General features: G+C 43.1%; 1 protein-coding gene across 2 annotated transcripts; it reads left to right on the plus strand.

The window, feature by feature from the left end:
• The first annotated feature begins 6,398 nt into the window (after positions 1-6,398).
• On the plus strand, positions 6,399-57,468 carry LOC140464346 (cytochrome P450 3A21-like). 2 transcript variants are annotated; one of them, XM_072559298.1, is made up of 13 exons: positions 6,400-6,547; positions 9,086-9,179; positions 10,599-10,651; positions 12,163-12,262; positions 22,020-22,133; positions 22,549-22,637; positions 33,295-33,443; positions 34,605-34,732; positions 39,183-39,264; positions 46,200-46,360; positions 47,892-48,118; positions 50,997-51,159; positions 56,860-57,468. In XM_072559298.1, the coding sequence occupies exons 1-13, from the start codon at positions 6,450-6,452 to the stop codon at positions 56,953-56,955; spliced, it is 1,554 nt and encodes a 517-aa protein (XP_072415399.1). In that variant the 5' UTR covers positions 6,400-6,449; the 3' UTR covers positions 56,956-57,468. The 2 variants fall into 2 exon arrangements, with proteins under 2 accessions (XP_072415400.1, XP_072415399.1); XM_072559299.1 differs by lacking the exon at positions 50,997-51,159 and having other exon boundaries at positions 6,399-6,547.
• The last annotated feature ends 11,707 nt before the right edge of the window (positions 57,469-69,175 follow it).

Genomic DNA, 69,175 nt, shown 5'->3' on the forward strand with positions numbered 1-69,175 from the left:
CTTTGTTAAACATTTCATTAGTTTATCCCTCCTGTCAAACAAGTGTTCCATTTTAGATACTGATGAGGGGGGTGGCCCATCAGGTGACAGCAGCAGCCAGAGCAGAGGTGCCATGGCTGACCCTGCTGTACAAAGCGGAGGAACAAAACACAGTCGAGCAATAACAATTGGAGATTTGATAGTCAGGGCCATAGATAGACACGCTTGTGGCCATGAGAGACTCCAAGATGGTATGTTGCCTCACTGGTGCCAGTGTCATGGAGGTCTTTGAGTGGGTATGGGGCATCCTGAAATGGGAGGCTAAACAGACAGAGGTCATTGTCCATATTGGCACAAATGAAATAGTTTAGGATGACTAATAAGGTCCGAGAATGACAATTCAGTGAGTTAGGTAGTAAACTAAAAAGCAGGACCTGTAGTATAGTCATCTCACGATTACTCCCCATGTCACATGGTACTAAGGCTAGGAACCGAGACAGAGCATGATTGAACACATCGCGAAAGAGTTGGTATCGGAGGCAGGGCTTGAGATATGTGGATCTTTGGGTTATCTTCCAGGGAAGATGGGACCTGTACAAGAATGATAGATTGAAGCTGAACTGGAGGGGCATCAATATCATGGCAGGGAGGTCTGATAGTCCCACTCAGGAGGGTTTACACTAATGTGGCTGAGGGCTAGACCACCGGAGCAGCAGGTCAGTAAATATAGAGACTGGGGAAGAGCTTGAGTCTAAGGCAAATATAGTTCAGAGGAAGAGCAGTCAGGGAGAGGTTGCTGAGTTTAGTGGAATAGAAGGCTTGGACTGTATTTGCTTCAATTCAAGAAGTTTAACAGGTAACGCAGATGAAATTAGAGCCTGCAATTATGATGCATTACAGAGACTGTATTGAAAGAGAGACATGACTGGCAGCTTAATGTTCCAGGCTATCAATGTTTTAGATGAGACAAAGGAGAAAGCCAAAGGGGTGGGGCACTTGCATGACTGGTTAGGCAGCATGTCACAGCTACGTTGAGGGAGGGCATCCAAGAGGGATCTTGCAGTGAAGCATTATGGGTGGAGCTCAAGAACAGGAAGGGTGCAATCACAATGCTGGGATTATACTACAGAACGCCGAGCTGCTAGAGCAAGAGATATGTAGTCAGGTTCTGGAAAGAATACTGAAATAAGTAACGAATAGGAAAGGTCTGGAGGGATATGGGTCAGGAGCAGGCAGGTGGGACTCATTTAATTTGGGATTATGTTCAGCATGGACTGGTTGGACCAAAAGGTTTATTTCTGTGCTGTAGGACCCTATGACTCTATAAATGCATTTGTGTAATGTACACTTATTTGGCATTGTTATATGCACTCAGGTGTAGTTGCTGCTAATATAGACAGGGAAACCATTGAATCTTGCACATGAAATAGGAACATTCCAGTACAAACAGGCCAGCAAACAAGAGAATGCTCAACAACAGGCAGGCAGCAATGGAGAATTATCCCTGAAGTAGTATCTGTGCTCTCAAAAGGAGCTTTTGATCCTAATTCCATTTCTACAGGAGCAAGGAAGTATCATGTAGCAAAATATTCAACAAAGAAGTTAATCTACCTGTCAGGTTCCATTTCAGCAGAAGGGAAGAGAAGGTTTCATCTTACCAAATATATTAATGTTCATTATATCAGATACTATTACATCGGTTCATGCAAGCTCTTTTTCAGGCACTCTAATGAACTTTAAATCTAAAAATGTAAATGCAGGAATATATTGTATTCATTTAGTTAGCAATACCAGTAATTGTAATACTTTTGAAAAAGGGCTCTTTAAGCAAAAAGATTTGAGAATTGCTACATTACTAAAGTTAATACTGACTGGTTTGGGCAGTAACATTTGTGTTCAACACAAAGTATCAAAGCAACTCCAATGTAAATTAATGCCACAGTTGGATGGGTGGGGATGCATTAAGCTATTCTGGGAGGTATATGTCGACATCTTTAAGACAAATGGTCATTATAACATCATCTTATCAGCATGTGACCTGAGAGTACAAACGTATTCCATACGTACTCAAATTCCATCATACCTGGGGCCATATGCTGGCTGTTTGGAACCGATTAGTATTAATTGAGGCACTCGTGTTTTACTGTATGTATACATTAGGATCTGTAATAAACATGTTTGAACTTTCAGTGCAATGCACCTCATGTCCAGTTCTTATGTAATTGGAACTGGCATAAGTATTGCCTCACCAGGTGCAAGTACACTGCTATGATTCCACATCACAGTAACAGATCAATTCCGAAGCCTCTTGTGCCATAGACTTTGTTACAATGGTTATTTGGTACAAGGTTTGTACTAATTCAAGATGGGCCTGGATTTCATCTCTAGGTGTAATATTAACAGCAAATATTGTAGATGTTCATTGATCTTAAGAAGAGCTGAACCTTTAAACTCATGAAACAGGAATTAAACGGAATGAATTCACTAAGTTAACGCCTTCATTGTTGAAGAACCATCGGCATATCATACATGATCATATATTCCTAACCATCTGTTTTCTGCACAGCCTGTTCATGTTTCTAGCTCCTGTCTCCATCACAGGTAAAGAAACTGACTTGGGGATTGCTGAACTCATTCAATGTTGTTACAACCCACTTGGGAGGGTGCTCTGATTCTTAACCCCAATATTCCTGGAGTCACCACAAATGTTCATGATTTAATTAAATTACACAAAAAGCAAATTTTTTCGGGATAACAGAAAACATTGGCCAGGTTCCTGTACTGAAGAAAAATTGCTATTTAGTATAAATAAGTTCTTGTCTACTGATAAATGGAATTATAAACTATCAACATATCACTCCATTAGTTGAAACTTTAACCCTCTTTTAAATCTTACACACACATTTAGACAGACACAGACAAACAAAAAATGGGCATCAATGGAGGCAACAAAACTGGAGAAACGTTCAATAGCACCAGTTTACAGAGTTCAATGACATAGAGTCATACAGCATGGAAACAGACCCTTCAATCCATCCAGTCCATGTCACTAAATAGTCTCATCTGCCTGCTCCCAGCTCATATCCCTCCCATCCAGGCACATATCCAAATGTCCCTCAAATGCAATTGTAATAACAACCACTGTGTGGAATTTTTGCCCCTTATGTCTCCCCCAAATCTCTCTCATCTTAAAAATGTGCCCCCAGTTTTGAAATTCCTCATCCTGGAGAAAAGACAACAACCACTAACTCCATCTATATGTGTCATTTACTTATAAACCTCTATCAAATTGTCTCTCAAACTCCTACACTCCAGCGAAAGAAATCCTAGCATATCCAACCTCTCCCCACAACCCAAAACTCCCAACACCCTGGCAAATCCTGCCCAGCCTGATAATATCCTTTCTATAATTGAGCGACCAGAACTGGACACAGCACTCCAGAAGAGACCTCACCATTGTTCCATACCACCTCAACACAACTTCCCAACTCCCACACTCAAAAGGCTGAGCATTGAAGGCAAGGATAGAGGTGAGTACAACCACACCAATCAGAAGATATCTGGACAGGTATGTGGACCAGGAAGGCTTAGATGGATACAGGCCAAATTTTGGCAAATGGGACTACATCGTTTATTCATCATCTTTAGTCATTTACTCACCATTGGAAGGCTACTTCACCTTCTGGAGCAATTTTGAATGAGATGCCATAGGATATGGGGTAGCAGATTTCAAACAGAGATGTGGTGAAATTACTTCCCTCAAAGCGTCATTAAACTGTGAAATTCACTCCCACAGAGTTCACTGGATGACAGGACATGGAGTAAGTTTAAGGCAGAGATAGACAAGATTTTTAATTGGTAATGGGTTGAAGGATTATGGAGGGTAGGCAGGAAAGTGGAGTTGTGGTCAGCATTGATGGCATTAAATGGCTGAGCAGGTTTCAGGGGTCTGAATGGTGTACTCATACTTCGAGCTGTCTTATAAATGAGTTGACTTTCGATCTTCCTGCAGTGGTAAACAAACTCAATTTCCTAACCTGGATATAATAAATGTTGTTTATCGGCTTCTGTGGATCATTTAGAATCATAGAGATGTACAGCATGAAAACACACCCTTCGGTCCAACCCGTCCATGCTGACCAGATATCCCAACCCAAACTAGTCTCACCTGCCAGCACCCGGCCTATATACCTCCAAACCCTTCCTACTCATATGCCCATCCAAATGCCTCTTAAATGTTGGAATTGTACCAGCCTTCACCACATCCTCTGGCAGCTCATTCCATACCTGCACCACCCTCTGCGTGAAAACGTTGCCCCGGAGGTCTCTTTTATATCTTTCCCTTCTCACTCTAAACCTATGCCCTCTAGTTCTGGACTCCCCGACCCCAGGGAAAAGACTTTGTCTATTTATCCTTTCCATGCCCCATATAATTTTGTAAACCTTTATAAGGTCACCCCCCCCCAGCCTCTGACGGTCCAGGGAAAACAGCCCCAGCCTGTTAAGCCTCTCCCTGTAGCTCATTTCAGAGGAAATATGCAGTCCCAGGCTCAAAGAGCATCAGGCTTGCTGGAATAAAAATTCTCGCTGACCCTCCCACTTCATCCACTGTCAAGAATGAACACGGTTCAGTCCTGGATGTGAACCTTAGCAAACAAAAGCAACAGTGGAATCCAACTGCTGTTCTTCACTAATGAACACTCTGGTGTCTCAGCAGTTTACATGACTGAATAAATCCTCTCCCCACCACACAGCAGGTGAATGGCTTCTCCCAAATGTGAATTTGCTGGTGTTTCAGCACAGTCGATGAATCTCTCAATTCTCTACCAGACATGTAGCTGGGAATGGTTGCTATGAATGTGCTGGTGGATTAACAGTCTGGCTGACTGAACGAATCCTTTCCCACAATCCGAGCATTCCATTTGTTTCCTGAAATCTTCTGTTGTTTGATCTCCTTTGTCAAAGTTCCCATTGTATCTTTGCAGGAGGCACATGGCAATTGGTACACTAATTACAAAGTCTCTTAGTTACTGGTAAAGGCAACAGCTGAGATGGAATAATTGGCTTTCACCAGGCTTCAGGTACATTTACTGCAGAGAGAGAGACAGAAAACCACATAACCTGTCCTTTGTGTAATGGGAAGTTTCTCCCCATTTAATAAAAACCCAAACTCTTCACCTGCACAGGAGCCAATCAGAGAGCTGTTGTCGGGCTGCTGACTTCCAACATTGACATTGCACAAAGCAATCAGCAATCTGTTGCTAGCCAAATCTCACTATGAGCACAAATCCTGTGTAATGCCATTTTATTATGTAATCCCAACCGAACAAATAAGCAGTGTAAACAACTCACAATGATTCACAGGAACTTAAATTCAAAACTACAGCAATTCCTTTCACAGTCCCTGGTTTTGAAACATCCTTTTTCCATTTCAGTCAACTTTCAAAAATAAAAAAGTCTTCATGTTGTGTTTCACTTGTTCTGCTCAAGTTCAGATTTTCTATCTCAAGATATGGCTAACGCCTGGTGAGACAGGACAACAGAGGCAGTAAATTGAAATCGATTGAAAGGCAGCCTGAATTTTCAAAATATTCTGACAGAGAGAATCTAAACAAATTCTAAATGCCTGTTATAAATCGTACAAAAGTAAACAGTATCATTGTAGGATTTTTTGTTTATATTATAGGATAGCAGCACAGAATCAGACCATTTGACTCTAATTAATCCATTCACCTGTACTTTCCCCATAACTCTGCAAATGCTTCATTGTCAAGTATTTGTTCAATTGTCTTTTTAGGGTTACTATTAAATCTGCTTCTGTGACCCATTGGGCAGTGTATTCAGAATAAGTCGGTGAATGAAAAACAATTCTTATGTCTATTCTGGATGGAGCAAGAAATGCTGAAATGCTGTGATGACTAGGAGATGCCGGTGTTGCACTGGGGTGGACAAAGTTGAAAATCACATAACACCAGGTTATACTCCAACAGGTTTATTTGGTAGCACAATTTATTGTATGTTTCCTTTCTTTTCTATGACTGGGCTTTATTAGGCCCAAAAGAGGGAAAGTGTGTCTAAATTTGATGTCTCCGAAATATAAAAAGCCAGAGTCTGATCCGATGGTAGTGGGTTATCATTGCTATTTACTTACAAAATGATAGCGTGCTGAGGGCTCCTGGGGTACAGTGGTAGTGTGAGCCAGGAGACTTGCTTTCAAGTCTCCAAACATGTGTCATAATATCTGAGCAGGTTGCTTTAAAAATATCCATCTAAGACACCTTGTTCGCACGCGATGTTTCATCACCTGATTTTGCAAATATCAGTTAGAGTGTTGAACATTGATAGTTTGGTGTGATGAAGCAATCCTGATCCCGCCCTCTGGCTCTCTGCCCTCCCCCCCCCACTCCCTATAAACACAGCCAGCACTAGCTCAGGTTGCTCACAGTTGCTGCCTGCTGTTTGATCTCGGGATGGCTGTCCTTTTTGCAGAGAGTCTGGGGGCGATCCGGGCCGCTCTGTCCGACCAGACCTGGATCCTTCTCATCACTTTCCTGCTCCTGCTGGCCTGGTAAGTGTCTGCGGGATCTCTTTATCGCCTCGTCCAGCTTCCAACGATGGGACAAAACAGTCACAAAGTTCACCTGCAGTCGCTAACGGGGAAAGTTTGTCACCAGGTGGTCTGTGTGTTTGAACTCTGGGTGTGTGGCGGAGAGAGGGAGGGGGCTCTCCTCAGCCTCTGACCGCACTCCCCCTCCCCGGGCAATCGCTGCTGATTGTGGGGTATTTTCCCTTCCTCCTGCCCCCAGCCCTGAGAGCCCAGGCTCTGGCTGAATGAGGCTGGTCCCAGGATGGGAGAGAAGCTGATCCTTGTGAGATCCAATTTCGGGTGGGGGCAAAGGGGGGTCGGGGGTGCTGGGGAATGTCTGATAGTGAAGAGACAGTCAGACCTGGCAGTGTGTGAGAGGAAGCCATCCTCCTAACGCTGTAGATTCCTCCCTCCCTCCAGTGTTTTCGGTTGAGGATGAGAACAAGCTGAATGTCTGGGGCAGGTGAGGTTGACAGTCCTCTGTTTTGTGGTTATCCAGAAGTTAGACAGGACTGTTTTAATTGTTTATAGGGTTAGATCTATTCTGCCTATTATAATCTAGATCTTGTTTTAGAGCTAAGCAGTATTTACAATGGTATGGGAACCAGATCTTACATTTCCAGAAGGGCACACAACTGAACGATTTCTTCTTCATCAAATCACCAGTGGGATTTTGTCATCTATTAACCACCACCAGTAAATCATCCATGTTTTCCAATTGATTGATGTAGTTGCAAAGCCCATTAAGGGCCATGCAGACCATGTTGGGGGGGGTGGGTTGAGGAGTGGAGGTGAGGCAAAAAGGGGGTGGTAAATCAAACTGGAGTTGTAAGGGGAGATAGGAAGCCAGTTCTTCTACCCAAAAGTGTGTAATCACTCACAAGTAAGCATCTTCCCACCACCAAAAGCTCCATGACTTTGTTGCTTTTAAACTAATAACCAATAAAACACCCGTGTAGCCATTTGAATATTTACAGGCAATGCCTGTTAAGGGCAATGCAACCCATGAAAGGTTGGTGGGGGCAAGGAGTGGTTCCGGAGAGCAAGAAGGGACTACATCAAATTGGTATTAGATTAGATTACTTAGAATGTGGAAACAGGCCCTTCGGCCCAACAAGTCCACACCAACCCTCCGAAGAGCAACCCACCCAGACCCATTCCCCTACATTTACCCCTTCACCAAACGCCACGGGCAATTTAGCATAGCCAATTCACCTATCTTGCACATTTTTGGACTGTGGGAGGAAACCGGAACACCAAGAGGAAACCCACGCAGACACAGGGAGAATGTGCAAACTCCATGCAGACAGTCGCTTGAGGCTGGAATTGAACCTGGGTCTCTGGCCAGGGAGGCAGCAGTGTTGGATTGGGAAATAAAACACTGAGGAAACCAGTTCTTCATTATATGCTGCAAGTAGTCTCAGCAGCGGTTAGTCATACCTGGAAAGGATCCACACTCAATTACTTCAGCATTTGCAACATTAGCCACTTTTAGAAGCAAATACTATGAATGCTGAAGAAACTCAGTAGAACTGAGTTTAATTTAAATAAATGTGAGGTGCTGCATTTTGGAAAGGCAAATCAGAGCAGGATTTAATGGTGGGGTCCTAGGGAGTGTTGCCGAACAAAGAGGCCTTAGAGTGCAGGTTCATAGTTCCTTGAAATTGGAGTCGCAGGTAGATAGGATAGCGAAGAAGGCATTTGGTATGCTTTCCTTTATTGGTCAGAGCAATGAGTATCAGAGTTGGGAGGTCATGTTGTGGCTGTGCAGGACATTGGTTAGGCCACTCTTGGAATATTGCGTGCAGTTGTGGTCTCCTTCCTATTGGAAAGATGTTGTGAAACTTGCAAGGGTTCAGAAAAGATTTACAAGGATGTTGCCGGGGTTGGAGGATTTCAGCTATTGAGCTAGAGTGAATAGGCTGGTGCCTGCTTTCCCTGGAGCATCAGAGGCTGAGGGATGACTTTATAGAGGTTTATAAAATCATGAAGGTCATGGATAGGGTAAATAGACAAAGTCTTTTCCCGGGGGTGGGGGAGATCAGAAATAGAGGGCGTAGGTTTCCGGTGAGAGGGGAAAGAATTAAACGGGATCTAACAGGCAACGTTTTCACTTAGACTGTGGTGCGTGTATGGAATGAGTTGCTAGATGAAGTTGTAGAGGCTGGTACAATTCCAACATTTAAAAGGCATTTGGATGGGTATATGGAAAGGTATAGAAGGATATCGGCCAAGTGCTGGCAAATGGGATATATTAGGTGAGGATATCTAGTCGGCGTGGACAAGCAGGACTGAAGTGTCTGTTTCCGTGCTGTCAATTTCTATGACTCTATAACTGACTGTAATTGTGAAGTGAGAAACAGAGCTAAAGAAGAGTCACATTGGACTAAAAATATTAACTCTGGCACTGTCCTGTGGAGAGAGAAATAGATTTGCTGAGTGTTTCCAGTGTCTGTTGTACTTTGTTTTTATTGACATGTTCAGGTTTTGTTGTTGATGAGATAGTCATTCACTTTGCAGGTACAGTGTTTTACCATTTGGGTTATTTAAACGCATTGGAGTTCCAGGCCCAAGGCCACTGCCATTCATTGGAACATTTCTGCATTATAGAAAGGTATGTTTGTTTGTTTTCTTTCTCAACTCTGTCAAGAAATCCAATTTGAACTTTGCCTGTTGTGCTTCCTTTGACCAAGGGCTGATGGAGATTCCTCATACACATTTAAGGGTAAAGGCAAATCTGGAGGATGCAGGGTTGATTCTGGCTGACTGTCATCACGCTCTATTTAGTGAACTAGCCACAATCTGGTGGAACTCTCCCACAGGACTGTCTCACTGGATGTCTGTAGAAGTGAGTTTGAACTTGTACTCCTGTGATTGGCAGTGCTAGTGCTTCAACATTGGACTGACTGCAGTAGTATAAAAGAACTATTTTAACAGCATGGGTAATGAATGCAAGTTTTTAAGATGATCTCAGTTAAAAATGATAAGCAAGAGCGGACACAGTACCAATCCCTGTAGAACACCGATGGTCGCAGGACTGCAGTCTGGGAATGGTTAAGAAGAAAAGAAACCTCCATGTAGTTCCATACCCAACCTCAATGCCTGCTTTCAGCTTCATGTGCATTAGGGCTGGAAAACGATCAACAACAATAAAGACCTGATTATCTGACTTGGTGATTTAAGGTTGAGGGATAAGTATTGCCCAGATAAAGACTGCAAGCAGTAATTGCTGCTTATCTTTGAAATAGTGCTGTGGGGTCTTTCACATACACGCGATAAAAGGAAGGTGAGGCCTTGAGTTAACCTGTTGTCAGAGGAATACTGTTCACAAGAAGCTGTCTTCACCCGATCACCTCAAACAGTTGATGGGATGAGGCTGCTGTAGCTCCATGTCCTTCTCTCATTCTCAGTCTGGATGAGCAAGGTTCTGAGGTACATATACCTTGGTCATGGACATGTCTTAGAGGGAGTGAAGACAGAAGTTGGGTATCTCAGAAAGTAGTGGGACAAAGGGGGGGATGTTGAGGTGAATAGCACAAGGGACAGTTAAGGGGAAGCTAGAGGAACACACAAAGGATAAAGAGATTAAAAGGGGCCCCAACAGGAGAGATGGAGTCTTGTGCGGAGCATAAATTCCCTGAATACAACTACTGCCTCAAATGGCCTGTCTTCATCTATGAAAGTCATTTCAAACTGTCTGCTGTGTTTGGTTCTGTTGAGGTGACACTAAAGTATATTTGCCAAATACCAAAATGGAATGGAATTAAAAACGTGCATTTAGTGGTGGTTCCAGAAGATTCTTTTGACTAGAACATTGACTGCAAATATTGGCAGGAATGTGTTTCAGTGGAGTTCAAGAGGAACAGTGCCCTTTATATTGCCCCCAATTTTATACCTCACCTCCTGTCACTTGTTGGTGTTTTTGCACCAACCCTTAGAACTCACCCACCGCACAACCACACGGACTTGTACATATAATTTTCCTTCTATCTTCTTTGAGCTTTGTGATCATTTTTGTTTCCTTCCTGACTAGGGTATGTTTCAATTTGACACAGAATGCTACCAGAAATATGGAAAGATATGGGGGTAAGTGCATTTAATCAACTAGTGACTTATGTGAAGTTTTGAATTTTTATCTTCTTCAGAAATCCATTCTACCTCAGTCATATAGTGCAGCTTAAGTGTATGTGGTAAACCCAATTTAAGGATCATTCCAGTCTTGACATTGATTCAGTTAATACACTTCACAAAATTTGTGCACTGTTGACATAGACACCTTCAGTTTTGACTCAAAATGATGTTTTGAAGTTCTTGTGGAGGGATGTTCAACCTTCATGTACTTTTGTTCATTCTGAGAAATGTCTTCAATGGTGCTTTCACATTAAGCCTGACATTCACTCTGGTTTGATTCAAACACAGGTCGTACACTCTCCATCTGACTCACCATAATAATGGGGTGAAGTTTCAATCTGCTGGAAATTGACCTATTGCCACTATTTCCAGGAAGTCTGGGAATGGGTTGGCCTGAATTCTGTCCACACTTTCTATAGGATGGGAGCATTTCTGGGGGAGTGTCCTTGTCTATCGCAGAAATTCCATTTGCTGAAAACTGGGCAAGAGTCTGGGAAATGTTCCACCTGTCCCTGAAAGCTTATTGATCCAAGAGGTGACCTTTGATAGGCTGAGAACCTTTAAACTCTCACTTCCCTTTAGATGAGAATGGGCTTCAGGATGAAGGACAGGTGGATGGTGGTGACTAATTCACTCGCAGGGTGATGGTGAGTCACAGGGTGAAAGGCTTTAAGGATTGATTCAACATGCTTTTATTTATGTTTCATGTTTGGCAGGATTTCCTAGACCTGAACTATTCCAATGCTATCCTGCCCATCTCCTATTGACCCCACCTCATCTCAACCCTCCCCTGCCATTGCTACCTCAAATTCTTCATCCCTGATGTCTACTGTAGGTTGGTGGCAGAGCACTTACAGACTTGACAATTAGGCAAGTTCTCAAACAGCCTTCCTTTCAGCAGGGAAAACTGATTTGCATTATAATCTGCATGTGTCTGTGAAACCTGCATATCTAGATTTTCTGTGCCCAACTCCTGCTCACATTAAATATTAAGCCTATTTCTCTCTAACCCAGTTTTGAGTGAGTTGGGCGGTGGTGAGGATGTGTTGATATGTCTGTTTTAAGATGACAGCAGTGGAGACCTGGCTGTCTAGAGCACCTGAAGTTATTGCAGTGCAAAGAACAAACAAATAGCCAAGAAATTTACAGCACAGGAACAGGCCCTTCGGCCCTCCAAGCATGCGCCATTCTAGATCCTCTATCTGACCCTGTTATCTATTTTCGAAGGATCTGTATCCCTCTGCTCCCTGCCCATTCATGTCTATCTAGATATATCTTAAATGACGCTATCATGCCCGCTTCTACCACCTCCGCTGGCAACGCGTTCCAACACCCAGCACCCTCTGCGTAAAGAACTTTCCCCCTTTCACCTTGAACTCGTAAGCCAGCCAAGTCTCCCAATCAGACCTCAAACTTCACCTGAAGCTCAAATTCACTTTAGAACATTTCTACTTTTTTCCCTTTAGGATTTATGATGGACGGTTACCCATTCTCTCGATCTTGGATCTTGACCTCATTAAAATCGCCTTTGTAAAAGAATGCTACACTTTGTTCACCAACAGGCGGGTATGTATTGGACTGCACTGAAGGTTATCTGCTTTTTTATTAGTTCTTCTCACTACTGGAAAAAGCCCTTGTTTTCTTTATATGAATGTTAGAATAGCTTCAGTGGTTCATCTGAAATGTAATTTGATTCCCATGTTTTCTCTACCTGATATTGTGTACAGTTCTGGACACCGCATTATAAGAAGGATGTAGAAGCTTTGGAAAGGGTGCAGACGAGATTTACTAGGATGCTGCCTGGTATGGAAGGAATGTCTTACGAGGAAAGGCTGAGGGACTTGAGGCTGTTCTCATTAGAGAGAAGAAGGTTGAGAGGTGACTTAATAGAGACATACAAGATAATCAGAAGATTAGATAGGGTGGACAGGAAGAGCCTTTTTCCAAGTATGGGGACAGCAAACACGAGGGGACACAATTTTAAACTTAGATGACTTAGATGAGGGAGTCGAAGGGTGGGTCAGTAAATTTGCAGATGATACAAAGATAGGTGGAGTTGTGGACAGTGAGGAGGGCTGTTGTCGGCTGCAGAGGGACTTAGATATGATGCAGAGCTGGGCTGAGGAGTGGCAGATGGAGTTCAACCCTGCCAAGTGTGAGGTTGTCCATTTCGGAAGAACAAATAAGAATGCGGAATACAGGGTTAATGGTAGGGTTCTTGGTCAGGTGGAGGAACAGAGGGATCTTGGGGTCTATGTACATAGATCTTTGAAGGTTGCCACTCAGGTGGATAGAGTTTGTAAGAAGGCCTATGGAGTATTATCGTTCATTAGCAGAGGGATTGAATTCAAGAGTCGTGAAGTGATGTTGCAGCTGTACAGGACTTTGGTTAGGCCACAGTTGGAGTACTGTGTGCAGTTCTGGTCGCCTCACTTTAGGAAAGATGTGGAAGCTTTGGAGAGGGTGCAGAGAAGATTTACCAGGATGTTGCCTGGAATGGAGAGTAGGTCGTACGAGGATAGGTTGAGAGTTCTCGGCCTTTTCTCGTTGGAACGGCGAAGGATGAGGGGTGACTTGATAGAGGTTTATAAGATGATCAGAGGAATAGATAGAGTAGACAGTCAGAAACTTTTTCCCCGGGTACAACAGAGTGTTACAAGGGGACATAAATTTAAGGTGAAGGGTGGAAGGTATAGGGGAGATGTCAGGGGTGGGTTCTTTACCCAGAGAGTGGTGGGGGCATGGAATGCGCTGCCCGTGGGAGTGGTAGAGTCAGAATCATTGGCGACCTTTAAGCGGCATTTGGATAGGTACATGGATGGGTGCTTAATCTAGGATAGAAGTTCGGCACAACATCGTGGGCCGAAGGGCCTGTTCTGTACTGTATTGTTCTATGTTCTATGTTCTAAAGTGAGGGAAGTTAGGTACAAGACAAATGTCAGAGGTAGTTTCTTTACTCAGAGAATAGTAATGGTATGGAATGCTTTGCCTGCAACGGTAATAGATTCGCCAAGTTTAAGTGCATTTAAATCACCAGTGGACAGGCATATGGACGTACATGGAATAGTGTAGGTGGGATGGGCTTCAGATTAGTATGACAGGGTGGCGCAACATTGAGGGCCGAAGGGCCTGTACTGTGCTGTAATGTTCTATGTTCTACGATAAAAGGTATACCTTTCCAAGCTTTATCTATCTTGTTGTCTGGAACTTGCAATCCTCACCTCAGAGTCTGTAATTATTTTGAATTCTGAGAGGATTTCTGCATCCTGGTTGATGTCATGCAGCAGAAGGAATCAGTCATAGAGCTGTCCAACATGGTAACAGACCCTTTGGTCTAGCCCATCCATGTTAGCCAGTTAAGCTAAATTAATCTAGTCCCATATGCCAACATTTGGCCCAAATTCCTCTAAACTCTTCCTATTCATATATACATCCAGATGCTGTTTAAATATTGTAATTGTAGCAGCTTCAACCACTTCATCTGACAGCTTATTCCATACACGCACCACCCTCTGCATGAAAAAGTTACCCCTCAGGTCCTTTTTTAAATCTTTCCCCTCTCACCTGTTACGACACAGTGTAAACCCCTCTGCTAATTTAAACCAGACACACAGAGAAGCTCACCTCGTGCTGCAATCTGTTAAATTTCAAGTGGTAAAGAACTACCCCAAATATCACTATTTAAAAGAAAATTTAACAACTTTATTCTTTACGACCAAAAAACAACATTAGACAACAACTATCTACAACTTTATTTCCCTTAAACCTATCTTTTACCTTCCACTTTACAATATTGGTCCGTTTAAAAAATAAACCTATTTAGATTTTCAAAACAACTCCCATTTTAAAACCAGCCAGCTGTGTAGACTTTCCTCTGTAGATTTTCCTGGGTTGTCTTTTCTTCGGTCTTTTGCTGCACAACTCTCTTATGGAAAGGTACCTTTCAGAGAGCTATTCTGCTAGCAGTTGGTTGGTGCTTGGCTGCTCTTTGCCGTTCTGGCCAACTGTTCAAAAAACCCAATTTTATACCCCAAAACATCCGTTTGTCTCATTGCTTTGATGTCATCAAAACATTACAATTCAGATTTGATTAGATTTTGGTATCTTCGGGCATAATTTAAACACATTGGCCAAATTCGAACTTGCTGTGTACCATGGCAACACAGCTCCAGCTATTTGTTTCCCAACCAGATGATGTTACATTTTTAATTTGTTCAGAACACTCTGTGCTTTCAGTCAGTCCTTGCCAGCTTTGACTCTCTTAACGGTACAGTGCACACCTACATCTTCATAATACCTTAAGAAAAAAATGAACCATCATAATGAAAGGATGGCTTCATTTTTTTCTCTATTCTTTAACCACATTAGCGTGACATAAATATGACTTTAAACTAAGTTCATATTAACTTCTTCCCATATATATTACATTGAATGGATACCAATTTCTACTATACTTTATCAATTAAATCCGTGATAATGCATCTGTGCTTATATTCATATGACCTGCAACATGTACGATTTGTAAATTAAAAGTCTGTAACATCAGACTCCAATGAAATAGAACCCTATTCTTGTTTTTAAAGCATTCCAAGAATGTAAGAGGATTGTGATCTGTGTCCGCATCCGTCTCCGTCACATTGTTCATGCCATACACATTAAAATGTTGTAAGGCCAGTACCAAACTCACTAGTTCTTTTCAGTCATGGAGTATTCTCCATGGTAGATGCTGAGTTTCTTTGAAAAGTAACCAACTCGCAGTTCAATCCCATTATCATCTTCCTGTAGCAGTACAACTCCAACTCCTATGTCACAAGCATCGATGGCAACCTTGATGGGTTTCGAAACGTTTGTTGTAGCGAAAACTGGTATAGTAGTTAATATTGCTTTTAAATGATCAAATGCTTCCTGGCATTGTTCTGTCCACTGAAACTTTGTGTTGTTCTTCAGCAAATCTGTTAACAGTGCCATTACACTGTTGAAGTTTGGAACAAACTTCTGATAGAGTCTGCTTCGTCCCAAAAATTGAAGCCCCTCTTTCTTCAAGGTTGGTCATGGAGATTTCTCGATGGCTTTCGTCTTTGCGTTCCGTGGGGTCAACCTTCCATGACCAATGCTATGTCCCAAGAACTACACCTCAGCTTTCACAAATTCAGTTTTGTTTAAGTTTATTGCCAGTTTTGATTTTCTTAGTTGTTCAAAGAGCACTGCCAACTGTATCATGTGATCTTTCTAGGACTTACTAAGGATCACCATATCATCCAAATAGACTGCACAGTTTGTTAACTCAGCCACAACTCTGTTCGTGAGTCTTTGGAATGTGGCAGATGCGTTCTTTATTCCAAAGGACATCACTTTGAATGAATATAGCCCATTTAGGTTAGAAACGCAGAAATTTCTTCAGCTGTCTCTGATAAAGGTACCTGCCAATAACCACACATTAAGTCCAACATGGTGATGTAACTGGCTTCTCCAACTTTTTCTGTACAGTCCTCCAATCTCGGTACTGGATACAAGTCCGATTTTGTTACGGCATTGACCTTCCAATAGTCCGCACACAATCGTCGAGTCCTGTCGGGTTTGGGAACTAAGATGATTGGTGGACTCCACTCACTGTGGCTCAGTTTGATGATATCCTTGTTGAGAATGGCCTCATTCTGGACCTGTCTGGCTTTGAAAGGATTAAGCTGATTGGGGTGTTGTTTTATCAGAACAGTATTCCCTACATCTACTTCATGTACAACAGCATTAGTCCTCCCATTTGATTCTTACGTATGTCCTCATACGGCAGTAACAAATCTTTCAACTATGTTCTTTGCTCTTGAGACAGATAGTTTACTTCCAGCTCAGCACTGTCCCCATGACTTGTCCTACCTGCCTATCTTCTTTTCCACCTATCCACTCCACCCTCCTCCCTGACCTATCACCTTCATCGCCTCCCCCACTCACCTATTGTACTCTATGCTACTTTCTCCCCACCCTCCTGTAGCTTATCTCTCCATGCTTCAGGCTCTCTGCCTTTATTCCTGATGAAGAGCTTTTGCCCGAAACGTCGATTTTACTGCTCCTCGGATGCTACCTGAATTGCTGTGCTCTTCCAGCACCACTAATCCAGAATCTGGTTTCCAGCATCTGCAGTCATTGTTTTTACCTAGTTTACTAACCTATCCCAGTCCTCAAGGACTTCTTCAGTTTTTAACATATTTTGAGGCACATCAAACTTCACAACATCTGGATTTGATTCCTCACTTTGCGGGGCAGTAACTAACCTGTTTCAACAGTTCTTTCTCTCTAGTTTAATACAGTTTCAACATGTTGACATGACATATGCAATACAGGTTTTTTTAAATCTACCATCTTTACCAGATAGTTCACCTGACTCAACCTTTTCTCAGTTTGATAGGGACTACTAAACTTGGCTTTGAAGGGATCTCCTAACAGTATTAACACGTCATCCTCACTGGAAAACGTCTGAGTCTCAGAGTTTTTATCTGCCACCTGCTTCATTCTGGACTGTGCCCTCTTTAGGTGCTGTTTATCTAACTCACCTACTTGATTTAATCTCTCCCTCACCTCTGATACATAATCTAAGTGTGAGATCCCCAACTTTGTTCATGTCAATTTCTCTTTGATTGATTTCAATGAGCCTCTCACTTCATGTCTGAATATTAACTCGAAGGGAGTAAACTGAGTAGATTCATTTGGGGCATCTCTAATGGCAAACGATGCAAATGGGATACCTTTATCCAAATCATTCAGGTAATCCTGACAGTATGCTCTCAACATGATCTTCAAGGTCTGATGTCACCTTTCTAAAGCTCCCTGGGATTCAGCGTGATACACACTGGATTTAAAGTGCTGTATACCTGAGCTATCTATGACCTCCTTAAAAAGCCAAGCAGTAAAATTAGACGCTTAGTCCGACTAAACACTCTGGGTAGCCCATACCGCATGAAGAAAGCTACTAACTCCTCCACCACCCTTTTTACCTTAATACTCCGTAATAGAATTGTCTCCAGAAATCTGGTAGACACATTCATTATGGTTAACAATTACTGGTTCCCACTTATAGTTCTCAGGAAGGGACCTACATAATTAATTATAACCTGTGTGAAAGGTTCTTTGAATGCGGGAATTGGCAACAAAGGTACTGGTTTTATTACGATCTGTGGCTTACCTGCTATTTGGCATGTATGACATGTACAGCAAAAGTTAACCACATCCTTGGTCATTCCAGGGCAATAAAAATGTTTTTGTACCTTAGCCTGAGTCTTTCATACACCTAGGTGACTTCCTACAGGTAGTTCATGTGCTACCCGTAACACCTTCTGTCTGTATGCTACCGGCAACACAATCTAGTGCACTTCGGCCCATTTCTCCTCTGTGCTAACCTGCTATCGTTTCCATTTCCATCTGAGGATTCTATCTTTCAGATAATAGCCCTCAGGAATATTCTCTCCCTCCTTTTCGGAGTATGCATCCACATATATATCTTTTATCGTCTTGTCTTTCTGTTACAAGTCCATTAGCCTTTCAGGAGTAAACACTTCTGTCTGACCGTCTGCCTGTTCAGGTTTATCCTGCACCATTACATCAAAGAGGGTGTCTGTTAACTGAACCTCAACTCCTTCATCATTCTCTTTAGTTTTTGCTTCATGTTGTGGCTTATGATAATGGGATCTTGTTACTTCACAGTCTGGGAAAATACCAGGATATTTTTCTTTTAACTCCTCAGTTTCTTGAAGTTCCTTGGGCTTTTCCACAACAAGGGGTATCACTCCCACCTTGGACTCTGCTAAATCATTCCCAAGAACAAACTGGATTCCTGGAACTGACACTCTGTCAATCACTCCCACTGTTACTTCCCCAGCCTTGAGTTTGCACTCCAACCTGATCTTACATAGGGGAAAAGTAAATTTCTGTCCCTCTATCCCACAAATTCCATACACTCTGGTAACAGATCAGAAAGAGTGCACATTCGCTCATCTCTTACTATTAGAGACTGGTTAGACCCTGTATCTCTCAAAATTATAAGTTTTTGCCCTTCTCCCCATGTTCTTTCTGAGTAAACTTTACCCATAGAGGCAAATTCTTTATAGAGATCAGGCACTAACTCTAAACCCAGCCCTTGCCTAGGCATGCACTCTCTTGCAGCTCCTTGCTTTTCTTGGTGTTCCCTTTACTACTTTCACTAATGCCACTGGCTTAGCTTCTTTTACCACGTTTTCTCACAATGCCCTTCTTTAATGACCAGCACTGTGACTTTGTGTCCCACTTTACCACAGTGGAAACACCTGAGGCCTTTCACCTCCATTCCACCACCTTGGGCTTCTTTTCTAACCTGTGGTAAACACTTACCAGTGCTCTCTACCCTTGGTTTCATAGTGTTGGATCTCCCCTTCTCCCAACTTCTATCTCTCACAGGACGAAATTCTGGCCGGAAGCTTGTCTTATGCACCAGCATTTATTCATCTGCTAACTCTGCTGGACTTCTCACTTCCTGAAATTTCTGTTCATCCACGCTAATTCTTAACATTGCTGGAAGTATATTTTTAAGCTCCTCCAGCAGAATAATCTCTCTCAGAGCCTCATACGTCTTATCTATTTTTAAGACCTGCACCCGTCTATCAAAATTACTATGTTTAATTCTTTTGAACTCAACATAAGTTTGACCTGGTTCCTTCTTTATGTTTCTGAGCCACTGTCTATACGCTTCTGGTACCAATTCATAAGCACTTAAAATAGCCAGTTTGACCCCTCCATAATCTCTTCACCCCTCATCTGACAGCGCGGCAAGAACCTCACTAGCGCTGAACCAGCATTACCCATAAATCCTCGGGCTACCCCAACTGCCTAGCCGATTTTTCAAATGAAATAAAGAAGGCTTCAACATCTTTCTCGTCAAAATGTGGCAGAGTTTTGACATATTTGTATATATCACTACCTTCTCTTTCAACCTCCAACCTGTTAACTTAACTTTGCTGACGAAGCTGCAACTTCTCAAGTTCACAATTCTCTCTTTTTGCTCACCTAAGAACCTTCTCTCTCTTTTTCCTCTCTCTCTCTCCCTTGCTACTCTCTTACTCTTTCTATCTCCCTTTCTCTTTCCTCTCTCTCTCTCTGTTTGTTTATCTTCTAATTCCATTTTCCTCAATTGTAATTTACGTTTTTCTAACTCTGCATTTGTATATTTCTCTAACGTTCCTAAATGTTTGAGTGATTCCCTTACAATTTCGGCTTTACTTTTGTCCTTGGTTAGCTCACTTAGGGATGGGCAATAAATGTTGCCTAGCCAGTGGCACCCTCATCACCACATGAATGAATAAAGAAAGAAAAGTCCTGAGAGTGGATATGGAAAAGATGTATCCACTCGGTGGGATGACTAGGATCCAAGGGCATGGCCTCAGAATGTAGGAGCGTCCCTTTAGAACTCAGATGAGGAGGAATTTCTTCAGCTGGGGGTAGGTGAATCTGTGTAACTCTTACCATAGAGGGTTCTGAAGGTCAAGTCATTCCGTGTGTTTAAGACAGAGACAGGTTCTTGATTGATAATGGGAATCAAGGATTATGGAGAGAAGGCAGGGGGATGAGGTTGAGAAACACATCAGCTGTGATCAAATGGCAGAGCGGACTCAGTGGATCAAGTGGCTTAATTCTTTAATTCTGCTCCAGTACCTTAAGGTCTTATGATCTAACATATGAAACATTAACCCAATTTGGCAGGATTACATAGTTTGTTATGTGCCCCTCATCTCTTTGAAACTCAATATTTTCAACACAGAAGGAAAGAAGCCATTCAGTTCATTGAATCTGTAGCTGCCAAAAAGTAACTAATTATCCGACCTAACTGGCATTCCAGGTCTTATGGGGTATGGGTACAGTGGGATGGCATTCTCCCAGTGGCTACCTTCCCTGGCAATGGGACATGAAGTTTGCTGCATTGGACGGTCTGTCTTTTTCCCATCACCCACCTCCTGTGATTAGAATTAGAATGTGAAGCAGTAGATACGTGTGATGTTTCAGTGGAAAAGCTTTACAGTGGTAACACCTGGCCCTCCGTCAAACAGGGAGACCTCACAGCCACGATGTTTCTGCACTGCCTTTGACATGAGAATTGTCGAGAACAATAATTACATTTGCATTTAAATTTAACTTGTATGTCACATTAAGTCGGTTTCACTTAATTCACATGCGCATCTCCATTATTTATTGAAAATAGCTCAATGAGAGAGCAAGATATACTGGCACACATCTTGGTTGGCACGTGGATGATAACAGGGGAGTAGGGAAAAAAACAACACTTTTGCTTTGTTTTTTATTGAATACAGAGGCACCGCAATTATCTGGAAATCAATTATCCGAAGGAGATCTTGAGGTCCCAATAGAAACATTACATCAAAGATGTGTTTCCAACACTGAACGCATCTTTTGTTTACAATGATTGAACAGGCACCGTCTCCAAATGACTGACCTCCCGTCCTCTCTCTCTCTCCCCTCACACATTCCCTGGAGTTCTACAGAGTGGAGTACCCTAAACACCCCTTTCCCAGATAATCCATTGTCCTGTACAGGGCAGAGTTGGGAACTTGTCAAAAAGGAGCATATGTGTGTATCGCTCCCACAAAGGCAGCAACAGTCTTGTTGGTGTACAGTCTGGCTGCCCCAGAGAGAGGGCGGCGGGGGGGGGGGAGGGGCAACGTTGGACAGGTTTGGGGGGTCGGGTGGGGGACAGTGTTAGACAGGGTTGGGGGGCAGGAGGTGGGGGGAAGGGCGATGTGGGATGGGTTGCGGGGGTGGGGGGGGGGGGGGGCTTGTGTGCAGTGTGCTGCTGCCTCATCTCCTGAATGGGGAACAGACTTAAAAAACTCTGAGCCCCAGAGGAAAGGCACTTAATCGATTAACCAAATAATCGATTATCCAAACAAAATAGTGCCTGCTCATCTCGTTCTGATAATCCAGGTTCCTCTGTATTCATGTTAGTGCCCAATGTTATACTCACGAGGGGACGTGGCTGAAAATGCAGGCTCAGCTTGCCCTGTCTTCTGTGCATGGTAAGAGAGTTTATCCAAGAGAGATTTTCGATTAATGTAAGGCCCATTTTTGATTTTGAAACTGGTGATATCCCCAGTGAGTTACATCTCAAGAATCCACCCCAAATTGAACCTTAGACTTCAGTGGAATAATTCCCATCTGTTGCCAGAAATTTTTCCATAGGCCAAAAGACCAGTAACTCCAGCAGTGACTCTTGGATGGTTTGGGAAGTGGTCTGGCAGGGTTAATGTGAAAACCTCTTGAACCTGACATGTCATCTTAATTTCTTTTATAGGACTTTGGTCTGAATGGCCCATTGACTGAGTCCATCCTGGTGGTCGAAGATGACCATTGGAAGAGAATCCGAAGTGTGCTTTCACCAACTTTCACCAGCGGGAGACTGAAAGAGGTAATGAACCTCCAACCCATTCCCCAATAAATGAATGGCTTGTCTCTGCCTGTACTTGTACATGGCATGCAAGATGAGCTACATGGAAATTATATGCAATATTGCACAATACTAATAATTGGATATTTTTAAATGTTAGCTGTAGTTGCTGATACTCTTTGAGGACCTATAATACAAGTGAAAATGCAAAGTCATTAAAATCCATTTTATCAATATCCACAAGGTCCCAGGCTCCATCCATCCTTTGTCAGACGTAATGTCATGTTGGAAAATGTCGTTGCCCGTTTTGGTATGAAGAATAGAAAAATATTATTTAATTGGAGAGAAACTGTGGTAAGGAGGGATCTGGGTGTCTTGTGCATGAATCAACTTTGACATCCACACCTTGTTTGCCCTATTTCTTTTTCCTTCCCAGATGTGTCCAATCATCAGTCGCTATGCAGAAAATCTTGTAAAGAATGCAAAACAGAAAGCAAAGCTGAATGAATCTGCTGATATTAAAGAGTGAGTAACTTGTCTATCAGATTGGGCTTTGGCCCGAAACGTCGATTTTCATGTTCTTTGGATGCTGCCTGACCTGATGTGCTTTTCCAGCACCACTCGAATCTAGATTCTGATCTCCAGCATCTGCTGCCCTCACTTTTGCCTGTAAGATTACACATCTCTGTTCCTGTACCACAAACCCTTCCTACCCCAAGGACTTTCTGATTCTAACTGGTTTCCAAATGGAATTTCTGTGATATTCGTTAATCGTCCAGCCTGTCATGTTCATGCTGATCCTGTACAAGAGCACTTCAGTCTCATTTCCCATTAGCCTTGCACAATTCTTGCTCAGATATTCATCCAATTTCCTCTTTCAAACCACAATCAAATCTTCCTCCCCCACCCTCTTTGGCAGTGCATTCCAGATCCTAATCATTCACTGCATGAAGAAAGAATTTCCCATTCACTTTAAACTAGTGTCCTCTGTATCCTGACTCTTCACTAACACAAAGTTTCTCCCTATCTGCTCAAGTAGATGAATTCCCACCATCTCTTTGAACTTTTTCTAAATTAATTGTTGTGATGGTTGCAATTAATTATTCTTCCCCACTACAGTCAGATCCTATGCCATGCACAGATGTAGACATAGTTGTAAAATGTCAATAAGAGGAAGGTGGAGTCAAAGTGGTCATATCAGTGGGTAAGTCATACAGAACCCCAGATAAACCTGTGTTTGAATCCCACCACAGAAAGCAGTGAGATTTGAATTCAATAAAATCTGAAATAAAAAAGCTGGTCTAATGCAACTCTCAATTATTGTAAAAACCCACTGGTTCAGTAATGTGCTTTGGAGAGAGATCTGCCATTCTTATGTGGTCTGGACTACATGTGACTCCAGACACACACACATCTGGTTGATTCTTAAAAGCCCTCTAGGCAATTGGGGATTAGATTAGATTACATTACAGTGTGGAAACAGGTCCTTCGGCTCAACAAGTCCACACCGACCCGCCGAAGCGCAACCCACCCATACCCCTACATTTACCCCTTACCTAACACTACGGGCGGTTTAGCATGGCAAATTCACCTGACCTGCACATCTTTGGACTGTGGGAGGAAACCGGAGCATCCGGAGGAAACTCACGCAGACACGAGGAGAATGTGCAAACTCCACACAGTCAGTCGCCTGAGGCGGGAACTGAACCCGGGTCTCTGGCGCTGTGAGGCAGTAGTGCTAGCCACCGTGCCGCCCACAATGATGAGCAATAAATGCTAGGCTCACCAATGATGCTTCATTCCATGAAGAAATTAAATTTAAAAATTTCACTTCAGGGTGCTGATTTTTTAAAATTTAAATCCTATCAAGAACTGGCACAGACAGGATAAGCCAAATTGCTTCCTTCTGAGCTGGGACAATTCTGTGAAAAGAACAAGCCAGAGAACAGGGTGTTGGATTATCTCTCCTCCTTCAAGAGGCAGGAGGTGACTTCTCCCTTTTTGAGTTTTGTTGTAGTCCTTGCAGAGAGCCCCGAACAGTGGATGGCTGTTTCCCTCTGTTTTTAATTTCAGTCCAGATAATGTCAACGTACAAAAGGTGGAGAAGCTGTGAAACTGGACTCCTTAGTGCCTGAATGCACAAAAAGATGTGGAGCACCTTGGTAGCCTCTACCTGTGTGCTACCCAATCCTGCTCAGTGTGCAAGAAATGCATACATTAGCACTGACACATGGAGCTGCAGTGTGTACAATTTACAAGATGCACTGCAGAAACTCATCAAGATTCCTGAGACAACAGTTTCCAAACCCAGAACTTTTACCATTTAGAAGAACAAGGATAGCAGATACATGGGTACATCACAACCTAAAATATTCCTGTCCGTGCCACCCATTGTCCTGATTTGGAAATATTGCCGTTCCTTCACTGTCAGTGGAACTCCCTCCCTAACTGGGTTGTGGGTTTAACTACTGCACAGGCATCCCAGGGTTCAAGGAGGAAGCTCACCACCAACTTCTCTAAGGGGGGATCGAGGGGTGGACCATAAATGCCAGATCAGTCAGTAATACCAACATCACATGAATAGTTTTTTTTTCCAAAACTAAGCCTCTTTCAAGATGGATGATGATGGCACTGCCAATGTCATTAAGCATCAGTGTGGCTAGATCCTGGCCATTTCCATCTGAAGGCATGTCCAACATCTCCCATTACACTGACCATAGATTCATCTGGAAGGTGACAGAGGCCCTCTATCTTAAGCAAGGGGATTGCATTGTGTTCACTTCAAGGAAGAAACAGAATGGATAGGCACCTGGATTTGCCATGTCAGCTCGATTCTTAATGGTTCAGAAAGCTATCGGCCGCAATTGGCTATGAAGCTGTGATCGTCTTACCTGAGAATTGTGAGGGTTATAGAGTCATAGAGATGTACAGCATGGAAACAGACCCTTCGGTCCAACCTGTCCATGCCGACCAGAATCCCAACCCAATCTAGTCCCACCTGCCAGCACCCGGCCCATATCCCTCCAAACCCTTCCTATTCATATACCCATCCAAATGCCTCTTAAATGTTGCAATTGTATCAGCCTCCACCACAACCTCTGGCAGCTCATTCCATACGCGTACCACCCTCTGCGTGAAAAAGTTGCCCCTTAGGTCTCTTTTATACCTTTCCCCTCTCACCCTAAACCTATGCCCTCTAGTTCTGGACTCCCTGACGCCTGGGAAATGACTTTGTCTATTTATCCTATCCATGCCCCTCATAATTTTGTAAACTCTTTAAGGTCAAGCCTCAGCCTCCGACGCTCCAGGGAAAACAGCCCCAGCCTGTTCAGCCTCTCCCAGATCTTCCAATCCTGGCAACATCCTTGTAAATGTTGTGGTTCTGTTCACTGAGCTGGGAATTTGTCTTGCAAATGTTTCATCCCCTATCTAGGTGACATCCTCAGTGCTTGGGAGCCTCCTGTGAAGCACTTCTGTGCTGTTTCCTCTGGCATTTATAGTGGCCTGTCTCTGCCGCTTCCGGTTGTCAGTTCGAGCTGTCCGCTGTAGTGGCCGGTATATTGGGTCCAGGTCGATGTGTTTGTTGTACACTGGACAGCTCGAACTGACAACCGGAAGCGGCAGAGACAGGCCACTATAAATGCCAGAGGAAACAGCACAGAAGCGCTTCACAGGAGGCTCCCAAGCACTGAGGATGTCACCTAGACAGGGGACGAAACGTTTGCAAGACAAATTCCCAGCTCGGCGAACAAAACCACAATAACGAGCACCCGAGCTACAAATCTTCTCACAAACTTTGAAAATCCTTGTAAATCTTTTCTGAACCCTTTCAAGTTTCACAACATCTTTCCGATAGGAAGGAGACCAGAATTGCAACAGTGGCCTAACCAACGTTCTGTACAGCCGCAACATGACCTCCCAACTCCTGTACTCAATACTCTGCCCAATACCAAACGCCTTCTTCACTATCCTATCTACCTGCGACTCCACTTTCAAGGAACTATAAACCTACACTCCAAGGTCTCTTTGTTCAGCAACACTCCCTAGGACATTACCATTAAGTATATAAGTCCAGCTAGGATTTGCTTTCCCAAAATGCAGCACCTCGCATTTATCTGAATTAAACTCCATCTGCCACTTCTCAGCCCATTGGCCCATCTGCTCCAGATCCTGTTGTAATCTGAGGTAACCCTCTTTGCTGTCCGCTACACCTCCAATTTTGGTGTCATCTGCAAACTTACTAACTGTACCTCTTTTGGTCACATCCAAATCATTTATGTAAATGACAAAAAGTAAAGGGCCCAGCACTGATCCTTGTGGCACTCCACTGGTCACAGGCCTCCAGTCTGAAAATCCACCCTCCACCACCACCCTCTGTCTTCTACCTTTGAGCCAGTTCTGTATCCAAATGGCTAGTTCTCCCTGTATTCCATGTGATCTAACCTTGCTAATCAGTCTCCCATGGGGAGCCTTGTCGAACACCTTACTGAAGTCCATATAGATCACATCTACTGCTCTGCCATCATCAATCTTCTTTGTTACTTCTTCAAAAAACCTAATCAAGTTTGTGAGACATGATTTCCCACACATAAAGCCATGTTGACTATCCCGAATCAGTCCTTGCCTTTCCAAATACACGTGCATCCTGTCCCTCAGGATTCCCTCCAACAACTTGCCCACCACCGAGCTCACCGGTTAATAGTTCCCTGGCTTGTCTTTACCACCCTTCAACAGTGGCATCACGTTTGCCAATCCAGTCTTCCGGCACTTCACCTGTGACTATCGATGATACAAATATTTCAGCAAGAGGCCCAGCAATCACTTCTCTAGCTTCCCACAGAGTTCTCAGGTACACCTAATCAAATCCTGGGGATTTATCCACTTTTAACCATTTCAAGACATCCAGCACATCCTCCTCTGTAATCTGGACATTTTGCAAGATGTCACCATCTATTTCCCTACAGTCTATATCTTCCATAACCTTTTCCACAGTAAATATTGGTGCAAAATATTCATTTAGTATCTCCCCCATTTTCTGCGGCTCCACACAAAGGCCACCTTGCTGATCTTTGAGGGGCCCTATTCTCTCCCTAGTTACCCTTTTGTCCTTAATATATTTGTAAAAACCCTTTGGATTCTCCTTAATTCTATTTGCCAAAGCTATCTCATGTCCCCTTTTTGCCTTCCTGATTTCCCTCTTAAGTATACTCCTACATTCTTCATACTCTTCTAAGGATTCACTCGATCTATCCTGTCTATACCTGACATATGCTTCCTTCTCTTTCTTAACCAAACCGTCAATTTCTTAGTCGTCCAGCATTCCCTATATCTAACAGCCTTCCCTTTCACCCTGACAGGGATATATTTTCTCTGGATCTATGTTATCTCATTTCTGAAGGCTTCCCATTTTCCAGCCGTCCCTTTACCTGTGAACATCTGCCTCCAATCAGCTTTCGAACGTTCTTGCCTAATACCATCAAAATCGGCCTTTCTCCAATTTAGAACTTCAACTTTTAGATCTGGTCTATCCTTTTCCATCACTATTTTAAAACGAATAGAGTTATGGTCACTGGCCCCAAAGTGCTCCCCCACTGACACCTCAGTCACCTGCCCTGCCTTATTTCCCAAGAGTAGGTCAAGTTTTGCACCTTCTCTAGTAGGTACATCCACATACTGAATCAGAAAATTGTCTTGTACACACTTAAGAAATTCCTCTCCATCTAAACCTTTAACACTATGGCAATCCTTGTCGATGTTTGGAAAGTTAAAATCCCCTACCATAACCACCCTATTATTCTTACAGATAACTGAGATCTCCTTACAAGTTTGTTTCTCCATTCCCTCTGACTATTGGGGGGATCTATAATACAATCCCAATAAGGTGATCATCCCTTTCTTTTTTCTCAGTTCCACCCAAATAACTTCCTTGGATGTATTTCTGGGAATATCCTCCCTCAGCACAGCTGTAATGCTATCCCTTATCAAAAATGCCACTCCCCCTCCTCTCTTGCCTCCCATTCTATCCTACCTGTAGCATTTGTATCCTGGAATATTAAGCTGCCAGTCCTGCCCATCCCTGTGCCATGTTTCCGTAATTGCTATGGTATCCCAGTCCCATGTTCCTAACCATGCCCTGAGTTCATCTGCCTTCCCTGTTAGGCCCCTTGCATTGAAATAAATGCAGTTTAATTTATTAGTCCTACCTTGTCCCTGTCTGCCCTGACTGTTTGACTCACTTCTGTTCTCAGCTGTACCCGTATAGGAACCACAAGATGTACCATTCCGTCAGTTTAAGTTCATGTGTCATTCATAGTACATTATGTCAGTGGGTCCTCTGATCCTGGCAGCAGCCATGATGAAACAACCCAGCATTCCCATTATCTATGGGCCTCCAACAACAACCAGAGGATGGCTTCGGGGACAAAGAAGCATATGATTCCTACTCTGCTCTGTGACCTGACCACACAAGTACAGTTGGGCATGTAACAAAAGTCATGCAACCACCAGGAGCATAGTGGAGCTGCAAACATGACTGCTGAAACCAACACTCTCACTGTCTGGGCTGTTCAAAGAAAACCTCAGTCAATACAGGAGCAAGTTTGAGTTGATCAGCTATGACCTCCACTGTATCACCATTGTGAGGACACAGCCAATGAGACCAGGAATCCAGAGGTTAACTCGAGAGCAGGAGGAGTAAGAAAAGGAAGAATTTAAGAGGAGTAGATGGGAATTAGAATATGAGTCACTTCATCTCTAGAAAGGCTGAAAATGTATACTTGCCTTTACCACCAGTGCTCCTTTATGCCCAACTTTGGCATCCATCTGAGATACCCCATCCCAGCATCATTTTGGGACAGGAATTTACAATAAAAGCCAGCAGCAAAACCCTTCCCAAAACATTCCAATTTACACAAACTGAGATCAACTAATCAACTAATGCATTTTATCAAGTCAAACAGTCCAGAAACAGATTCTTTGGTCCAACTCGATCATGCCAACAAGACATCCCAATCTGACCTGCTCCAATTTGCCAGCATTTAGCCCATGTCCCTCTAAACTCTTCCTATTTATATACCCATTCGGTTGCATTTTAACTGTTGTAATTGTACAAGCTTCCACCACTTCCTCTGGTTGCTGGATCCATACAGGCACCATCCTCTGCTTGAATAAGTTGCCCCTCAGGTCCCTTTTAAATCGTGCCCCCCTCACCTTAAACCTGTGCCCTGTAGTTGTGGACTTCCCCATCCTAGGCAAAAGACCTTGGCTGTTCACCCTATCCATGGTCCTCATGATTTTAGAAACCTCTATAAGGTCACACCTCAGATTCCAACACTCCAGGGAAAAATGCCCCAGTCTGTTCAGCCTCTTCTTTTCGCTCAAACCCTCCATTCCCACCAACATCCTTGTAAATCTTTTCTCCACCCTTCCATGTTTAACAACATCCTTCCTGTAGGAGGGAGGCGAGAATTGTATACACAACTCTAAAAGTGGCCGAACCAATGTTCTGTACAGCTGCAACATGAAGTGGCAACTCCCATTCTCAATGTTCTGACCAATGAAGGCAAGCATACAGAACGCCTTCTTCACCACCCTGTAACTCCACTTTCAAGAAACTATGCATCTGCACCCCTTAGGCAACACCCCCCCCAGGACCATATTATTAACTGTATAAGTCCTGCAAGGTTTGTGAAGGTTTGTAGCTTTAGGGTGTGAGATTTAGGGTGTAAGTTTGCTTGCTGAGCTTAGGTTTGATATCCAGATGTTTCATTACCTGGCTAGGTAACATCATCAGTGGCGACCTCCAAGTGAAGCGAAGCTGTTGTCTCCTGCTTTCTATTTATATCTTTCTCCTGGATGGGGTTCCTAGGAATTCTCTGGCATGCCTTTGCTTAGCCTGTTCTAGAGGCCTGGCTCTAGAAATTCCTAGAGGCCTGTCCTAGAGAATTCGTAGAGGCGTGGCACTCCAACCACAATGCCATAAACAAACACATAGATCTAGATGCCATCTATCAACCCCTCGGAAAATGAACAGGAAATGACATCACCACAAACCCCAGGAACCCCATCCAGGAGAAAGATATAAATAGAAAGCTGGAGACAACAGCTTCGCTTCACTTGGAGGCTGCCACTGATGATGTTACCTAGCCAGGTAGTGAAATGTCTGGATATCAAATCTACAGCTCAGCGAGCAAACCTACTCCCTATAAGGCCTGCCCTGGTTTGCCTCACCAAAATGCAACACCTCACATTTATCCCAATCTGACCTCAACCCATTTGCCAACATTTGGCCAATATCCCACTGAACCCTTCCTATTCAGATACCCATCCAGATGCTTTTTAAATGTTGAAATTGTATCCACCTCTACCACTTCCATCTGCCTATTGGTTCATCTGACCAAGGTCCCATTTTACTCTGAGATAATCTTCTTCACTGTTCACTATGTCATCTATTTTAGTGTCATCTGCAACTAACTATGCCTCCTATATTCAGATCCAAATCATTTATATAATGACGAAAAGAAAGGGCCAAGTACCGATCCTTGTGTCACCCTGCTGTTCACAGGCTTCCGGTCCGAAAAGCAACCCTGTACCACGACCCGCTGTCTCCTACCTTCAAACCAATTTTGTATTCAATTGTCTAGCCCCCCCCCTGGATCACATGTAACCTAACCTTTTTAACCAGTTTACCATGTGGAACCTTCTCAAACATTTTGCTGACATCCATATAGAAAACATCTATTGCTCTGCCTTCACCTCTTTGTCACCTCTTCAAAACTCAGTCAAGTTTATCTTGTGGGTGCCTTTACTTGTTTGCAATGTGGACAAAATTTATTGTATTGGAAAGCTTTTTTCAAATAATTGTTATCAGTGGGATTACTGCTTCTATTGCTGCTGTCATGATCAGGCAATGGGATGTGAATAAGACACAAAATTCATCATGGTATGGAGGATTATATAAATGAACTCACATTGGGGTTGTGAGTTCTTGTGTTGTAGGTTATCTTTATTAACTCACTCACCAGCTCGCTATATTCATTAATACCAGGTTCCTGTTCATTCATTCATAACCCTTTACTAACCTGTTATTTATTATTACATGGTTTCATTCATTCAAAACCGTAATTTGTAGTATATTTTACAATTACAATATGGACTAAAATTAAAACATCCCCTTCTCCCCAAACACCTCAAACCATTATCAGGCCTATTTCTACATCAAAAACGACTTCTGAATAGGTGTCAATATCATAAAACAATACCATCCCCATCAAGTCTCCATGAAACATTATAATATCAATCAGCCCTTTCCAACTGTGTCTCAGACCTGAAACACCAAACAGTTTCTCCAATTGGCCTGTACTTGTTGAGTACCTTTTAACTGGGCTACTATCCCCTTAACTGATAAAACAGCACTTCCATGAAATTGTGTGAATGAATGATACTCACACCGGCAAATAGTAAACAAACCTCCCAACCCAGCTGCGGTAATCAGTTTAATATCCTTTACTCTTTTATGAAGTACAGGTACATGTAGGCCTAGTATTGTTTATTAACATTTATTAATTTAAAAGACAAAAGGACTAACACCTCTCAATTATACAAGCAGGACAGACACCTTTAATCCTATCAGGAGTAGCAGCCAGCACTTGTCTGGGAGACAGAAGATGGATTAAAACCAAAACTAGGGGAGACAGCCTAAGAATAAGAGGTTTCACTTTTAAGCCAAGAAGGAGAAGAATATTTTCCCCAAAGAGGGTTGTAGTTCTGTGAAACTCCCTTCCCAAATATATCGGTGCAGACCGAACGTTGAATTTATTCAAGGCTGAATTAGATTTTTGCTGGACAAGATGATCAAAGGCAGATAGCAGAATGAAGTTGTGATGGCAAGCAGATCAGCCGTGATCTTACTGAATGATGGAGTGGGCTGAATGATCTACTCCTCCTAAGTCCTCTATTCTTCTGCATTAGAGTTACTCCATGATGTCACCCCAATGCCTGTATTATAGCTGGTGGAAGGTTGCTGACTTTCACTGGGGAGACTGCAGACGCCCTGCAAATGATGCAGCCAAACAATGCATGGGACATAGTGAGCTGCAAGCTGGAATCATACAAATGAGGAAGCAGTGTGAAGTTGTTATACATCCAGCTTACATAGGAACAAGAGAAGGCAGACTGCTATTTACAATATTGAGATGTGAACAAATCTTTAGTCATAGAGCTACTAGCTAACAGCTTAGAGAAATGATATCAGAAGTAAGATTTTCCATTCCCAGAATCACAGAAGAAGGCCATTCAGCCCATTGTGTCCACACTGGCTCACTTCAGCATTTTAGTTTGTTGCCGGTTTCTTGTCTTTTTCCCATTAATCCTGTACATTGTTTGTATTTAAATAATCAGAAGTAAGATTTTCCATTCCCAGAATCACAGAAGAAGGCCATTCAGCCCATTGTGTCCACACTGGCTCACTTAAGCATTTTAGTTTGTTGCCGGTTTCTTGTCTTTTTCCCATTAATCCTGTATATTGTTTGTATTTAAATAATCATCCATGCCCTTTAGAATTCCTCAACTGAGCCTGCCTCCACCACACTTCCAGGCAGTGCATTAGAGACCCGAACCACTCACCATGTGATAATGTTTTTCTCACCTGACCTTTGCTTCTTTAAAGCTGTCCTCAGGTTCTTGATCCATTTACAGATGGAAGCCATTTTTTAATATAGGGAAAAAGCTGAAACACTTTAATTTCAAAAAAAGCAGATGGGGGGTAAACAGGAACCTTTAACATTCTGCAGGCATTTGATGGGGATAAACATGGATATGTTTTCATTTTCAGGGAAGAGCAAGGATAAGGACAATATAGTTAGCAATAACTCCAGTGGGAAACTTGCTTGTCAATTAGTATTCACATTGTGGAATTTGTTATCCCAAACAGTAGAAGCAGCTGGCAGAGAGAGATTGAAGTGGAAGCAAATCGAACATATGAGGGAGAAATGAATCAAAGATGTTTATAGAATTAGGTGAAAATGGGTTGAAGATGGTTTATGTGGTGCTCAGATGACCAACTAGGCTGAATGGTTTCTTTCTGAACTGTACATTTGATGGAATAGCCTCAATTTCACATGACAATAAAAGTGTTTTTTTCAGCTGCTCACCAGTTGTAACAAATGCATTTCTCTTTTGCCAGTTTCTTTGGAGCATACAGTATGGATGTGATTACCAGCACTGCATTCAGTGTGGATGTCGACTCGATCAGCAATCCCAATGACCCATTTGTAAAAAATGTCAAAGAATTAATAAAATTCAGCCTCTTTGATCTCAGCATTATCTTTTCTGGTAAGTCATTACATCTTTTTCCCTCTCCAGTTGGTTGCTGTGTCACTCATGTCATGTTGCTCTCATTGCAAAGTTTTAGCAATATTTTGTAAGAAAATCCTATTGAGCAAAAGATGAAGGGATAGGTCCAACAGCAGACACTATTGAATAGACTATCAAAACTAAACCTGACCCACTGAGTTTTCTGTGTGCACCCATCTTTATAATTCTACATTTGAGTGCCAGGAGACTTTTTCTCCACAGTTTCTTCAAACAAATTACTGGGAACGTCTTGGGACCGTTGAAGTTCAGAATCAATCAGTGGGTGCAGTGATTTTAACGAGATCATACAGTATGAGTTCCTGATTGGGGCAGTTAATCTATTCCAATCAGGGAGCACTGGCTGACTGATAATAACAGGAGTGTCAGACATCCTGTCACTCTGAGAGCTGGCTCTGAGGCAGCTGGATCAGTATCAAGGACTTTCCAATCAAGTGTAAATAAAGGGTGACTTGATGATGAGATACCTGCCTTTGTGGAGTTATTCAGTGGGTGTCATGTTTACTCCAGATTTAGAAGATGATGGGTTCAAACTCCACTCCATTGAACACACCATCCAATTAATAATCAGTGCAGAGCTCATTAGCACTGCACTGTCAAGAGGTACAATTGTTGAAGAAATAGCAAATTATTTTTGCTCTCAGATGGACGTAAAAGATCAGTTTTGAACCGGGGCAGTTTTCAGTTTCTTGCCAATAATTTATTCCTCAAACATCATCACCTGAAATCATTTCTGTTCATTATTATTTAATTCTGTGTAAAAGTTGATTGCTAAATTTCCTATTTTGCATTTCAGATATTTGATTTTGCTGTCAAGTATTGTGTAAGGATATGAAAGTTTACTTGACACAACTTTTTTTCCTTTTTGCTGTCTCTCCCCCGCCCCCTACCCCTCCCTCTGTTCCCCATCTGCTCTCCATGCTTTCACTCTTTTCCTCTCCCTCACTTTCTCTTCTTCACCTCCTGCCCCATTTCCCTTTCAATACTCTCTCTCTCTCTCTCTCTCTCTCTCTCTGCACTCACCCTCTCTTTCCTGCCTCTCTCTGGTACAGTATCCTCCTTTCTAAACCTGTGCAAGTGGTGTTATTGACCATCTGTATGACTTAGCCTCTTAAATTCCAGTTATCTTTCCTTCCATTATTCCGATCCTGGAAAAAATGGGTGTCAGCTTCTTCCCGAAAGATGCAAGTGACTTTTTCATGAAAGTCATAACAGATTTGAAGGCAAAGCGACAAAAAGGAGTGCACACTGTGAGTGTTAAAGTAATCATTGAAATGGTTCCAGTTCCTGCACGTGTTTCACCACCCTCAATGCTGACCCTCTCTGAAAGGGATGTAGCAGTAACTAGCGGAGACTGATGCTTAGCAGGCCATTGTGGAGTTGGTGTTCAGTCTGATTGCAGACACCTGTGCAGTCTCACCCAAGGATTCTGGGTAATCCAAGATGTAGGTCAGGAAAAAATTGTGGCTGTATGAGCTACTCCTTTTTTGAGGTATTTTCAGTGTTGGAGCTGAATTCCTTGAATTCCAGGAGCAGTAATTACTGTTTTATAAGCTCTTGCATTGTTTTGGAACTTTGGGGAGAAAAGGTCAAAACAACGGCATTTTTAAAAAAAAAGTAAAGGAGACAAAGGCAGTGACCACGTGTTGGGAAGTGAATCAATGGTGAAAGAAACCTGCACTGCTGTCTGACCCAGTACTGAACTTGCATAGCTACTGCCTCTGCTGTTAGATTCTCAAGTACCTCTGAACATCAGAGTTTGTTTAAGAAAAATAAACAAGCAGCGAAATTCACAGCTGACTCTGGAGAAACCTGTGGGAGAGTTCGCAGCAGTGGAGCAGCTAAGTGACCAGTTTTTTCTTTGTAAATCCACACTGGTCAGTAGAATGGATTCTTTTTGATTGTACATTTTTATTGAGATCTGTTTCCTGATTAAATTTTAAAAATATAAAACATAGGTACTAAGTTAGCCTGGAGCAGTTTTTTTTTAAGAGCAGTAAGACTGTGCTATTTTCAGGGTCTGTAGGTTGTTAAGGTGCAAAGACGGATGGGTGACCTCCAGGAAAGGTAAGAGAGGGAGGCAGGGAGTGCACGAGTCACCTGTGGCATTCCCCATCTCAAACAAGTATGTTGTTTTGGAAAATGTAGGAGGTGATAGACTCTCAGGGGAATGAACACTGACAGCCAGGTATCTGATACTGAGACTGGCTCTAGTGTAATGCGAGGTACGCCTGGTTCCATGCAATTGATTGTGATAGGAACTCTCTAGTCAGAAACACAAGACAGATGTTTCTGTGGCTGGCAGTGAGACATCAGAATGGTGTGTTGCCTCCCTGGTACCCAGATCAAGGAGATCTCGGAGCGGATGCAGAATATTCTCAAAGGGGAGGGGGACGAGCATGAGGTTGTTGTACACATTGGAACTAACAACATAGAAAGAGATAAGTACGGGATTCCAAGAGAAATAGGAAGTTCAGCAGGAATTTAAAAAGGAGGCCCTCAAGGATAGTAATATCTGGATTATTCCCAGTGCCACAAGCTAGTGAGAATAGGAATAAAAGGTAGAGCAGATGAATGTATGGCTGAGGATTTGGTGCAGGGGAGAAAGATTCACATTTTTGGATCAGTGAAATCTCTTCTAGGATAGAAGTGACCTATATAAGAAGGATGGATTGCGCCTGAATTGGAAGGGGATTCATATAGTGGCAGGAGGATTTAAACTAGTAAGGGGATGGTGGGGGGAGGAGGAGCGTGGAAACACAACCCAGGGAGATAGTGAGGAAAGAGAGCATCTGAGACTGATACAGTTGGGAAAAGGAATAAGTCAAACAGTCAGGGCAGGCAGGAGCATAGTAGAGAATGAGGTAGGACTGATGAATTAAACTGCATTTATTTCAATGCAAGAGACCTAACAGGTAAGGCAGATGAACTCGGGGCATGGTTAGGAACATGGGATATCATAGCAATTACAGAGACATGGCTTGGGGATGGACAGGACAGGCAGCACAATGTTCCAGGGTATAGATGCTAAGGAAGGATAGAAAGGGGGCAAGAGAGTAGGGGGATGGCATTTTTGATTAAGGATAATATTATTTAGGGGGGATATTGGAATAAATTCAGGGAAGTTTTTTGGGTGGAACTGAGAAATAAGAAAGGGATGATCACCTTACTGGAATTGTACTAGAGATGTTACCTACCCACCCCCCACCGCCGGCTCCTCAATAGTCAGTGGGAAGTTTTGAAACACATTTTTGTGGAGATCTCGGTCATCTGTGAGAATAATAGAGTGGTTATGGTAAGGGATTTTAACTTTCAACTGGGACTGCAAAAGTGTTAAGGACTTGGAGGGAGAGGAATTTATTAAGTGTGCACATACTGATTCAGTATGTGGATGTACCTACAAGAGAAGGTGCAAAACCCGATCTACTCTTGAGAAATAAGGAAGGGTAAGTGTCTGAGGTGTCAGTGAGGGGACCGTCTCCATAATTCTATTAGTTTTGGAACAGTGATGGAAAAGGATAGACCAGATCTAAAAGTTAAAGTTCTAAATTGGAGGAAGGCAAATTTTGATGGTGATAGGCAAGAGCTTTCAAAAGTTGATTGGGGTTGGGATGTTTGCAGGTAGAGACGGCGAGAAAGTGGGAAGTGTTCAAAAATGAGATAATGAGAGTCCAGAGACATTATGTTCCTGTTGGGGTGAATGGCAAGGCTGAGAGGTGGAGGGAATGCTGGGTGACTGGAGAAATTAAGTTTTGGTCAAGAAAAAGAAGGGAACATCTGTCAGGTGTGGACAGCAGAGAATCAAGTGAATCCTTAGAAGAATATAAAGGGAGTAGGACTATACTTAAGTGTGAAATTAGGAGGGTAAAAAAGGGACATGACATAGTTTTGACAAATATGGTTAAGGAGAATCCAAAGGGATTTTACAAATACATTAAGGACAAAAGGGTAACTAGGTAGAGAATAGGGCCCCTCAAAGATCAGCAAGGTCACCTAATCTGGAACTGCAGGAGATGGAGGAGATACGAAACAAGTATTTTTGCTTCAGTGTTTACAGTGGAGAAAGATATGGATGAGCTAAAATGTGGTGAAATAAATACTGACAATGAAAAATGTCCATATTACAGAGAGAAGGTGGTGCTGGATGTCTTAAAACACATAAGGGTGCATAGATCTCTGGGCTGATCAGGTGTATCCTAGAACTCTGTGGGAAGCTAGGGAAGTGATTGCTGGGCCTCCTGCTGAGATACTTATATCAATGATAGCCACAGGTGAGGTGCCAGAAGACTGGAGGTTGGCTCACATGGTGCTACTATTTCAGAGAGGTGGTAAGGACAAACCAGGGAACTATAGAGCAGTGAGCCTGACCTCAGTGGTGGGCAAGTTGTTGGAGGGAATCCTGAGGGACAGGATGCACATGATTTGGAAAGGCAAGGACTGATTAGGGATAGTCAGCATGGCATTGTATGTGGGATTTTGTATCTCACTAAAATGATTGAATTAATGAAGTAAAAAAGAGGATTGATGAGGGCAGAGCATTTGATGTGTTCTGTACGGACTTCAGTAAGGCATTCGACAAGGTTCCCCATGGAAGACTTGTTAGCAAGGTTAGATTACACAGAATACAGTGAGAACTAACCATTTAGATACAGAACTGGCTCAAAGGTAGACAGCAGAGAGTGGTGGTGGATGGTTGCTTTTCAGACTGGAGGCCTGTGACCAGTGGTATACCTCAAGGATCAGTGCTGGGTCCACTGCTTTTTGTCATTTCTCCAAATGATTTTGACATGAATACAGGAGGTATGGTTAGTAAGTTTGCAGATGACACCAAAATTGGAGGTGTAGTGAACAGTGAAGAAGGTTATGTCAGAGTACAACAGGACCTTTATCAAATGGGCCAAGGAGTAGCAGATGGAGTTTAATTTAGATAAATGTGAAGTGCTGCATTTTGGAAAGGCAAATCAGGGCAGGATTTATGCAGTTAATGGTAAGTCTTGGGGAGTGTAGCTGAACAAAGAGACCTTGGAATGCAGGTTCATAGCTCCTTGAATGTAGAGTTGCAGTTGGTAGGATCATGAAGAAGGGGTTTGGTATGCTTGCCTTTATTCGTCAGAGCATTGAGTATAGGAGTTGGGAGGTCACATTGAGGCTCTACAGGACATTGGTTAAGCCACTTTTGGCTTTATGAGGAGAGGTTGGATGGGTTGACCTGGACTCAGTAGAGTTTAGAAGAATGAGAGATGACCTAATTGAAATATGCAAGATCATTAGGGAGGTTGACAGGGTAGATGCTGAGAGGTTGTTTCCCCCTTGTGGAAAGTCTGGGACCAGAGGGTGTCTTCTTTCAAGTAAGGATTTATCTGCCAGAGAAGTGCAGGAATTTTTTTTTATTTTCAGGGTAGTGTATCTGTGGATTATTTATCCACAGAGGGCTGTTTAGGCTGGGTCATTAAGAACATTTAAGGCTGAGGGAAATTTTCCCTAAGTTAGGTAATCTAGAGTTAAGGGGAAGAAGGCAGGAAAGAGACATTGAAGATTATCAGATCAGCCATGATCTCCTTGAATGACACAGCTGAGCCAAGTGGCCCAGTTCTGCTCCTGTGTTTTATGGTCTTACATTTGGGTGGGATCTCAGAGACTAGGAAGTTGCTCCTAAGAAACCTGTTCCTGTGCAGAGCCCTTGCATTGTTTCATTCTCAGGATCGAGTCGATTTTCTGCAGCTGATGGTTGATTCGCAGGTGACCAAGAAGCAGAACGCTGACAGCAAGTTGACAGACAAAGGTATTGTCAGTAAAAAGCTGCTTATTCCCTTCATCATTGTTTCTGTTCCTGAACAAAGAAGAAAGAAAATTTACAGCCCAGGAACAGGCCCTTCAGCCCTCCACGCCTGTGCTGATCCAAATCCAATGTCTAAACCTATTTCCCAATTCCTAAAGACCTGTATCCTTCTGCTTCCCACCTACTCATGCATCTGTCCAGACGTATCTTAACTGAATCTACCGTGCCCGCCTCTACTACCTCTGCTAGCAACACATTCCAGGCACCTACCACCCTCTGTGTGAAGTACTTTCTGTGTGTATCCCCCTTAAAGTTTTGTCCTCTCACCTTGAACATGTGACCTCTTGTTATTGAATCCCTCACTCTGGGAAAAAGCTTACTTCTTTTCACCCTGTCTATACCCTACATGATTTTGTAAACCTCAATCAGGTCCATCCCAATCTCCTTTTTTATAATGAAAACAACCCTAACCTACTCAACCTCTCTTCATAGCTAGCACCTTCTATACCAGAGGTTTATCATCCTCATAAACCTTCTTGCACCCTCTCCAAAGCATCCACATCCTTTTGGTAATGTGGCAAACAGAACTATACGCAGTATTCTAAATGCGGCCGAACCAAAGTGTTGTACAATTTTAACATAACCTGCCAGCTCTTACACTCAATACCCCGTCCGATGCCTTCTTGACCACTGTATCCATCTGTGCAGCCACTTCAGGGTACAATGGATCTGAACTCCCAGATCTCTCTGCTCATCAACTTTTCCCAAGGCTCTTCCGTTTACAATATAGTTCGCTCTCGAATTAGACCTTCCAAAATGCATCATCTCACATTTGCTCGGATTGAACTTCATCTGCCACTTCTCCACCCAACTCTCCAGTCTATCTATATTCTCCTGTATTCTTTGACAGTCCCCTATGCTTTCTGCTACTCCACCAATTATCGTGTCATCTGCAAACTTACTGATCAGACCACCAATGCCCTCTTCCAGATCATTTATATATATATATCACAAACAACAGTGGCCCTAGCACTGATCTGTGTAAAACACCACTGGTCACCTTTCTCAATTTCGAGAACTTCCCTTCAACTACTACTGTGTCTCCTGTTGCTCAACCAGTTCTGTATCCACCTAGCAAGAACACCCTGCACACCATGTGACTTCACTTTCTCCATTATTTTACCATGGGGAACCTTATCAAACTCCTTACTAAAGTCCACGTATATGACGTCTACAGCCCTTCCTTCATCTGTCAACTTGGTCACTTCCTCAAAGAATTCCATTAAGTTGGTAAGGCACAATCTCCCCCACACAAAACCATGTTGCCTATCACTGATAAGCCCATTCTCTTCCAAATCTAAATAGATCCTATCTCTTAGTACCTTCTCCAGCAACTTTCCCACCACTGACATCAGGCTCACTGGTCTGTAGTTGCCTGGAATATCCCTACTACCCTTCTTGAACAGATTAGATTCCCTACAGTGTGGAAACAAGCCCAACAAGTCCACACCGACCCTCTGAAGAGCAACCCACCCAGATCCATTCCCCTACATTTACCCCTGACTAATGCACCTAACACTATGGGCAATTTAGCGTGGTCAATTCACCTAAACTGCCCATCTTTGGACTGTGGGAGGAAACCGGAGCACCCAGAGGAAACCCACGCAGAGACGGGGAGAATGTGCAAACGCCATACAGACAGTTGCCCGAGGCGGGAATTGAACCCGGGTCCCTGGCACTGTGAGGCAGCAATGCTAACCACTGAGCCACCGTGCCGCCCTGCCGAACAGGGGGACAACATTCGCAACTCTCCAGTCTTCCGGCACTTCACCTGTGTTTAAGGATGCTACAAAGATATCTGTCAAAGCCCCAGCTATTTCCTCTCTCGCCTCCCCCAGCAACCTGGGGTTGATCCAATCCAGTCCTGGGGATTTGTCCACCTAAATATCATTTAGCCCACCGAACACATCCTCCCTCCTTATATCAATGTGATCCAGAGTAAACAAACATCTGTCTCTAATCTCAACATTCATATGTCTGTCTCCTCAGTGAACACTAACGTAAGTGTTTGTAGAGGAATAAGACGGTGTTATTTTCTGGGCCTGTAGATTGCGAAGGAGCAAAAATGGCCTTTGCAGTGATATGTACTTCTTGTCAGATGTGGGAGTTTAAAGAGAGTTTAAGGGTAACTGCGGATTATATCTGCCATAAATGCTGTTGGATGCAAATCTTATCAGATCGAGTGGATCGGTTGGAAAGACAAATAGAAGTGATGAGGAATTTGCAACAGCAACAGTATGTGATGGATGGCAGTTATAGAAAGGGGGGAAAGTCTCAGATACAGCCACATAGATGGGTTAACTCCAGGAAGGGTAAGTGAGGTAGGCAGCTAGAGCAGGAGTCTTGTTGTGATATACCCATTTCAAACAGGTATGCTGTTTTGGAAAATGTAGGGGGTGATGGATTCTCAGGGGAACGTAGCACAAACCGCCAAGTTTCTGGTATTGAGACTGGCTCTAATGCAACAAGGGGTACGTCGGCTTCCAAGAGACCAATTGTGTTAGGGGATTCTGTAGTCCGAGGTACAGACAGATGTTTCTGTGGTCAGCAGAGAAAAAGCAGAATGGTGTGTTGTTTCCCTGGTGCCAGGATCAAGGATGTCTCAGAGAGGGTGCAGAATGTTCTCACAGGGGAGAGGGGCAAGCAGGAGGTCATTGTGCACATTGGAACCAACGACATTGGAAGGGAAAAGGTTGAGACTCTGAAGGGAGATTACAGAGAGTTAGGTAGAATTTTAAAAAAGGAGGTCCTCAAGGGTAGTAATATTTGGATTACTCCCAGTGCTACGAGCTAGTGAGGGCAGGAATAGGAGGATAGAGCAGATGAATGCATGGCTGAGGAGCTGGTCTATGGGAGAAGGATTCACATTTTTGGATCATTGGATTCTCTTTTGGGGTAGAAGTGACCTGTACAAGAAGGACGGATTATACCTAAATTGGAAGGGGACTAATATACTGGCAGGAAAATTTGCTAGAACTGCTTGGAAGGATTTAAACTAGTAAGGTGGGGGGGGGGGCGGGGAGACAGGGAGATAGTGAGGAAAGTGATCGATCTGAGGAGGGTACAGCTGAGAACAGAAGTGAGTCAAACAGTCAGGGCAGGCAGGGACAAGGTAGGACTAATAAATTAAACTGCATTTATTTCAATGCAAGGGGCCTAACAGGGAAAGCAGATGAACTCAGGGCATAGTTAGGAACATGGGACTGGGATACCATAGCAATTACGGAAACATGGCACAGGGATGGGCAGGACTGGCAGATGAATGTTCCAGGATACAAATGCTACAGGAAGGATAGAAAGGGAGGCAAAAGAGGAGGGGGAGTTGCGTTTTTGATAAGGGATAGCATGACAGCTGTGCTGAGGGAGGATATTCCCGGAAGTGCATCCAGGGAAGTTATTTGGGTGGAACTGAGAAATAAGAAAGGGATGATCACCTTATTGGGATTGTATTATAGACCCCACCCCCCCCCCCCCCCCCCCCCAATAGTCAGAGGGAAATTGAGAAACAAACTTGTAAGGAGATCTCAGTTATCTGTAAGAATAATAGGGTAGTTATGGTAGGGGATTTTAACTTTCCAAATATCAACTGAGACTGCCATAGTGTTAAAGGTTTAGATGGAGAGGAATTTGTTAAGTGTGTACAAGACAATTTTCTGATTCAGTATGTGGATGTACCTACTAGAGAAGGTGCAAAACTTGACCTACTCTTGGGAAATAAGGCAGGGCAGGTGACTGAGGTGTCAGTGGGGGAGCACTTTGGGGCCAGTGACCATAACTCTATTCGTTTTAAAATAGTGATGGAAAAGGATAGACCAGATCTAAAAGTTGAAGTACTAAATTGGAGAAGGGCCAATTTTGATGGTATTAGGCAAGAACGTTCGAAAGCTGATTGGAGGCAGATGTTCGCAGGTAAAGGGACGGCTGGAAAATGGGAAGCCTTCAGAAATGAGATTACAAAAATCCAGAGAAAGTATATTCCTGTCAGGGTGAAATGGAAGGCTGGTAGGTATAGGGAATGCTGGATGACTAAAGAAATTGAGGGTTTGGTTAAGAAAAAGAAGGAAGCATATGTCAGGTATAGACAGGATAGATCGAGTGAATCCTTAGAAGAGTATAAAGAAAGTAGGAGTATACTTAAGAGGGAAATCAGGAGGGCAAAACGGGGACATGAGATAATTTTGGCAAATAGATTTAAGGAGAATCCAAAGGGGTTTTACAAATACATTAAGGACAAAAGGGTAACTAGGGAGAGAATAGGCCCCCTCAAGGATCAGCAAGGCGGCCTTTGTGTGGAGCCACAGAAAATGGGGGAGGTACTAAATGAATATTTTGCATCAGTTTTTACTGTGGAAAAGGATATGAAAGATATAGACTGTAGGGAAATAGATGGTGACATCTTGCAAAATGTCCAGATTACAGAGGAGGAAGTGCTGGATGTCTTGAAACGGTTAAAAGTGGATAAATCCCCAGGACCTGATCAGGTGTACACGAGAACTCTGTGGGAAGCTAGAGAAGTGATTGCTGGGCCTCTTGCTGAGATATTTGTATCATCGATAGTCACAGGTGAGGTGCCGGAAGACTGGAGGTTGGCAAACGTGGTGCCACTGTTTGAGAAGGATGGTAAAGACAAGCCAGGGAACTATAGACCAGTGAGCCTGACCTCAGTGGTGGGCAAGTTGTTGGAGGGAATCCTGAGGGACAGGATGTACATGTATTTGGAAAGGCAAGGACTGAATTGGGATAGTCAGCATGGCTTTGTGCGTGGGAAATCATGTCTCACAAACTTGATTGAGGTTTTTGATGAAGTAACAAAGAAGATTGATGAGGGCAGAGCAGTAAATGTGATCTATATGGACTTCAGTAAGGCGTTCGACAAGGTTCCCCATGGGAGACTGATTAGCAAGGTTAGATCTCACGGAATACAGGGAGAACTAGCCATTTGGACACAGAACTGGCTCAAAGGTAGAAGACAGAGGGTGGTGGTGGAGGGTTGTTTTTCAGACTGAAGACCTGTGACCAGTGGAGTGCCACAAGGATCGGTGCTGGGCCCTCTACTTTTTGTCATTTACATAAATGATTTGGATGCGAGCATAAGAGGTACAGTTAGTATGTTTGCAGATGACACCAAAATTGGAGGTGTAGTGTACAGCAAATGGGTTACCTCAGATTACAACAGGATCTGGACCAGATGGGCCAATGGGCAGAGAAGTGGCAGATGGAGTTTAATTCAGATAAATGCAAGGTGCTGCATTTTGGGAAAGCAAATCTTAGCAGAACTTATACACTTAATGGTAAGGTCCTAGGGAGTGTTGCTGAATAAAGAGACCTTGGAGTGTAGGTTCATAGTTCCTTGAAAGTGGAGTCGCAGGTAGATAGGATAGTGAAGAAGGCGTTTGGTATGCTTTCCTTTATTGGTCAGAGTATTGAGTACAGGAGTTGGGAGGTCATGTTGCGGCTATACAGGACATTGGTTAGGCCACTGTTGGGATATTGCGTGCAATTCTGGTCTCCTTCCTATTGGAAAGATGTTGTGAAACTTTAAAGGGTTCAGAAAAGATTGACAAGGATGTTGCCAGGGTTGGAGGATCTGAGCTACAGGGAGAGGCTGAACAGGCTGGGGCTGTTTTCCCTGGAGCGTCGGAGGCTGAGGGATGACCTTATAGAGGTTTACAAAATTATGAGGGGCATGAATAGGATAAATAGACAATGTCTTTTCCCTGGGGTGGGGGAGTCCAGAATGAGAGGGCATAGGTTTAGGGTGAGAGGGGAAAGATATAAAAGAGACCTGAGGGGAAAATCTTTCACGCAGAGGGTGGTACATGTATGGAATGAGCTGCCAGAGGATGTGGTGGAGGCTGGTACAATTGCAACATTTAAGAGGCATTTGGAGGGGTATATGAATACGAAGGGTTTGGAGGGATATGGGCCGGGTGCTGGCAGGTAGGACTAGATTGGGTTGGGATATCTGGTCGGCATGAACGGGTTGGACCGAAGGGTCTGATTCCATGCTGTACATCTCTAAGACTCTAAAGTCATCATTGAGACTCTCACCGATTTTCTCAGGTTCGACACACAACCTTCCTGCCTTATTCTTTAGTGGACCAACCCTTTCTTTAGTTACCCTCTTGCTGCTTATATATGAATAAAGAGGATTTAGCCCGCTTTATTCCTCGTTTAAGATTGGTCCTACTCCCCTGATCGTGCCTTACCAACTTAATAGAGTTCTTTGAGGAAGTGACCAAGTTGATAGATGAAGGAAGGGCTGTAGATAGATATCACATATACATGGAATTTAGTAAGGCGTTTGAAATGAATGCTTCATGTTTAGTTTGTTTTTTGTTTATCATTTTCTGGTGTCCTTGTTTAACTACCTGGCTGACTGTTCAGGCACCTGTTCCCAGCTCCTTTAAATACTCTGAGGTTCTGAGTCAACCCTCTGGAAGCCATATGTTTTAAATTTCCTCCTTTACATTTACCCCCTTATTCAAAAAGGGATGGAGACAAGAAAAAAAAATTATGCCAGTCAGGTTAACATATTTTTCCCCAAGTGACAGACATTAGACTGTTATCCCTTGCTGGGATTTTTTTGCTTATTACCAAGGTAGGAATTGCCCACTCAGTGATTCCACACAATTATGAGCCTGAGCTCAGTTGCTGTACAGTGCAGGGAAATCTAAACACGTTATTGTTCTTGGATCTTATTCAATACTAAATGGTCTTAAAATATTTCTATTGAAAACACAACATTTGGAGTTATTGTTCTTGTACTTTATCCAGTAGAAAAAGTTCTTAAAGTATTAGTGTAGAAAACCCATCATTTGCATTTGCTCAGTTGTAAAGTGGAGTTTTTGATAGTTTCTGGTTCTGATTCTCTGCAGCTCTGACTGACACAGAGATTTTGGCGCAGGCTTTGACCTTCATCTTTGCTGGGTACGAAACCAGTGGTACTACATTAGCATTTGCTGCGTATAATCTGGCGATGTACCCCGATGTACAGAAGAAATTGCAGCAGGAAATAGATGAGACTTTCTCTAACAAGGTTAGTACCTGAGAAAAGACAGGAGAGAACTTGAATTTTTGTCGTACCTTTCCTGCCCTCGAGATATCTTCTATCCCATTTTACAGCAAATTTATGAATTCCAGTTACTTTTGCAATGTCAAGAAATTGGCAGCCAGTTTGGACAACAATGTGAATCAACAGTCAGATATTTGTGAGAACTTCCTTGCTGTTCAAAAATCTGATGTGTGCAACTGAATTTTCCCAGCCTCTGAACAGTGCAGGCAATGACAAGTCAAAAAGAAGGCTTTCAATATTGAGGGGTGTAAATTTCAAACTTTCCATCAGGTTTTTATGCGACCAGTTGCTTCTAAGGCTCCACTTGGATCTTTCTGGGATCTCTTAATCCTCCAACCACAAATGAATCAAGGTTGTTCCTGAGGAAACTTTGTGCCAGATCAGACTGCTTCACATTTCTCCCATGAAAAGGTCAGTGCTGCAGCCTGGGTTGTAGGCTTTGCAAACATAGCTGGCTTCCCCCAGATGCAAGATGCTACATGCATATGGTCATATCAAAATGTAATTGACTTCATTAACATCCATCAATTTATGCCTATATCCATAAAATCACATGTTCCTGTCTTAATTTCAAGGGCTGGATGCTTTACAAGGACAGTTACTAGGAGACGAGGGCTACCCTCTGCAAGCCCTTGACTGAGTCTGAGCATAGCTACAACTACTGACGAAAGGTGTTCTTTCTGAATTCCCAACTGGATTTGCTCATGACAATCTTGTACTTGTGATCCCATATATGGCCTCCCTCAAGTGGGTAACATTTTCCACTGATATAAAATGATCAAATATTTAACTTCCTCTATGACAAAATATTTTAAATTCTTATCACAACACAATGCATCTTGCATCTGGGGGAAGCCAGCTATGTTGACAAAGCCTACAACCCAGGCTGCAGCGCTGACCTTTTCATGGGAGAACTGTGAAGCAGTCTGATCTGGCACAAAGTTTCCTCAGTAACAACCTTGAATCATTTGTGGTTGGAGGATTAAGAGATCCCAGAAAGATCCAAGTGGAGCCTTAGAAGCAACCGGTCGCATAAAAACCTGATGACCGCTGGGATAGAATGGTCACCCTCACTAAGAGGAAACAGTGGCATAATGGTACTAACATTGAACTAATGATCTAGAGATTTAATCATTCAGAGGCATGGATAGATATCACATGGAAACAACCAGTGCTATTTAGATGCCACTAATACGTCTGGAAAATAAATCTAACCTCTGTAACAGCAACTATCATCAATTGTTATTTTAATTAAAAATCTGGTTCACTAATGTCCCTTACAGAAAGAAATTTTGCTCTTCCTATTTGGTCTGTCCACTCACCATAATGTGGGTGAGTCTCTACTCCCCTCTGAAATGGTTTTGTAAGCCATTCGATTCAACAGTAATTGGGGGTGTGCAACAAATTCTAGCTTTGCCTTTAAACACCTTTCTCTCATAAATGATCAAAACTAAAGCTTCTTGTTAATTGGTAAAAATGTTCTTATCATACAAAGGCTCCTCCCACATACGATGGAGTGATGCAGTTGGAATATATGGACATGGTGATATCTGAAACCCTACGAATGTTCCCCCCTGCCCCCCGTCTTGACAGAGTGTGCAAGAAAGATGTCCAGCTCAATGGGATAACTATTCCAAAGGGGACTATCGTCATGGTTCCTTCCTACGTCCTGCACCGTGATCCAGACTACTGGCAGGAGCCTGAAGAGTTTAGACCTGAAAGGTATGGAGTAAAGATTTACATTTTCACTTTTCCTGCATAACGCAAAGAATCCCAAAGCTTTTGAATTTGATGATGAAGCAGCTTCTGATGCATTTGAGAATTTGTCATCTCATTGTGAAACTGCAAGAAAACGCTGTGCTGATTATTGCCCTGTGCCCTGGTCTGTAGAGCTAAGTTTAAGCCCATCAGTGAAGATCTGGTCATTCGGGTGAATATCCATCTTGTCAGTCAGCATATAGTATATGCCTCACCCATCAGAGATTCACCAGTACTAAGCAGGATAATGTCATGAGACACACACTCACACCGGACTTCCAGCAAGAAAAGTGGTCAGAAGCAGACACCCCCGATGATGATTTATTAATTATAATCCACTGCGATTTAGTGTTACAACTCTATCACTACTCTGCAACCAACCTAACACTGCACTGAGCGGTCACACATACTGATCTTTGCTGTAAAGTAGATGAGAAGCTGAATTATTCAGGACTTCTGGATATTGTTTATCTGAATCTGTCATCTGGTTGGACATTTATCTACACGTGCAAAAGCCCTTTGAATTGTTGGAAATGGTATATTTCTCCAGCTTAGGAAGAACTACATATAACTCAAAATGGATTTACCACATCGGGATAACCGGTTGTGATAGCTTGGATATCAGAACAGACCACTTCTGTAATGATAGTAATAAGGTTAAAAACAATGACTGCAGATGCTGAAAACCAAATACTGGATTAGTGGTGCTGGAAGAGCACAGCAGTTCAGGCAGCATCCAACGAGCAGTAAAATCGACGTTTCGGGCAAAAGCCTTTCATCAGGAATAAAGGCAGTGAGCCTGAAGCGTGGAGAGATAAGCTAGAGGAGGGTGGGGGTGGGGAGAGAGTAGCATAGAGTACAATGGGTGAGTGGGGGAGGAGATGAAGGTGATAGGTAAAGGAGGAGAGGGTGGAGTGGATAGGTGGAAAAGAAGATAGGCAGGTCGGACAAGTCCGGACAAGTCAAGGAGACAGTTACTGAGCTGGAAGTTTGAAACTAGGATGAGGTGGGGGAAGGGGAAATGAGGAAGCTGTTGAAGTCCACCATGATGCCCTGGGGTTGAAGTGTTCCGAGGCGGAAGATGAGGCGTTCTTCCTCCAGGCGTCTGGTGGTGAGGGAGCGGCGGTGAAGGAGGTCCAGGACCTCCATGTCCTCGGCAGAGTGGGAGGGGGAGTTGAAATGTTGGGCCACGGGGCGGTTTGGTTGATTGGTGCGGGTGTCTCGGAGATGTTCCCTAAAGCGCTCTGCTAGGAGGCGCCCAGTCTCCCCAATGTAGAGGAGACCACATCGGGAGCAACGGATACAATAAATGATATTAGTGGATGTGCAGGTGAAACTGTGATGGATGTGGAAGGCTCCTTTAGGGCCTTGGATAGAGGTGAGGGAGGAGGTGTGGGCACAGGTTTTACAGTTCCTGCGGTGGCAGGGGAAAGTGCCAGAATGGGAGGGTGGGTCGTAGGGGCGTGTGGACCTGACCAGGTAGTCACAGAGGGAACGGTCTTTGCGGAAGGCTGAAAGGGGTGGGGAGGGAAATATATCCCTGGTGGTGCGGTCTTTTTGGAGGTGGCGGAAATGTCGGTGGATGATTTGGTTGATGCGAAGGTTTGTAGGGTGGAAGGTGAGCACCAGGGGCGTTCTGTCCTTGTTACTGTTGGAGGGGTGGGGTCTGAGGGCGGAGGTGCGGGATGTGGACGAGATGCGTTGGAGGGCATCTTTAACCACGTGGGAAGGGAAATTGCGGTCTCTAAAGAAGGAGGCCATCTGGTGTGTTCTATGGTGGAACTGGTCCTCCTGGGAGCAGATACGGCAGAGGCGGAGAAATTGGGAATACGGGTTGGCATTTTTGCAAGAGTAATAACACAAACCATGGCTAAAACACATTGAGATGGATGAGCCACTTCTTGAACTGCTGCATCCATCATGTAACATGAAGCTAGACCAGGAAAGAATTGTAGATCTTTTTTCCTTTATGAACGTTGTCGTAAAAAAAATTGGTTGACCAATATAGTGCTTCCATGATCATCATTATAGAAAATAACCTTTTTACTCTCTGTGCATTCATTGATTTAAATTCCCCAGTTGAAATGCTGGGACTTGAACTTGCTTCTCTGGAGTGATATCCTGGTGCTCTAGTATCAGTGTTACTGTTCACCTTCTGTGATCTAAATGGGAGGTACTTTAGCCTCAGTAGGTGAATTGGGATGGGCCAAACAACTGTGTGCTCACCTCCATCTTGTGACCAGTGGTGGTATTTGAATTCCTACAGACAACCTTCCTTTTAAATCATCTTTTCTGAGGGTCCCTTAGATGCTTCTTGATGTCTCAGGGAACCGGATGATGAAGAAAATTGGAGCACTGGACCAGAGATACAAAAATATTTTGACTGAAAATTTGTATCACCTGAAAATCAATGCAATGTTCGAAAGGAGAAGACTTCATTTTAGGCTCATTATTTCAATCCATTATAAATGTTAGGCTACTGTCAGACTCAGAGACCCAACACAGTATTTAGCACATTCTGTACCAATCAGTGTTCACTGACATGCAACATGATAATTACCATTCTGAATGGATCTGTTCACCGCTAGTGTTCAATGTGGAGAGGATCCAGATTGGCTATCATCCACAGTTCTCCACAGTTGATTAGTCTGACTACATCCAATAGTCGTAACTTACACATCAAGAGTGACACGCGAAGCCTGTGAAACACCAACTTGAAATCTCAGTAAGCGAAGGAGTCCTTGAACAAGACCGTAGCTTCTTACAGTCGTCTTCTCTACCTATCCAGTTAGAAAATTTTGCAAAGATGTCATTCACTAGTTTTGTGTCTCAATATAATTAGATTCAGTGAAGAGAATAAGGAGTCTCGGGATCCTTACACCTTCTTACCATTTGGAGTGGGCCCTCGGAATTGCATTGGGATGCGATTTGCTCAACTGGCAATGAAGATGGCACTCACTTCTGTCTTACAACACGTGACCATTGTGCCTTGTGAAGAGACAATGGTAGGAATTATTTTTTATTGAGAAAGACTTTTATTTTTTACAAAATTACAAAAGAGATAGTATAACAATCTTATGGTACAACAACAATAACAATAAACTAACTAGCACTCTATTTTACAAAACAAATCAAAAATACCAAAAAACATCTTCCCATACTGCAATTCAGTAAACAATTAGACATTATAAGCTAAATTAAATTGGGTGGAATTGAGCTAAACTAACTTAAATTACTCAGCGGCACCCCACCAAAGCTCCCATCATCGGGAGTATCAATTAACATACCCATATTTATTCGGGATTCTTCCTCTCAGGGTCCCTGGCCTGCCAAATACAATCTTTGTGGCTGTACAAAGGCCCTAATCAATATGGTTGATAAATCTGCATTGATGTGATTCAAAGAGGGTTGCCAAGTCTTGTTAAAAAGTTCCGTTTTCTGGTGGATGTTTAGGGGAACATGCTCCATCACTAACCTATGCCATTCTGACAGCCCCGGGGGATTTTCCGAGATCCAGCTCATCAGAATGTTCTTCCTCATGCAATATGTAAGAATGTGAAACAGTTTATTCCCATCGAGGGAAGGCAGACTCGGCAATTCCAGAGGGAGGGTTACCAGATCTCCCTTAATCTCCGTCCCCAAGATCTCTTCCAGCACATTTGCTAAAGCGTCCCAATATCTACAAATCTTATGGCACAACCACAAGCAGTGTGTGAGAGTACCAATGTCGGTTTTACATTGGAGATGCTTCTTTTTGAAATTTTGCTAGCCACTCTAGGCTAGATGGTCCTTCAGTTGCATGGCCTGCATTTTATTACAAATCAAAATCTTTTTCACATTCTCCCAGATATCCTCCCTCCCTTCTTGATGAGATTTCTGCTCCCAATTCTTGATTCCAGATTCTGTACGGCCTTTCAATATCTTCTGAGCCATCCCCTCCCTTTAAATGATAGAGGGTACTAATCGAGAGAGTGCCCATGGACATCTCCCCCTCCCATTCCCTTTGGAAGCTGCATCTTAGCAAACTTCGGGTGCCTTTGGTGCCAAATGAAAGATCCAAATCAACTATTAAGTCTCCTTAGCGCTTGCCTAGGTAGCAGTAAAGGGAGCATTCATATGGGGTATAATAGGCAAGGAAGAACATTCATTTTGGTCAGAGCTGTTCAATCCAACCAGGATATTGGTAGCACCTCCCAACGTTGAAGGTACTGTCTTATATTCTCCAGCAATTATATAAATTTAATTTCTTACAGTGGTGAAAGGCCGGGGGGGGCGGTAAATGAAAATACCTAAGTATAGAAACCTCCCTGTGACCACCTAAAAGGAAATTGAGTTCCATTTTCAAGGTCAGGTACTCTCACAAGACCCCCCCATAGGCATGGACTCCGATTTCATCAAAATCATTTTATACTCCAAAAAAGAACCAAACAAATTAATATTTTGTATAAACAGAGCACAGATGTTGTCAGGTTAGCCAAAAAGAGAAGAACATCATCTGCATAGAGAGGGATTTTATGCTCTGCTATTCCCACTCCTGGGGCAACTATTTTGGGGTCTTTCCAAATAGTCTCTGCCAGTGGTTCAATCACTAAAGTGAACAGCAGCGGCGAAAGGGGGCATCCTTGTCAGCTGCCTCTCCCAATACTAAAACTGTCTGATTTTATGGTATTCGTGAGAACCGTTGCCGTGGGATCACTATACAACACTGACACCCACCTGGTGAAGACTTCCCCCCCCCACCCCCAGACCAAACCATTCCAAAACATAAAAAAAAGTACAGCCACTCCAACTGATCAAACGCTTTTGCCGTACCTAGGGAGACTACCAAGCCGAGGATCAATCTTTGCTGGCACACCTGGACCATATTCAACACCCTTCTGATGTTGTTAGTGGAGCTGCAGCCCATAATGAAACTGTATGGTCCTCCTTTACAATAGAGGGCAATACCTTCTCCAACCTCAATGCTAACATTTTAGACAGAATTTTAAAATCCACATTTAGCAGCGAGATGGATCTATACGAGGCGCAGTCCTCAGGATCTTGCCCTGTCTTAAGAATAAAAGAAATATTACCTTCTCTGAGAGAGGGTGGGAGGCAGTCCTGACTGTACAAATGGTTATACATGCCTAACATTGGCTCGGCCAACATGTTTATAAACTCCGTATAAGACTTGCTTGGGAATCCAAGGTCCAGGTTCTCAAAAAAGGACTCCATCTTTACCACCCCATCCTCACAGCCCTCCATTCAGTATAACTCTGCATAAAATTTCCTCAGTGATCTTTGTGGACTCACGAGTGGGAGTACCTGTATCCTCTCTAATGGATGTGATGGATTGAGGAGGACTCTTCTTCCTAGCCAGATGTGTCAAGTATCTACCTGGCTTATCACCATGCTCAAATAGTCTTTGCTTTGCAAAGGAGAACTCTCTCTTTGCTGTCTGGGTGAGCACGGAGTTCAAAGCAGCCCGGAGATCTGTAATTCACTGTAACTTAGTCACAGACAATCTGTCATAATATGCCATCTTGGCTGCCTTCAACCGGGCCTCAAATATACACTGTTGCTGACCCCTCGGTCATCTTCCAGGTCGCTGAGTGTGAGATAATTATACCCCTTAAATAGGCCTTGGCTGTCTCCCAGAACACCGATGGGTTACTGGTTGCACCTGAATTAATGTCCCAAAAAGTCTTACACTCCCTTGTGAAATACTCAATGAACTTACTGTCTTTCAAGAGAAAAGAATCCATGCGCCAATGCCATGTATCTATCCCGTTACACCTGATCTCAACCTCCAAATATACTGCCGCATGATCCAAAATGGCTATGTTACCAATCTTACAGGTTAGTACCGAATCCAGAAAAGTCGCCGGGGCAATGAACATATCAATCCTTGTGTGGCACTTGTGCAGGTTGGAGAAGAAAGTAAAATCCCTTCCCTCAAGGTGATAATATTTCCATATATCCACCAACCCCAACTCCCCACATAGGTCCACCAACTGTTTGGATTGCAGGGAGATGCCCAAAAGACCCCCTGGCATCCTATCCACCTTGGGATCCATAAGACAGTTGAAGTCTCCCCCTCTAATCTTGTGGCGCACTCCAAGGGCCATCAGTCTGGAAAATGAATCAGTTAAAAATTTGAAGGGGTGTACCAAGGAGCAGTAGATGTTTAAAATGCCATACTCCTCCCCATTATTAGGGCTTTGAGGATCACAAATCACCCATGCTCGTCCTTAATTTGGTCTATCAACTGGACTGGTAGATTCCTCTGTATTAGGATAGTCACTCCTCGAGAAAAACATCTGACCAAACCCTCCTGCTGTAACTTTAGATGCTCCTTATCATCTAAGTGTGTTTCTTGTAACAGAGCAACATTAACCCTCTGTCTTCTTTCTGAGACTCGAGAGCACTTTCTTTCTTGTAACTGGTGAGTGACCCCCCTTTATGTTCCAGGTGCACCATCTAAATGAACAGCTAGCCATTTGTGGGTGGCACCGTGGCTCAGTGGTTAGAACTGCTGCCTCACAGCACCAGGGACCCGGGTTCAATTCCTGTAGGGTCTGTGTGAAGTTTGCACAATCTCCCCATGTCTACGTGGGTTACCTCTGGGTGCTCTGGTTTCTTCCCACAGTCCAGAGATGTGCAGATTAGGTGAATTGGCCATGCTAAATTACCCATAGTGTTAGGTGAAGGGGTAAATGTAGGGGAATGGGTCTGGATGGGTTGCTCTTCAGAGGGTCAGTGTGGACTTGTTGGGTCAAAGGGCCTGTTTCCACACTGTAAGTTATCTATCTATCCTATCTAACCGGTGAGTGACTCCCCTTTATGTTCTAAATGAGCAACTAGCCATAACCATCTAAAGTGGCCTGTGACACCCCTGAGAGGAAGATCCCTACTCATAATGCACCGAGTGGAGACAACAAAAGATGCAAAAAATCTAAAAAATACAACTACAAACATTACCAAAGCAAAATTTCTAATAACTACTCCTAAAATAAACAAAAGACAGGGGGCACTTAGCCTACCCACTAACACCTCTATGGCTCCTTCTGGCTGAAGCCGTGCCCCAAACCCAGGCAAGACAGAAACAAAGAAAACATATATCTTATACACACGGAAATTAAAAGTGGACATCCAACCCATGCCACCCATACGTCGACCCCACTTGTAATCAATAACAGAAATGACCACCCTAACCAAAAAAAAGAGATAAAAGAGACTATCAAAAATAACAAGAAAGAAAAAGAAGAAATAACCCCACATATTACAGGAACAAAGCCAGGCAAACAAAGTAAACAACAGAAAGAGAATAAAGGAAACACTATTGTCCATAATATTTGACCCAACCAGACTATTTTACAGTATCTAGGGAGTCCTTTGCCCTCTCTGCTGAATCAAATTTATGCACGGATCCTCCATGGCTGAAGTGCAACACTGCCGGGTACCTTACAAAGTATTGAATGTTCAATTCTCTCAGCCTCTTCTTTACTTCATCATGAGATTTCCCCTTCCAGATCACAGCCCCAGAAAAGTCCTGAAAAAGCATGATTTTCAACCCCTTGTAGATCAGGGCCTGTTGATCTTTCCCAACATTCTGGAAGCTTCCGCAACCTTTTGTTTATCTCTATAACACTGCAATCGCGCTAGGACTGGGCAGGAGTGCTGGTCCGATCCAGGCCTGCGCACCACAATCTGGTGAGACCGGTCATATCCCGCCCTATTCAGCTCCCAGACCCAGGAGCTGCAGGAGCCATTGCTCCAGGAAGCTGACCAGTTGATCTCCCTCCTCTTGTTCTGGCAACTCGATAATGCAGATATTTTTTCTCCAACCTTGATTCTCGAGGTTATTGATCTGCTCGATCAAGGCCCACACCTGTTTTTCCAGGGCCTGAATCCACCCCAGTGCGGTTCGCTGTTCCAACTCCTCCACACACTGGGCAAGATGTTAGATCTCCTGCTTATGCTTTTATGGCATGGCCAAGGTCAGTTCAAGTCTGGTCCGTGACTCCTCCAGTGCTGATTCAATCTTCTCTGAGTTTGTCAGACTCCGAGACCAAACTGTGCTGCTCAGGTAAGTTCAAAGGCACCTCCGCGAGAGACAGCGTTGCGCTGCAGGGGGGTGCCCTGCATGTTGCGATCCATTTGGACCTTTTCCTTTAGTCGTCTACCCTAATCATTCAAAATGATATTTAGAGAATCTGGGGACTTTACATTGTCGATTTTTACAAAAAAGTAAAGGGAGGGTGAAAGCATCACTTTGCCTGGATTGTGGTGTGGAGCTCAGCAAGGCAGACCTGTTAAATTGCTGCCATCTTGAATCCCTCCCAAAGGTGCGAATTTAACCATTTCATTTCAGTGAATATTGAGGAATGGGAATAGTAGGATAAACCGAAGCATCTATTACTGTAATCAACTGTGATGAGTGATTCAAGCACACAGTTGGCACAAAGATCATGAAGCAGGAATTCAGACTTCCACTGGCACTGAATTTTTAAAACTTTGAAATTAAGACTAAAGCAGAAAACCGAATTTACATTGGACTGAACCTGTAGCTCACATCTTGGTTGCAGAATCATTTTGTCTCTTCCCTCCCTTCTCTTGACAAAGGCACCCTTTCATTCTGAAAGAGGACACTGTGTACCTACTTCAAGCCATGTTACATAAATTTTCCTGTTGGTCATGTATTAACTTTGCTTTTTCTATTCCAGATTCCATTAGAACTAGATGTGACTGGAATCATGCAGCCTAAAAAGCCGATAATCCTGAAATTTGTGCCACGGTTGAATGCTGATTCAAAGGATTAAACAACTTGCCTGACGATGCTGACTCTTTTTAAAGGATTATCTTCACCTGCTTTTTTTTTAAAGAGGTTGTAAAGCAGAGGCGCCAAGTAGTCCATCAGAAGCACTGGAGTAAACAGCTTGTGAGGCCTTGGGATTTTTTAACTGCCTGAATGGGTGTGGCTATCTCGTAGGGATCAGGATTTCTGAGTTTTTTTCTTCAACAGTCGGAAGCTATTTGGGATCTCAAAAGAGTTGGAAGCTTCACTGAATGTCTTCTGGCTGCTACACTCTCTAAATTTTCTCTTGATGTTTCTTACTCCTGGATTGGAGAACTGCATGTAAGAATCTGTGTCTGAATTGCCTTTTTGCCAAGGGGTTTATTTATGTGATGTTAATATATTGGAACAGTTAATTAGTCCTAGGTACTTAATCTTTTATTTGCTTTAAGTTTTCCAATGGTTAACTGATGATAAATTCCTCTCCCTTTTGTTTGTACTTTAACTATAGTGTTTTAATAAATGGTGTTTTGCTTAACGTCAAGTAGTTTGACCAGTTACATCACGTCTAGAACATACACTTCACCTCTACCTTTTAAATAAGAAAAAGTTAGTGTCTGGGCTACCGTCCTAAAATAGTTTGATGGAGGACTGGTCTGGTCCATAACAAGCTGGGGCTCTTGTTGGATCAAAATCTCAATCCAAGTTGGGTTTAGGATTATTGGGTTCAAAGGCAGTAGCTGGTAGGTGTTAGTGTCTTGTGTTCCAGATGTTGAATTTTGTTGGTTTAAATAGGGTGAGCCTTTTATAGTAATGGCTCTTTTGGTCAGTAAGAGTTTTCTGGGGGTGGAAGAAGTGACTTCGGAAATTTTACAACAAGTGAGCAAAGCAAAGCTGTTGGAGTTGGCAGACAAGCTTCAGAAGTTGGCAATTAGAGAGGAAAGTCGACTTAAAAGGGCGAAGGTGAAGGTAGGAGGTAGGCTTAGTGAGGAGGATAATGATAATGAACAAACTCTTTGTAGCCAAATACCTGATGGGGATCGATTTAAATATATCCAAGCATTGCCTAAATTCGATGAGAAGGTTTTAGATTAGATTCCCTACAGTGTGGAAATAGGCCCTTCGGCCCAACCAGTCCACACCAACCCTCCAAAGAGTAACCCACCCAGACCCATTTCCCTCTAACTAATGCCTAAATTTGATGAAAAGGTTGATCCAAACAAAGTTGGTAGATACAACTAGTGAGGAATTTGCATCACTATGTGGAGGTGAAGAAAGCCATCTTAAGTGCACAAGAGCTTTTGCCAGAAGCCTTATAGACACCATTTATCGAATCTAAGAAGGGACCCTGTTCAAATGTACATAGAGTTTGAAAGGATCAAACAAAGTAATTTTGATAAGTAGACAAGGGCATTCAAGTAGAGCAAACAAATGATGGTCTTAGAGGCACGATTATTTTGAATGAGTTCAAAAATTCACATGCTGAAATAGTGAGAATGCATGTGGAAGAGCAGAGAGTTAAAACTGCAAGATGAGCAGCTGAAATGGCTGATGATTATGAGTTGGTTCATAAATTAAAGTTTGGCTTCTGACATCAATTTCAGTCTTTGAGGGATAGAAGTTCAGGAAGAGAGAAATCCTCAGGTGGTAAGGGGAAAATGAGATGTTGGTGAAGATAATAAAGACAGTTTACCACAGGGTAAGAAAGAAACCCATGAGGGGAAAAGACAAGTAAAAAAAAATTCAGGTGTTTTCACTGTAATGAAGTGTGTCACCTGAAGTCGCAGTGTTGGTGGTTTAGAAAAAGCATTGGGAAGACAGATGTGGGAAAACAAGATAAGTCAGTGAGTTTTATATAAATGGTGAAGGAAAGCATAGGGGAAGCTAAGAAGCTGCACCAGAATGTACAACCTGGTCAGCGGTTTGTTGAGAAGAAAGTGCCAGATCTTCTTAAACCATTTACTTTAGATTAGATTAGTTTAGATTACTTACAGTGTGGAAACAGGCCCCTCGGCCCAACAAGTCCACACCGCCCCGCCGAAGCGCAACCCACCCATACCCCTACATTTACCCCTTACCTAACACTACGGGCAATTTAGTATGGCCAATTCACTTGACACTTGTGATGGCAAGATTTACTTCGTTATGCCAGGAGGATCAGGTAAAGAAATTACAATTTAAGAGAAATGGGAGTGTGTCAATCTTTATTGAGAGATGAGGACATATGCAATTCAGAAGGATTTTTGACAGAAAAGGTGGTAATATGTGGAATTCATGGTGAGATGAGAAGAGGCGAGAAGTGCTCCATTATGTAAAGTAAGGTTGGAGTGTCCGGTGAAAAGTCGTGAAGTGGTGGTTGGAGTACTGGAGAAACTCTCAGCTCCAGGAAAAGAATTTGTCCTTGGTAACAATATAGCTGGATCATAGGTGGGAGTGCTGCCTACTGCGGTTGAAAAGTCAGTGAAAAGTCCTGAAGTATTGCAGGAAGTATATCCTGGGATTTTTCCTGACAGTGTGATAACAATGTCACAAAGCCTCAAGTTGAAGCAGAAGGAGAAATCAAAGAATAACAATAAGGAAATTGAAGTACAATCATCAGTGACCACGTTTGATCGAATAGTCGCGAAAAATCAACAGGTGAGGACAAAGTGAATATTTTCAGTTCAGAGAAATTAACAGAGTTTCAACAGAAAGATGAAAAGCTGAAGCAGTTGTATCAAAAAGCGCACACAGGAGAATCTGAATGTATCCCAGAATGATTGAAGATGGCGGTATTGGCCAGGGGTGTACAAAGTTAAAAATCACATAACACCAGGTTATAGTCTAACAGGTTTAATTGGAAGCACTAGCTTTCGGAGCACTGCTCCTTCATCAGGTGGTTGTGGAGTATAAAATCATAAGACACAGAATTTATAGCAAAAGCTTACAGTGTGATGTAACTGAAATTATGTATTGAAAAAGACCTGGATTGCTTGTTAAATCTCTCATCTTTTAGACTGAACTGTCTGTGCCACAATGTTCAGATTGATTCTCATCTAAAAAATTGATTTACAGAATCTTAATGGATTCATGCTGTTTTTGAACAAAATAAAATATAATTCTGCAAGTCCAAATTCTTACAGAATTACATTTTATTTTGCTCAAAAACTGCATGAATCCATTAAGATTCAGTAAATTCATTTTTTAGATTAAAATTAGTCTGAACATTGTGGCACAGAGAGTCTCACACGGGGCAGCTCACACCTTAACTGCATTATCTGGGCCGACATGACACCAATTGTTAAAGTTCACTTGAAAATGTAACTTTTAAAAAAAGTTCTGCAATTTACGTATGAAAGAACTGAAACCAACATGTTCATTCTAAAAGATGAGAGACTTAACAAACAATCCAGGTCTTTTTCAATATATAATTTCAGTTACATCACACTGTAAAGTTTTGCTATAAACCCTGTGTCCTACGATCTTATACTCCACAACTACCTGATGAAGGATCAGTGCTCCGAAAGCTAGTGCTTCCAAATAAACCTGTTGGACTATATCCTGGTGTTGTGTGATCTTTAACTTTGTCCATCCTAGAATGTTACTGTCTTAAAAGTGACGTCTTGATGAGTAAATGGAGACCATGATATATTCAGGCAAATGAGAAATGGGCGGAAATTCATCAAGTTGTGTTACCAGTGGGTTACAGAAAGGTAGTTTTGCAGGTGGTATGTGTCCAGTAGGAGGTCGTTTGGAAGTAAGGAAAACTCGAGCCAAAATACAAAAACATTTTTATTGGCCTGGACTGCATAAGGATGCAATTGCATTTTGCCAGGCATGTCAAACGTGTCAGATAATTGGAAGACATCAGGTACTGATACATCCAGCACCTTTAATGCCCATTCCTGGATTTGAGGAACTTTTCTCAAGGGTCTTAATTGATTGCATAGGACCCTGACCTAAAACAAAAAGTGGGGATTAGTATTTGTTGACAATAATGGATGTGTTCATTAGATTTCCAGAGGCCTTTTCATTACACACTATCACAGCTAAAAAAATTGTAGAGGAGTTACTCACATTTTTCAATTAATAAGAACTATCCACAGATCAAGAGTCAAATTTTATATCAAAACTATTCAGGGAAGGTATGCATAGTTTAGGAATAAAACAATTCAATTCCACGGCATACCAACCAGACTTGCAGGTAGGGTTAGAACAATGGCATCAAACCTTAAAGACCATGTTGAGGGCATATAGTCAAGACAATCCAGATGATTTGGGATGCACCAAAGGAATCTATCAAATTCAGTCGATTTGAATTAGTTTTTGGGCATCCATTGAAATAAATTAAGGAGAAATTGGTGAGTCAGAGTTCAGAGACCACACAAGTGGACTGTGTCAAATTTTAGGCGAAGATTAAATTGAGTGGGTGAATTGGCGAGACAGCATTTAAAGGTAGCAAAGGATGTGATAAAGCAGACAAGAAATCAAAAATTCACAATTTGGCTAGTGGAGATAAAGTATTAGTGTTACTTCCAGTGATAGGTGACCCTTTTAAAGCTTGGTTTAGTGGGACCTTATCAATTCGAATGGAAATTGAGTGAGGTGAATTATTTAATAAGAATGCCAGATAGGAAGAAATTTTACACGGTGTGTCAAAAGGGCAATGAAAGCAAAAGGAGAATGTGTTATTGGTTACATCACAGAATAAAGAAGCAAGTTCCAAGGAAAATACATGGAAACTTATAACTCAATATAATTCTATAGGATCGGAAAAAATCTATTAGCATATATTAGATAAATACATGATTGGAAATGTTGGCAGAAATTATGGGCCATGAGTAGGCAAATGGTTGTAGTTTAGTTTGGGATTATGTTTAGCATGGACTGGTTAGACTGAAGGGTCTGTTTCTGTGCTGAATGACTATAAATGCATTTGTACAATGTATATTGATTTGGCATTGTTGTATGCGCTTAAGTGTAGTTACTATTAGTATAGAGAGAGAAACCATTGAAGCTTAAACATGAAATAGGAACATTCCAGTACAAACAGGCCAGAAAACAAAGAGAATGCTCAACAAACAGGCAGGCAGCAATGGAGAATTATCCCTGAAATAGTATCTGTGTCCTTAATAGGAGCTACTGATCCTAATCCCACTTCAACAGGAGCATGGAGATACCTGGTAGCAAAATATTCAACAAGGAATTACTCTACTTGTTGGGTTCCATTTCAGCTGAAGAGAAGGTTTCACATTAACAAACATTAATGTTCATTACATCAGGTATCATTACATTGGTTCATTGAAGTCCCCTAACAGGCACACTGATGAACTTTAAATCTCAAAATCTAAAACGCAGGGATTTATTGCATTCATTTAGTTGTCAGTGATTACTAGCACTTTTGAAAAAGGGTCCTTTAGCCAAAAAAAGGTTTGAGAATTGCTGCATTACTGAAGTGAATATTGACTAGCTTGTGCAATAGTGTTTGTTCAACACACCAGATATCAAAGCAACTCCACTGTCGCATTTCTTTGTGGTGGAGTGAGGGGAGGGAGGTGGGTGCAGTACGCTATTCCAGGAGTGATATGTCTACAAAGGTCTCAAATTCCCGCATACCTGGGCCCATTTGCTGATGGATGAGTGTTCCTGTTTGGAACCAATTAGCTAAGTATTTATCCAGGCACTTGTCTCTGTTACTGTAACATATGTATACATCAGGATTTGTAATAAACATGTTTGAACTTTCAGTACAATTCACCTAACGTCCAGTTTCTATATAATTGCAACTAACATAAGTATTGCCTCACCAGGTTTAAGTCCACATCACAGTGACAGATCAATTCCAGAGCCTCTCTGTGCAATAGACTTTTTTTAAAATGATTGTTTGATACAAGGTTTGGATTAATTCAAGATGGGCCTAGATTTCATCACTGGATGTAATATTAAACAGTGAATCTTGAGAATAGCTGAGCCTTTTTGCTCATGAAACAAGAACTAAACCGAATTAATTCATTGAGTTAACATCTTCTCTCTTGAAGATTTATCTACAATCATAGCTCCTGGTGATTCTCAGAGGATCTTCATACTGATGAGTTCCAAATTTTCTCTGATATCGAACATAGAACATAACAGTGCAGTACAGGCCCTTCGGCCCTCAATGTTGCGCTGACCTGTGGAACTAATCTGAAGCCCATCTAACACTACTCTATTTTCATCCATATATTTATCCAATGACCATTTAAATGCTCTTAAAGCTAGTGAATCTGTTGCAGGCAGGGCGTTCCATGCACATACTATTGTCTGAGTAAAGAAGCTACCTCTGACATTTGTCCCATATCTATCACCTCTCAATTTAAAGCCATGACCCCTCATGCGAGCCATCACCATCCAAGGAAAAAGGCTCTCACTGTCCACCTGGTCTAACCCTGTGATTATCTTATATGTCTCAATTAAGTCACCTCTCAACCTTCTTCTCTCTAATGAAAACAGTCTCAAGTCCCTCAGCCTTTCCTCATATGACCTTCCCTCCATACCAGGCAACATCCTAGTAAATATCCTCTGCACCCTTTCCATAGCTTCCGCATCCTTCCTATAATGCAGTGACCTGAACTATACGCAATACTCCAAGTGCAGCCACACCAGAGTTTTGTACAGCTGCAACATGACCTTGTGGCTCTGAAACTCAATCCCTCTACCAATAAAAGCTAATATACCATATGATTTCTTAACAACCTGATCGGCAACTTTCAGGGATCTATGTACATGGACACCAAGATCTCTCTGCTCATCTACACTACCAAGAATCTTACCATTAGCCCAGTACTCTCTATCCCTGTTGCTCCTTCCAAAGTCAATCACCTCACACTTTTCCACATTAAATTCCATTTGCCACCTCTCAGCCCAGCTCTGCAGCTTTATCTATGTTCCCTCTGTAACCTGCAACATCCTTCTGTCCACAACTCCATCAACCTTAGTGTCATCTGCAAATTTACTAACTCATCTTTCTACATCATCATCCATGTCATTCATAAAAATGAAAAACAGTGACCCCAAAACAGATCCTTGCAGTACACCACTAGTCACTGAACTTCAGGATAAACATTTCCCATCAACCACCACCCTCTGTCTTCTTTCAGCTAGACAATTTTTGATCCAAAACACTAAATCACCCTCAATTCCATGTCTCCATATTTTGTGCAATAGCCTATCGTGGGGAACCTTATGAAACGCCTTACTGAAATCCATATAGATCACATCAACCGCTTTACCTTCATCCACCTGTTGGTCACCTTCTCAAATAGCTCAATAAAGGTTTCTGAGGTATAACCTACCCTTCACAAAACCATGTTGACTATCTCTAATCAACTTATTCCTTTCTAGATTATCATAAATCCTATCTCTTATCGCCTTTTTTAACACTTTACCCACAACTGAAGTAAGGCTTACTGGTCTATAATTACTTGGGTTGTCTCTACTCCCCTTTTTGAACAAGGGGACAACATTTGCGATCCTCCTGGCTTCTGACACTATTCCTGTAGACAATGATGACATAAAGATCAAAGCCAAAGGCTTTGTAATCTCCTCCCTGGCTTCCCAGAGAATCCTGGGACAAATCCCATCCGGCCATGGGACTTGTCTATTTTTACACTTTCCAGAATTGCTAACACCTCCTCCCCGTGAACCTCAGCCCCGTCTTGTCTCGTAGCCTGTATCTCAGTATTCTCCTCGACACCATTGTCTTTTTCCGGTGTGAATATCGATTTAAAATATTCATTTCGTACTTCTCCTATCTCCTTGGACTGCACGCACAACTTCCTATTACTGTCCTTGATTGGCACTAATCTTATTCTAGTCATTCTTTTATTCCTGATATACCTAAACAAAGCTTTAGGGTTTTCCTTGATCCTATCTGCCAATGACTTCTCATATTCCCTCTTCGTTCTCTCTTTAGGTCTTTCCTGGCTAGCTTGTAACTCTCAATTGCCCTAACTGAGCCTTCACATCTCATTCTAACATAAACCTCCTTCATTCTTTCAATGACAAGAGATTCAACTTCTTTAGTAAACCACAGCTCCCTCACTCGACTGCTTCCTCCCTGCCTGACAGGTACATACTTATCAAGGACATGCAGTCTCTGTTCCTTGAATAAGCTCCACATTTCAATTGTGTCCATCCCCTGCAGTTTCCCTCCCCATCCTATGCATCCTAAATCTTGCCTCATCGCATCATAATTGCCGTTCCCTCAGCTATAACATTTGCTCTGCAGTATATACCTATCCCTTTCCATCGCTGAAGTAAACATAACCAAATTGTAATCATTATCACCAAAGTGCTCACCTACCTCCAAATCGAACACCTGGCCTGGTTCATTACTCAGTACCAAATCCAATGTGGCCTCGCCCCTTCTTGACCTGTCTCCATACTGTGGCAGGTGGCCCTCCTACACACATTGGACAAAAACTGACCCATCTAAAGTACTCAATAATTTGAAAGTTAAAGTCCCCCATAACAACTACTCTGTTACTCTCGCTCCTATCCGGAATCATCTTTGCTATCCTTTCCTCTACATCTCTGGAACTGTTCAGAGGCCTATTAAAAACTCCCAACAGAGTGACCTGTCCTTTCCTGTTTCTAACCTCAGCCCATACTACCTCAAGAGACAAGTCCTCAAACATTTTTTCTGCCACTGTAATACTGTCGTTGACTAACAATGTCACACATCCCCCTCTTTTACCATCTTCTCTATTCTTACTGAAACATCTAAATCCCGGAACCTGCAACAACCATTCCTGTCCCTGCTCTATCTCTGTCTCTGAAATGGCCACAACATCGAAGTCCCAGACACTTACCCATGCTGCAAGTTCACTCACCTTATTCTGGATGCTCCTGGCATTGAAGTAGACACACTTCTAACCACCTTCCTGCTTGCCTGTGCACTCTTCCTACCTTGAAACCATGTTTCTGACATCACCACTCTCAACCTCCTGGACACTGGAACTACAATTTAGGTTCCCATTCCCCTGCTGAATTAGTTTAAATCCTCCCAAAGATCATTAGCAAATTTCATCCCCAACCCCCAGGATATTGATACCCCTCTGGTTCATGTGTAGACCATCCTGTTTGTAGAGGTCCCACCTACCCCAGAATGAGCCCCAATTATCCAGGTATCCGAAATCCTCACTCCTACACCATCCCTGTAGCCACTGTTCAACTCCTATCTCTCTCTCTCCCTATTCCTTGCCTCGCTAGCATGTGGGAGAGGGATTCACTGAGATCCTTGTAGAGGGAGGAGTAGAGCTTCTTCAAGGAAGGCATCCTTGCAAGAGGATTGCAGTAGGTTAAGATCAACTAGAAGAAAGTGAGGACTGCAGATGCTAGAGACCAGAGTTGAAAAGTGTGGCGCCGGAAGGCGCAGCAGCCCAGGTCATCTCTGCCCTGAAGCTCTTCAGCCACGTCCTGAGCAATCTTCTTCCTGACCTCTCCGCCCCCACCCCCTCTCTGGCCTACCACCCTCACCCTCACCTCCTTCCACCTATCATATTCCCAATGCCCCTCCCCCAAATTCCACCCCCCCCCCCCCACCCTTTTATCTCAGCCCACTTGGCACACCAGCCTCATTCCTGAAGAAGGGCTTATGCCCGAAACGTCGATTCTCCTGCTCCTTGGATGCTGCCTGACCTGCTGCGCCTTTCCAGCACCACACTTTTCAACTCTGGTCTCCTGCATCTGCAGTCCTCACTTTCTCCTAGTTGATCATAACTCCATTGGTTAAAACTTCAGCCCAGTTTTAAATCTTTTGCACACATTTAGATGGATATAGACAAGTAAATGGGCATATTGGCTGGAGGCAGCAAAGGTGGGGAATCACAGTTCAATAGCTCCAGTTCACAGTGTTCCATGACATGTTCCATTTGCTTCCTGAAATCTTCTGTCGTTTGTTCTCCTTTGCCCAATTTCCCTTTGCCTCTAGGTAGGGTTGCATGGCCAAGTGGTCTACGGAGCTGGACTTAAGCTCCAGCCTCTAGTCAGGTGTGGGTTCGAATCCCACTGCTGCTCAAGGTGGCAGCTGTTCTGCTGCCGATGGTTGAACACTGCAGAACGTGGTGTGGTTTTTAACTTTGGAAAACTGTCGCCCTTAAAGAGGGAACAACAATATTTTGGGGTGGCATGGTGGCACAGTGGTTAGCATTGCTGCCTCACAGCGCCAGAGACCTGGGTTCAATTCCCGCCTCAGGCGACTGACTGTGTGGAGTTTGCACGTTCTCCCCGTGTCTGTGTGGGTTTCCTCCGGGTGCTCCGGTTTCCTCCCACAGTCCAAAGATGTGCAGGTCAGGTGAATTGGCCATGCTAAATTGCCCATAGTGTTAGGTAAAAGGGGTAGATTTAGGGGAATGGGTGGGTTGTGCTTCGGCGGGTCGGTGTGGGCTTGTTGGGCCGAAGGGCCTGTTTCCACACAGTAAGTAATCTAATCTAAAAATGATTCCGTCAACATTGTATATGTCATATGCTGCAGATGTATGCCCCAAGGCATGCTGTATTGGCGAGATCAGCCAGACGCTAAGACAATGGATGAATGGACACCACAGAACAATAACCAGACAGCAGTGTTCCTTCCCAGTCGAGGAACACTTCAACAGTCCAGGACATTTGGCCTTGGATCTTGCGGTGACTATTCTCCAAGGCGGACTTTGGGACAGGCAACAACGCAAAGTGGCTGAGCAGAGGATGATAGCCAAGGTTGGTACCTATGGGGATAGCCTCAACCAGGAGCTTGGGTACATGTCACACTACACGTGACCCCACTATATTATACACTCTTTCGCGCACAGACGCATGCAGGCACACACACTCATGCAGACCCTCTTATGCACACGCTCTCTTTCATATACACACACATGCACCCTCTCTCAGGATTATACCACATCACACTCACACACATACTTTACCAAGCTTGTACACATGCAAACATTCTCTCTCCTGCACGCGCTCACACATGTAAGTCTATGGGGTGAGTTTCTATTTGAAGAATTATATTTGCAGATACATTCTATTTTGCTCAAAAAATGCACAATCTGCAGGCAGTCAATCCGTTAAATATTTTGTAAGTTCCACTTTGGAACTTTGGAGCTGTGCCTGCCTCTTTGTCGGATACGTGGAATAGTCCATCTTCCACAGCTACACCGACACCGTTCACCACCTTTTCCTCCGCTACATTGATGACTGTATCAGCGCCACCTCATGCTCCCATGAGGAGGTGGAACAGGCCATAAACTTCACTAACACCTTCCACCCCAACCTCAGGTTCACCTGGATCATCTCGGACACCTCCTTCCCCTTCCTGGACCTCTCCATCTCCATTTCCATGAACTGACTCAACATGGACATCTACTGCAAACCCACCAACTCCCACAGTTCCCTGGATTACCCCTCCTCCCACTCTTCTTCCTGTAAAAATGCTATCCCTTATTCCCAATTCCTCCGCCTCCACCGCACCTGCTCCTAGGAGGACCAATGCCACCATAGAACAGCCCAGATGGCCTCCTTCTTCAAACACCAGAATTTCCCCTCCCACATGGTCAACGATGACCTCCAGTGCATCTCCTTCACTTCCGTGCCTCTGCCCTTGAACACCATCCTTCCAATCGTAACAAGAACAGAAACCCCAGTCCTCACTGTTGACCCCATCAACCTTCAGATACGTCACATCATCCTCCACCAATTTTGCCACCTACAAACAGACCCCACAAGCAGGGATATATTTTCCTCCCAACCCCTATATACATTCTGGAGAGACCATTCCCTCTGTGACTCCCTTGTTAGGTTCATGTCCCTCACCAACCTACCCTCCACTCCCTGCACCTACCCTTGCCACTGCAAGAAGTGCAAAACCTGCGCCAACACCTTCCCCCTCACCTCCATCCAAGCCCCAAAGGAAGCTTCCACATCTGACAGAAATTTATCTGTACTTCCACACACATCATCAACTATGTCCGTTACTCTTGATGTGGTCTCCTCTAGATTGGGGAGACAGGATGCCAACTTGTGGAACATTTCAGAGAACATCTCTGGGACACATGCACTAAACAACCCCACCACGCTGTGGCCAAACACTTCAACTCCGCCTCCCACTCTACCAAGGACATGCAAGTCCTGGACCTCCTCCACTGCCAAACCCTAACCACCTGATGCCTGGAGGAACAATGCATAATTTTCCACCTTGGGACCTTCCAACCACATGGAATCAATGTGGATTTCACCAGTTTCCT

The sequence above is a fragment of the Chiloscyllium punctatum genome, chromosome 40, assembly GCF_047496795.1.
Source record: "Chiloscyllium punctatum isolate Juve2018m chromosome 40, sChiPun1.3, whole genome shotgun sequence".
NCBI classification, from domain to species: domain Eukaryota; kingdom Metazoa; phylum Chordata; class Chondrichthyes; order Orectolobiformes; family Hemiscylliidae; genus Chiloscyllium; species Chiloscyllium punctatum.

Coding starts and splice junctions, on each gene's coding strand:
- LOC140464346 (XM_072559298.1), top strand. CDS start 6,450: ATGGCTGTCCTTTTTGCAGAGAGTCTGGGGGCGATCCGGGCCGCTCTG. Junction 34,733..39,182: donor GACAAAAAGGAGTGCACACT/GTGAGTGTTAAA, acceptor TTTCATTCTCAG/GATCGAGTCGATTTTCTGCA. Junction 51,160..56,859: donor TGCCTTGTGAAGAGACAATG/GTAGGAATTATT, acceptor TTTCTATTCCAG/ATTCCATTAGAACTAGATGT.